Source organism: Hemibagrus wyckioides, linkage group LG18 (genome assembly GCF_019097595.1).
Source record: "Hemibagrus wyckioides isolate EC202008001 linkage group LG18, SWU_Hwy_1.0, whole genome shotgun sequence".
Taxonomy (NCBI): Eukaryota; Metazoa; Chordata; class Actinopteri; order Siluriformes; family Bagridae; genus Hemibagrus; species Hemibagrus wyckioides.
The window spans coordinates 7,888,671-7,960,759 of record NC_080727.1 but is presented as its reverse complement, the minus strand read 5'-3'; the positions used below and the strand labels follow the sequence as shown (position 1 = coordinate 7,960,759).

Below are 72,089 nucleotides of genomic sequence, written 5' to 3'. Positions count from 1 at the left end.
CTGGATATGAATCATTTTCATAAAGACTTTGACCTCCGTTCGGCTTCCGTTACTATTTTTAGCTGTTCATTCTCAATTGTCTAGTAGTTCATCCTGTCTTGTGTTATGCTTGATGTTCTTTCATGGAAACACTTCACAGTAAAAGTACATGAATAATCCTGCACAAATACCTGAATTAACACGTAATTAAAAATGAACTAATGATGTAGTAAGGCATGTACTAATAATAAACTAAAAAGGAACTAACCTTAACAACGTGAGTCTAGTGAATTCATTCCTGGGTAACAACCATCATAAGTATGTGTTAGGACATGTTGGTTAGGTAATGTTGTATCATGTTCTAAAAGAATCAGTATGAATTAAAAGAATGAAAGTGAAAGATCTTCTTATATTGCTGTTGCAATAAAAAAGAGAAGAAATTGTAGTCTTCTTTGCCACAAGAATGTTTTCTTTTAATAAACGAGTCAAAGTAGTGCTTATTATTTTGAAAATCAATAACAATGTTCTTGAATTTAGAAGCAGAAAAAAGGGGCAGGCGTTAGGATCTGAGCTTATATGCGGATAGTAAAAGTGCACTAATTTTAAGCACTGTTCAAAAAAGTCAGATCAGATCATCTGGGGGTTTTTTTTATCGCTCCCTTAACTATAAACTATCGACAGATGATAAGCTACTAGAATAGACACACAGGTTCTCGGACAAGAAGCTTTTTGGGGGAAAGGATATTGTTCCCTGGTCGGAATTTTTCTCCACCAGATGTTGTGACTCGAGAACAGGACAATAAATATGAAATAGTGTTCACATGGTATGGAACATGGAAAGACTTGAAGACTTGAAGATGAAGACATGAAGAAGGATATGGAAGGAACCACACCATGCTGAAAGAATAAAGATATATGTTTCTCAGTGTTTTAGAGAATTTGCTGTGAAAAAAATGTAAAAAAAAAAAAAATAAATAAATAAATAAATAAAAAAAGATCAAGACTGGTGTGAAGCAAGATTATTTTCTTATAACAGCACGTCACATTCTTCTAATACTACCTCAACTTGCCAACTATTACATTCTATCGTTAATAGAAGAGGCTCCTTTAATTTTTAAAAACACAAAAAGTATTAAATAAATAATTTCATGAACTAAATGAATAATTAAATAATATTTTCTAATAATTTATTTATAATTATTTATTTTTTATTTTTATTTCATAATAAATCATTTTATATTTATTTTATTATATTTTTATTTTTATTTTATTATATTTTTATTTTACAGTAATTTATAATTATTTAATAATCATTAAATAAATAATTATACATGTTTTTTTATATGGTAAGTAAGTCGTGTAAGTTGTTACTATGGTAACGGCAGAGTTGATGAGATTTGTCAGCATTATGTCAAAATTCTGATATATGATCTCAAATTTCTGACTTTTTGAAACAATAAGTCTAAATTTTGAACACATAAGTCAAACTTTAGACATACCGCCGCTGCTGAAAATAAAGAAAAGGTCATATGAGTGAAATTTTTAGTGACCTGACACCAGTCTAACCCCATAAATGTCTTCATGATAATAATTAAACTGATTGTGGATCATTTCCTCTCCTCCCCAAAAGCTGGACATGAATCATTTTCATAAAGATAAATGTTGTGATGTAATGATAGAGATTCAGACTTTGACTCGGGCTCCATTACTATTGCTAACTATTCATTAACATATAAATGACTAAATCAGTGTGATTTATATGAGCTGCTTTCACAACGGCCTTGGCCCAGAGAAAAAACGAAGGATCTCCCTTCCAGAGGAGAAAAAAATGAAGACAGGGAAAGAATGAAGAAAATATGGAAGGAATCTCATCCCGGGTCAAACCACAATGGTGGGAAAATTTTGCCTTACTCCAAAAGAGAGAGATTTGTCTAAAAATTTAGCGTTCTTCCTTTTCGTCTTTATTCGAGTCTAATTGCTTTACTCTGTTGGAAACAAACAAAGCTGCTTTTGTGTAATGCAAGCGCTTCAAAACAACCTAAGGGATGTGCGTGTCTCTGTGTGTGTGGGTGTGTGGGTGGGTGTGTGTGTGTGCGTGTGCTGGCTAACAAGAAGCAGCTAAGTGTGAAATGTAACAGCTGGATACACATAAAACTACAAAGCCAGGCTAAATCAGAGATTTCTGAAGGGAAACATCAGAATGTAATCTTCTGGGTGAAACCCAGCTATGTGCGGAGGTGGAGAGTATTTTAGTGACACTACTTGGTTGCTTGGCTTAGGTATGATTTTAGCCAATTTGTACAAAAATGCTGTATTTGAGTTATATCTTCAGTTATACCTTTGGTGGCATGCTAATTGAGTAAATATAGAAGCTCCTGTTTGAATTACAAAAGTACAAAAGAATTTGCTTTTAACTGCACTTAAGTGGCTCAGTGAAACATGCTAAGTCATTTGATTTACACTACCAGTCAAACGTTTGGACACAATTGGACACAAAAAAGTTTGGACCAATTCCATGGACTTTCCTGATGTTTATTTCTTTCTACATAGTAAAACAATGCTGAAGCGGCCGAAATACACAATAATGTCCTTTGAACAGTTGATATTGAGATATGTCTGCTACTGATGCTCTGTAAAGCCTTCATAACGGCTCTAATCTGAGGTGCTGTTAATTGGTGATTTCTGAGGCTGGTAACTCTAAATGAACTTCTCCTCTAAGGTAAGTTTTGATCTTGCTTTACTGGGATGGTCTTCATGTGAGCCAGTTTCATCATGGTGCTTGATGGGTTTAGCAAATGCACTTGACAATACTGTTCTTGCAAGAACTATTCCAGAACACCTGACCTTCGTGTCTTAAAATAACAACTGACTGTTTTTTGTTGTCATTACCTATGGATTACTTAAGTCCCTGTGTGTTATTTCATAGTTTTGAAATCTCCAGTATTGTTCTAGAATGTAGAAAATAAATCCCTAAACAAAAAACATTGAATTAAAAGGAGTGTCCAAACTTTTGCCTGGTAGTGTAGATCTACAGACTTTTCAGACTGCAGACTAAAAAAGCAAACTATGGTACTTTAGCACCAGCTGTGGCCCGACTACACGGGGGGGCGTGTTTAGGGGCGGGGCTACACCGTCAAACTTTTTTTGCTGCATCCCAGTCAAATTTTCCTGATAAATCATTGTCTAATAATGTAAATTACAGTAAATACATCTGAAAATACCATTTTTAAATAAAAAATAAATAAATAAATAAACGACGTCAGCTGAAGTGGAAATATCCTGCTTTTCAATCATACGCTCCGCCTCCTCTCCTTGTGCTCCTCCTCCCACCACTTCCCCTTGTGGAAAGTTCACTCAGATGATGATTCATACAACGACATTGTACCCGAAAGACTGAGACGAGGTGACTGCTGGGTTAGTGTGCCGGGTTAGTGCGTGGTATGTGAATTTGTATTTAGTTCAGTGAGAGCATCCTGGTTCATTTTAATCACCACAGGTGTGATCGATAGCTTGTTACCGGCTAAAATCATAGACCCCACCCCATCGCTGTGCTCCTCCCCCTTCACTTTTCACCGTGGAGTCATGATGGTGATTCATAATTAGTGATGTGAAGTTAGGTTTATTTTATTGACTCATATCTTTGAATCTCTTTCAGGAAAATTCATTTCAGCTGAATATCATTACAATGTTACGTGTTAATAGCCACTTACCTGGACACATCTATTTATGCAAACGTTAATCACATTTAGAATAAGGCAGAACTAGAAATCCACCAAGGCCAAAACGAGACTGAGAAGAACAAGAACAGAACTTTTTTTTATTTTTCAGAAAATGTGTCATATGATAATTTTATGAGCTATATAATATCATACAATATTACATTAGTATTATGGAGTATTATTGGGCCACCCTTTGCAGCTATAACAGCTTCAACTCTTCTAGGAAGGCTTTCCAAGGTTTAGGAATGTGTTTATGGGAATTTTGGACCATTCCACTAGAAGGGCATTTGTGAGGTCAGGCACTGATGTTGTACAAGAAGGTCTGGCTCGCAATCTCCGCTCTAATTCATCCCAATGGTGTTCTATCATGTTGAGGTCAGGACTCTGTGAAGTTCCTCCACACTAAACTCACTCTCATCCATGTCTTTATGGACCTTGCTTTGTGCACTGATGTTGGAACAGAAATGGGTCATCCCCAAACTGTTTAAAGACAAAACTACTCCAGATTAAATAATGTAAGGAATACTATAAGAGCAGAACTGAATTCATACACACCAATCAACTTTCTACTGCCACAGCCTGCTGAACGTCCTGTATATCTGGAGTGACAAATGTCTCTTTCAGTCAGGGGTAAGAATTCTATTCGCAAACTATGCCTATCCTTTTCCAGTTTGGCTGAATTGTCGTTGTGTTTTTTGGATTCTCTTTTGCACTTCTCAGCCACCGTAGTTTGATAATTACGTTTGTTACATAATAATAAATACATAATAAATTTCAATCCTATTCTATTCCAAAAGTTAGAATAAATTCTTTGTTATTGTGGGGTCTGTGCTCCTGGATGTGTCTGTCTCTAATGTACGGCTTGAATGAATCTGTCAGTCATGAAATTGTGCATTTCAAATAAATGATCTTCTTAATTAAGCTGGCTATTTTCATAAACATAATTGCAAACAGTCTAAATATTGAAATGTTTGCCTAGGTGACTGAATCTGTTTTCCTTTCCTTGGAGTTAAAGCCATTTGATAACAATTTACTTGTATTATTCTTGTCACGTTGCCCTCATGCAGAAACCTCAGTTCAGTATTTCTTTCTGATTATTATTATTAGACTATTAGTCTAATATAGGTCATATGAGAATGTAAAGTGTTTCTTTGGATTAGTACACTGCTGAAACATTTCTTCTTTCTCTCTCTCTCTCTCTCTCTCGATTTCTCTACACTAGCATCCATTGAGATATTTCAACTGAAATATGGTATTTAAAATGAAATACAATACTTATCTAAAACCTGGCTGCATTATATTCTGAGAAAAAAGCAGGCCTGTCATCCAGATGTTATCTCTCAACTGTACTTATTTGTTTGTTTGCTTTGTTTATTTATAAAAACAAACACTTTTTTGTAGAAATGTGTTTCATTGGATGTCATTGTAAATAGACTTCTAGATTTGTTGGTCAATAAATAAGGTACACAGAATTATATGTGTTTTGCTTGAATTTGAAAATGTGTCATAGTCAGATGTTTTAGCCAATCTTATGATAAGTAACAGCTGTCCTGGTGCACAGTGTAAGGAAGGGGAAGATTTGTGTTGTAAATGGGGGAAAAAACAGAAATAATTTTATAAAATTTATATATATATATATATATATATATATATATATATATATATATATATATTTATATATATACATATTTATATATAGATAGATAGATAGATAGATAGATATAGATATAGATATAAATATATATAGATATAGATATATATTGCATTTACTTCCTGTCTGTTCATCACTATCTGAAATCCAACACTCTTTTACTAACATAATTCTATCTATCCATCCATTTTCTATACCCGCTTTATTCCTTATTAGAGTCACGGGGGTCTGCTGGAGCCTGTCCCAGCACATATTGGGAGAAAGGCAGGGGTACACCTCATAGGGCCACATATAGACAGACAACCACTCACACTCACACTCAATGGGCAATTTAGAATTACTAATCAATCTAATGTACATGTTTTTGGACTGTGGGAGGAAACCACAAGGTAAACAAGGCAATGAAATTGTTGGATTATTTTTATTAATTAGGTTGAAAAAGCTGGATAAAACCTAATATTAAGTAAGGATTAAATCACTCAAATAATGGCATGGTGGCTTAGTGGTTAGCATGTTCTCCTCACACCTCCAGCATCCTGGGTTCTAGTCTCACACTCGTTCACTGTGTGTGGAGTTTGCTTGTTCTCCCTGATTCCTCCAGTTTCCTCCCACAGTCCAAAGACATGCTTCTAGGCTGATTGGAGTCTTGTGATTGCGTGTGTGTGCCCTGCAATGGGTTAGCACTCCTTCCAGGGTGTATCGTGCTGATGATGCCTGACATAGGCACAGGCTCAATTGACCCGATGATAGATCGGATAAGCGGTACAGACAATGAATTGAATGAAAAAACCTTAAGCTTGATTTATACTCAAGTGCAATTTTACCATTTTGGGATCGCTAAAAATTGCTTGTTTTTACTCTTAGTGTATCCAACTGGCATACTTAAATAAAAAATAATACATTTTTTTTTCATGATCTGCATTTCAAAAGTCATACTTGTTTAGAATGGTTTTTGGTTGTTTTTTGGTTACAAGTGTATTTTGTAGGTTTGCCTACTGAAGAAATGAAGACAAATATTCTTATACTGTATAATCATGCTTTATACCTTCCATTGTGTATTCTTGTTTTCTTTAATAATAAATAATAAGTGTTTTTTTTTTTTTAATAGATTCATTTATAAAATAAAGAATAGTAGCAGACTTGAGTTTAGACTCTTTATTTTCACTTTTTTTATTAATAAATCTTTTCTAGTGGATAAATCGTTTTTAGGTATTTGTGTGTGTGAATGATTTGTTTATTTTTTGGTGAATATAAATTGATCACCTAATTCTCCATGCAAGTGATTTTAACTGGTAATGCAGACATAAACAGAAGGTCTATAGAAGAATTCTGGGAATTCTTGTGTTTCAAGCCTAAGAGTGAATAATTCCCTTTACCTGCATCCTGTAGTCTGGGCATTTTTAACAAATGTGTTTCATTTTAATCCTTCATTTGATCTGTCATCTGGTTTAATGTCACCTTAAATGAACCAAACGCAGCTGCTTCCAGCACTGTTTTCACTCCTGAGTGTTGCTCTGAGAACTACAGCAGGAAAGTTTTCACATACTGATGGCAAATAGCGATGGCAAAAGCCTAGACACATCGGAAACTGGGTATACGACTTCTCTTTCCTTTTAAAGTCTAGAAGATGTTGGAAACATTTTTTTCTCTGGCGCACTGTCATGCTGTGAATCTCCTACATGATTTTTATCCATTGCACTGCTGCCACACGATTGACTGATTTGGTAATTAATGAAGAAGAATCTTCTAATAAAGATACTGCTGTATATGAATGTATATATAGTGTATATATATTGATGCATTACATATATTTATAAAGCACAATTTGTCAATATTTCATAAATTGAGTCGTTTTTAATTCAAATGAAATGTTTTCTTTAAACAAGTAGTTTTTATTTAGAATCTAGGTGAAGCGCTAAAAGATCTCGGGCTTATTTGGGGAGTGAACTTTAAGAAAAGTGGGCGAAGGCTCATAACGAACCTGGTTGAGACCATCATAAGTGTCCAGAACACTATAGAACATAAAACATGCTCACTTTATAATGTCTTGACCAGTATGCAAATATATATGCAAGAAAATACTTGTGTAGAATTCTTACTACTTCCTGTCAGCCAATTCAAAAATAAAGACCCAAAATGAAATAACATCCTTACAATAAAATTATTTTTTTTTAAAAAAGAGAGAAATCTAACTCATAGACAAAAATATATCCATGAAATTTGACACCAAAAAAAGAAAACAAAATACAAGCAACAGCTAAACAAATAAATGAATAAACAAATAAAAGAAATAAATAATAAATAAATAATAAAAATAGATAGATAGATAGATAGATAGATAGATAGATAGATAGATAGATAGATAGATAGATAGATAGATAGATAGATAGATAGATAGATAGATAGATAGATAGATAGATCAACTATAATACAAACAAACAAACAAATAAATAAATAAACATTGCCATTTTGGAAGTAGCCTAACCTTGTACTGCATATTACCCCTAATGCACTGTCATTTTTACTCTTAAAATGGCTTCAAGTAACAAATACATGATTAAATCATGTTATCCTGATATATAGTTTGCACTCATTTGACTCCTATGCTCTTAAATAGCTGATATGCTAGCAGGCTTTACCTATCTATCAAATAAAGTTATGCTTTATTTTATTTTCAAGTGACCTTAAACAGATTTACGTACCTAGTTAACCCAGACAACATGTTTTGTCAGATGTATTGACTTGTCGAAAACAACTAGGCCATATTAGCATTCATGATACAGCTATTAAAGTGTGAGGGAGCAGGTCAAACTGGTTACTTATATTATTACATTCCAGAACTTTCTATTGTTTTTATTTTCACGTGACGTCAGGCGCGGCTGCAAAATACGTCATCTTGATCAGGCGTGTTAGCATGGCTTTGTTATATTCCTTGTTCACAAAGCCTCCAAACCCATTTCACACAAAAAGGCTTCAACAACACCACTCCCTGAAGAGGCACATGATCTGAGTGTGCAAAATGAGGCCTGGTTGTTTTTCATCGGTACTGGAAAGAACTAGTTATCATTTGGTGACAATTACAGTACAAGAGAAAAGGTTATACATCCCTTACAAGTCATATCAGTATTGTTAGATGCAACGGCCTGGAGTAGTTGAAAAAAAAAGAAAAGCAAAACCTCCAGTGAAACATTTTGTTCAATCCAGATGGCTTTATGTTATATGCATTATATGCAATGAGTTAGCAGGTCAATGTTATAATAATAATAATAATAATAATAATAATAATAATAATAATAATAATAATAATGATCATATGCAAATGTTTCCATTCAACTATTCAGCATGGACAAAATGTTAAAATACAAATGTTATTATTATGTTAGAAATTGATGTATTTAACACAAAAATATTCAGTTTTGCTGAATCTGTGTTCCTTGTATAGTTTGTTGTGCATTCATGCTTTTCTGCTCTCCGCGGTTGTAAAAAGTGCTTATTTGGGTTACTGTAACCTTCCTTTCATCTAAAAGTAGTCTGGCCATTCATCTCTGATCTCTCTTATCAGTAAGGCTTTTCCGCTTACTGGATTTGTGTGTGTGTGTGTAAACTCTGAACTCTGGTGCATGAGAGTCCCAAGAGATCTGCAGTTTCAGAAATATTTAAACCAGCCTGTCTGGCACAAGTCATGGTCAAAGTCAGCAGGATTACCCTGGAAGAAGACTTGATTTGTCACATATACAGAGCATTACAGCGCAGAGAAATTCTTTTATTCGCATATGCTAGGTTGTTAGGAAGTCCTAATCTCAGCCTCAGACTTGCCCTCAAACCGTTGGCTGGACGTCTAATGCATAAGGCACATGAAATTGAAAACATTTCAGGAGTTTCAAAGTCGTCATCTAATCGATTGGATTCTCAGGATTTCTGGGAGAAGTGTGTTTTTAACGGTCCGCCTGGAAACACGGCCATTGTGACACTCTGCTTCCCTCGTGGAAGAAGGAAGTGTTGTGTCTACAAATATAACAATGAGCGTTTATGAGGATCAGCAAAATGCTAGATTTTCCAAATGATGTAAAGTTCATGGTATAGACGCGTTCACTTGTTAAACAAACGATCTGTGGTTGCACACCAGTCTGTTTTTGTAGAGGCGTCGACTTTTTCACGCCCCTAAACAAACTGTGATTGGTTGCTTTACATGTCAGTCCTCTTGGCTGGTCCTTGGCCAATGAAAAAAATCTATGAAGTCTAGACAATTTTGCAGCCAGTCTGATGGTCTGGCTATGTGAGGCAGAGATGCAGAGAAGGTTAAAAGCCATGCTCTAAGGCCCTGCAGTGGCAGCTGGACAGTGCTGGGGTTTAAACCCCAACCTTCTCATCAGTAACATAGAGCCACTAATGTCACCATTTAAAGTCTTTGCAGATGAGCTGGTGTCATGTGATTGGCTGATTAGATGAACTGATATGAATAGAGTAATATAGAGTAATATACAATATGACTTTTTTTTGTCAAGATTAAAGCTGTGTAACAGGATTGCTATCTCACAGGACATCGTAACATGGGGGACCTATTTACTGCCATGTGCATAAGACAGCACAGTCAGATATGATGTTCATACAGGACAAAGAAAGACCACGTCTTTAATGTAAAAGTGAGGTGCTGATGCATTTACAGCATCCTTAATCAGTAACTGCCTGTTCTGGGACAAGGTGGTTTAAATTGGGTGGCAACTTTGGGCAACAGAGCCAATTAAATTCAATAAAATTTATCATGGGCAGGTAGAAATTAAAAATAATTACCACACAAGCAGGATTAAAAAAAGAAGAAGAAACATTTACATGCCAGAATTTCCAGTTTGGCCTAAACTGACAGGCATGTTGCAGCATGTCTGAATGGTGTTTTAGATTGATGATGATGATTTGATGAACTGACACCATGCATATGTAATATAACCTCACTGACAGACTCGAATCCTCAAATTCATGCACACTGTTGTTACTACAATGGCAGCCATTTACATTCCAAATGCTTGAAATCTGTTCTAATCTGTAGAGTACATAATTGCAGTGATATTCTTGATAGCCATTTTCCTCATTTGTTTATGCTGTTTTCAAGCGAAATATTTTTCAAGCCTTTCTGAAGGCTGTGATTTGGTTGAGTGAAAAACTTTGACTCACTGGCATTTGAAATCACTGCCACTTTGCTGTACGAGATCAGGTCAAGCAAGTTCCACTTTTTTCAGTGGTGTATATGTAGCTTACACACCTTCACATGTCCCATGAAGAAAGATTTCACAACATCAGCTGTGGTGCAGTGTTGCATCAGAGCTTAGGCAGGAAGTGTGCAATAGGCATGCGATTTTGTATTTTTTTTTTTTATTGACTACATGTTTACTTGTGTCCCTGGCCAGTATTTTACCTTTAAATGAACCTTGATGGAAAGCAGACATTAATGAAACTCCTTCCCTGTGAACCAAATTAACCAAACCCCCCCCCACCCCCAGAAAGTAGGAAACTTCATCTGAATTCAGATATCTTCTTCTGCTTTCTGAATGCTTTCTGTCTTCTCCCACGGGCGAATGATAATCCCTCGCACAAACCTCCCCCCCGAAATCTCTGCAGGTGAGAGACTCGATCATATGCATCATAGCGGTCTGCTAAGGAGAGAAACAGTGTGTCGGCTTAAAAACTCACTTTGTTATCGAGAGAATGGCCCGGAGGTCTAAACAAGATTCATGTTGATTAGATTATACTAATAAGTATAATAACCAGGGTAAGGTTTGCTAAAGTCATTACAGTGACCTTAGACCACTGCAGAGCTTGACAAAACAGAACCATTTTATTTTGGGGTTGGAAAAAAAGAATAAGGAGAAGAAACACAAAAGGGGTTAGGAGATGATGTAGATTAAAGCCGTTTTTCCAAGCGAAATGTTACGAAAGCACTGGGAATATGTATGATTCATTGTAGCCTAGGAGATAACAAATAATATTATTATTGTTAATGGTAAAAATTCCCATTTTGGAACATTTAAAGTAGATTTTTGCTGTCCAGATTTCTGCTGCTCTGATAGCAGTAGAATACCATTATAGCCAGGCATGTAGAAGCATGATTATTATAGTGCCAATAATATTAAGAGCTTATTGAAGTGTGTAAAAATCTGTCAGGTAGACAAATAATCTTAGGTTATTGATTCACCATTGAATAAGTGACTTATTTGGGATACAGAATGCTTGAAATGCTTCACCGAGTATGAAACTCAGTATGGCAGAGCCAATGAAACTAAAGTCTGAGACGAAAGACAGACAGAGACACAGGAGAAGTGCTTCATCCCAGAAGATTACACTATGCACATGGCATGAGATGTGAACTGAAATGTTTGGCGAGTATGAAAATGATGGGGAATCATTTGTACCTAATTTGGAGAGGAGTGTGTTCAATGGAGCTCTTCATCACCATCAACAAAACCCCAATGCCATCACTCACGAAATCTAGTTTCTACCTACTCAAATGGTTCTTAAATATTAATGGATCTGTTTTGCTTATTCACAGTTTTGTATATGAGAATAAAATTGCCATGTGATTTCTCCATGCTCTCTAATGTCAATACAAATTCCTACAAGATTAGATTAATAATAATTCTTTAACATATGTGTTTCTTAATTCAAATTTCATGTATGAAATGCTATATATTTGGCTTAGACTTGTTTTATAGCCATATATATATATATATATATATATATATATATATATATATATATATATATATATATATATATATATATAAAGATAAATATGATTGCATTGTTTATTCGTGATTTTATTCATTATTCATTGTTTATTCATCATTTTATATGCATTTAGAAGCTCAAAGCTCATATGCAATTTCTTCATGGTGATCTGTCTAATCTCACTGATCTCTCCAGTGCTGAATCTAATTTCTGTCATTTGCTTACTTGACTCTCGAGATGCTAGTAAAAGATTGTCTAACGTTGTTTGACAGACATGTGGAATGACTTCAACAGGTTATAAAACACGCACAGATCAGCCATAACTTTAAAGCCACTCAGAGGTGAATTGAATAAAATTGATTATCTCGTTACAATGGCAGGTCTGAATGGGTGAGATGTATTAGACAGCAAGTAAACAGTCAGTATGGGCAGTAGGGGAAAAATGGGCAAGCAGAATGATATAAGGCGTCCAGGTCCGAGCATCTACAAAACAGCGGGTCTTGTGGGCTGTGTCTGGTATGCAGTGGTTAATATCTACCAAAAGTGGCCTAAAGAAGGACAGCCAGTGAACCAGTGTCATGGTCATGGCCCCTCAAGACTCACTGATGCATGTCCCACAGGATAACTACTGTAGCACAGGCTGCTGAAAAAGTTAATACTGGCTGTGACACAAAAAAGCCGAAAGCGCCTACATTGAGCATTTTGGTATCTGAAATGAACGATTTACGAATAGAAGAAGGTCCGATGATCATGTTTTATTTACATCATGTGGATGTTTACGTAACTTACCTGGGGAAGAGATGACACCAGGATGCACTATGGGAAGAAGACAAGCTGGTGGTGATGCTCTGGGCAATGTTCTGCTGGAAAACACTGGGTCCTGACATTCATGTGGATGTTAATTGGATGCATTTCACATACCAAACATTGTTTAGGCAGATCTTCATGATAATGATAATGGGAGTGCCCCCTGCCACACTTCAAAAAATATTTAGGAATTGTTCACATGCCAGAGAAGTGTATAAATTCCCACTATATATATATATATATATATATATATATATATATATATATATATATATATATATATAGATAGATAGATAGATAGATAGATAGATAGATAGATAGATAGATAGATAGATAGATAGATTGATTGATTGATAGATAGATAGATTTTTTTTTTTACTCTTTCTTCAATAGTCTATTAAAGTATTTATCCCAGAGAATCATGTTTTATGAGACACAGTACACTCACTTAAGTAAAATACTATGTAGTGTGGTACTAGTCAGCTTCTTGGACACACACCAACTGTGTAAATAACAACCAAAAAAACATGCACTTCTAAAATGGCGGCCCCGCCCCTAGGCCTGAGAAATCCCTGCACGCGCTCAGTGCCGTTCAGCGATTGGACGAGAAGCCGGCTCGCAACGTAGGTGTGACGTCAACGGACGTAGAAGCCCAAAGTTTTCAGCTAAAGTTTCTCAGCTGCTGAACGGCGGACGCTCCGGTTACGGGCAGTTGCGGCTCTGAATTTTTACAGTTCCGCTCGCTAAAAATGACAAAAAGTGGCTAGGCGCATTCCATACGGATTTCAGTTGAGTTACGGAACGGATTTTATTTTGTTCTGAGTGTATTTTTGAAAGAGAAAACTTTTGAAGGAAAAAAGTTGGGGGGAAAAACAAATAGACCCTCCGTCACGGAGCAGGATGGGCAAAGAGCTCGCGATGGAACACACGGTATGAACGAACACACACACACACACACACACGCGCGCGCGCGCGCGCGCGCAGTTGTTACAGTAACATTAGTATCTGTTTAATTGTACATTTGTACATGACACAGCTATATCACAGTGTTGCGACATTTGGCACGAGGAATTTTTTATCTTTATTAATAATAATAAAAAAAAAATTAATACAGCTTAAAACTGTTACCGACTCTCATTAACAAAAAAAAAAAAACCCTACATGAATCTAAATGTTTGTTTTTGGTTACGGAAGGTAAACCCGGTGCTGTTTTAATGCAGTATAAATTAGTTACCTTAATAGGTATGTCAGTGGAACGTCCTCACAAGGATAGTAAAACAAACGTGCGCGTGTGCGCTCGCGCGCGCCCGTATGTGTGTGTGTGTGTGTGTGTGTGTGTGTGTGTTCATCGTGCTTAATCTCAGCGATTCAGTGTGTTTAGGGAAATCATGACAATAGATAATTTAGTTAACATTACTGCACAAGCTAGTAATAATAATAATAATAATAAATAGCAAGATTATTTAGATAGTATACACAAATAAACTATTATTATTATTATTATTATTATGTGCTGCATTTATACATTGTTCAAGTTATATAACACTTAGGATTGTTGTCCAAAAATCACTTTAAATATGAGAAATCTTTTCAACTTTAATGCAAAGTGCACACATTTATTACATATTTTATTAAATAATTAAAATAAGGGCGTTTCTTTGTTTTACTCTCACTTTATACATTCTTGAAGGAAAAATATATATATCCATGTTGTGTTTATCTCATCACAAATCTACTTTTGCTGTTAAAAGGATCACAATAGTTTTTTTTTTCCCTGCTCAATTTTTTTTAACATTTTTTTCCTTCTTTCTTTCTTATTTTTTTTTTTGAAGCAATGGTGAATTGTTGTGTTGATGTGAGCTGAAGCCATGTGTTCATCTCCAACAGCTGCTTCCACTAAACAAGTCAATAACATCTCCGTTCACATACCACAATTAAGAAGGCAGCACAAAACCTGAGCTCACACACACACACACACACACACACACACACACACACACACACACACACACACACACACATGTACGGTGTAATTAGATAACGCTGTGCAGCACAATACAGATACAGTGCAAACTGTATAAATTATACGATAGGGATCAAAAAGAGTTTTATTTCCTCAGAGCAGAGCATTTACTTAAGATATTAAAAAAGAAAAATATAGAAGGGTCAAACTGCCAAAATATTTTTCATTTAATAAAAAGTATCACAGTTTATATATTAATAAAAGTTTTTCCCCCGAATAAGGCAGTGTGAAAGTCTGTGGCTTTGCATTGGCATTTTTCTCTTGCACAAGAATCGTCCTTGTGTGTCCTCACACCTCAGTGTCCATTTATTTTAAGCAGGCCTTGTCCTGCTCTTTCTTCGCACACCTCACTTGGAGGAAGGGATATTTTTTGGGTGAAAGAGTGCCAGTGTGAGCCCGGTCTCGCGCTCAAAGAACCATTCACAGCCGTGTGTTGGTTTTTCCAGGCGCTCTCTGCCAAAATCCGCCGCCATAAATACGAAATCCCGTCTCATCGTCTGCTTTTGCGGTCAACCATTAGCTACTTTTATTGAGTTTCCCTCCTCTGAAGCAGATCCAAACTGTTTAGTTTGGGTGCTTTTTTGTTGCTGTTGTTGTTTTTTACACAAGTTTGGAGTTACAGATAAGTGTGCTCGCACACTTTGAAAACGTTGCTCATCTCCAGGTTGTTTATTGAAACGAAATAGCTAGGGTGGTTGGCCATTTGGGTGTTTATGCTATATGTAAACCGTGCTAGGCGCTGAAGAACCGTCCCTCGTTCTCAAGAGGATGAGAAAGGGTGGGAGGAAGAAGGGAGCAGGGGAGGGAGAGGGTGAAATCGGGCCCGGCAGCACTGTGCCGCTCCTATTGTAAACTTCCTGTCAGCGCAGATGTTAGTGACGGGAATCAAAGCTTTGTTCGCAGTTCCCACCCACACATGCACTCGCATTCACACACACACACACACTTGAGATGCGATCAAGTACTGGGGTCCTTCAGAAGCTCACATGCTCTCTCACTTTTTACACACCAAACAAACAGATGTTCCCCCTTCTTCTTTTTCCTCTCCACGTCTCTCTCAGCTCTCTGTCTCTCTCTCTCTCTCTCTCACACACATGCACACACACACACACGAAGGATGTTATCGGAGGGTGTAGGCACAGACAGGAAGTGTGTTTTCTATCTCTTCAGTCCAAACATAGCAAGCATTCCACAGTTCTGGATTCCACAAGAAAGTGCCGCCATGTCCCTCAGCTCATTAGGAGCTTTATATCTGCCATCTGATGTTTATATGAAAGTCTGGGAGTGAGGTTGAGATGGTTTGTGTGATGCAATCTTGTGCAACTGCCTGTTATTAGAGCGGTCAGGTGTTTGTGTGTGCGTGCGTGTGTGCGTGTGTGCGTGTGTGCGTGTGTGCGTGCGTGTGTGCGTGTGTGTGTGTGTGTGTTATTATATCTCAGTGGGAACCAAATGTCCTGACAAAATATAAGAATATCTGACAGTTCTGACCTGTGTGTGTGTTTGTATCTCTGCATGTGTGTGTGTGTGTGTGTGTGTGTTTCTCCATGTGTGTCTGTGCGTGTGTGTGGGTGTATATTTGAGCGTTTGGGGGAAGCTGTGTGTGTGTGTGTGTGTGTTTCTCCATGTGTGTCTGTGCGTGTGTGTGGGTGTATATTTGAGCGTTTGGGGGAAGCTGTGTGTGTGTGTGTCAGTGGGAGAATAAGCTACTGTTCCTCACTCTGTATGGATGTTGTAGTGTACGTGACCCACAGCGGAATCGAAGTAATTTCAGCCATTAGAGGTGTTTATACAGAGAGGATGCCTCACCCATGTTCTTATCTAACTAGATAATATCTGCTTTCATCATTTTCTCCACCATACATTTCTGACGTTCTCTCAGCTCAGAGAATCGACCTCCTTTAGCCCATGTTAAGGCACCATCACAGTACACAAGTCACTCAGGAAAGTCCTCAGGTCGGAATCAGGCGCCAAATAGTGGGTGAGTTTGGACTCTGTGTATCACCCAGTAGGCTCCGTCCATCTCCTCTACCCCAAAAGCTGCTTTTAGACTCCTTTACCTTTAAAAATACGATAAGAGGGTTCAAAGGACTAAATGCTGGACCTGAAAAAAATAATGATTTACTTCTTTATCTTATCAATTATCTGCTTCTACTGTGTAAAAGGCAGCAGTAGTGTGAGTTATTTGTAGTTCACAGTACACTCGCATGCTACCACACAAGAATAGGTGTCCTTCAAAAACCTTTTTATTTAATTTAATATTTAATTATTATTATTATTTTAAATAAAGTCGGTCACTCCAGGCAGATTGCTGAATTAAGCTGATGTTTACATTCGGGATTATCTTTGACCTCTTGGCATTAGTTAATCATTTATTATCAGTAATAATATAGCGTAACAGATTTCTAACCGAGTGTGTCATGTGAAAACAAAGGATATGGAATAAATGAACTGAAACTGCATTTCACTTGACCAGGTTAAGTGTAAGTTATACAAGGTTATTGTAGCCCTGTACACAAACCTCTGTCCGAACAAGCTATACCGATATTAATCACCAAGTTTTCTTATGCTGAAACACGAGGACATTAGATAAGACATACGCTGGGGTATTTACATAATATGGCTTGTAGACATTTTTGTTTGAGTTTTTCTACCAAAGATTTACAGACACACCTTTATAGCTGCACACAAGACTTCTGGGATTATGTATGTATGTATGTATGTATGTATGTATGTATGTATGTATTTATTTATTTATTTATTTATTATGTGTGTGTGTGTGGGGGGGGTCGAGATTCCTGCCTCCGCCCTCTGTGGCTGATATTTGTATGTTCCCCCCATGCTTCAGGGGTTTCCTCTGGGTACGTCGGCTTCCTTCTCCAGTCCCAGGATGTTTGTTGTAGGCAGATTGGCATCTCTAAATTGTCCGTAGTGCATGTTTGTGTGTCTGTGTGTCTGTGTGTGTGTGTGTGTGTGTGTGTGTGTGTGCCCTGCAATGGGTTGGCATCCCGTCCACCCCCACCTTGTGCTCTGAGTACTTGAGTACGATAATCTCCAGGCTACCTACGACTCTGTGTGGGATGAGCGGTACAGAAAACAGATGGATAAGTTGGATATTAAATTATTGAAACATTGTTTTAGAAATGTACGCATCAATCACACAGCTGTTTAAAAGAGAGAGAGAGAGAGAGAGAGAGCTAGAGTGGATAAATCTGCAGGACCAACAGATTTCTTGTTTCATTAGATAGGCTTAATAATCTTAATGACATTTGAGAAGAAAAAAATCTTTACGTTTAATGTCTACATGGTATTAGATAAACCTTGATTCAGTAACTAGATCACAAGCAACTTATGAAGAATTCATGCAAACTTTTAATTCGAAAGATTCCTCGAGACACCTGCGAGGTGTTTTCAACTCGATTAGATGTGATTGAGTAGTCAGTTGTTCAGGAAACATTATATGTAAATAGATTGTAATCGAGGTTACCAAGGAGAAACGTTTTTGTCTGCTGCCATTTCTCATCCGAACCTCCGAAGGACGGACGGTGTAAATCACTCGAGCTGACAACAGTGATTTGTCTCCGCCTAAAGTGAACGCAGCTTTAGAAGTTGAGCTCTGGAAGACGAGGCCCTTTAAATGAGACTCCCTGTTCTGAAACACTCTCGGGTTCTACCGAAGCGCTTTACAGAGCTGCACGGCTTTTGACACGGCTGTAACTCTAGACCGGAGCTCTTCAGCGCTCGGCTTTTGTCCTCTTCAGAGCGTCTTTTGGGGAGGAGGCTTTGTCAGGAATAAAGAAAAGCAGCCGCACCCTTCACTGGAAGATGAAGCAGGGAGGGACGGTGTGTTGCACATACAGATAGTGCACCTGTTGTTCTGGTAGCCTGATACTCCATCCAATTAAGGCAAAGGGAGAAAGTGAGCGAGCTAATGCTCTATTGTGCTCATCCGTCTTCTTTATTTCTTCTTCTTAGCGGCCTTTATTCACTGGAGCGTCGAGCCGTGGAGCGTGAGGGTGTGTGTTTAGAGTAAATATAAGTATTTAAACGTGGCTGTTACTCAGGATTTAAGTTACAGCCTGTGTGTGTATCTCACAATAAAATGGTGTTAGGTTCCAGGGTGGACCGAACATCTGTGCACCCGGTAAACTCGCAGTGCTTTGCGCGAAGGAACACACGGTACGAGTGAAAACGCAACTTCTCTTACAGTGGGTCAGACCATTTAAGTGCCATGCTTGTGCGGCTTGCCCACATGTAAACCTAACTCTGTGTGATGTCTATTTTAACTTAAGAAAATCCAATGCCGTGAATTGGAACCTGGCCAAAAATTGAGGTTCATAGGCACAATAGCCACAAAACATTAATGCACTTCACATAGCAGTGTATGACTGAGGTTTAATCCTTTTATCCCTTAGAGTTGCTGCTCTTCTTTTAGTATAGTTGGGAGTCATAGATACTTTGAATAGAGCTGCTGGTTGTACCATCCCATTTCAATAGCACATAGTATGTGACCCAACTACCTGAGCCAGAAGATTTAATGCAGACTCAGTGTTTATTTAATTACGTAATTGTGTGTATTAGTATTCTATTGTCGCTCGGTGTCTGATTCAGTGTTTGGATTGCACAAGGTGTGTAGCCGTATACCGTTACATTATTCCGAATGACGAGATGTCTGCTAAACAGATACAAACTGCAAGATTTTTTTTTTCCTCAGACAAGACAAGAAGTCACATGAGCAGCGGGGTTTTTTTTAATCCTCTTATGGATATGAGTGAGCAGTCAAGCTTTTGGGACAAAGAAGTTAAAGGATTAATTATGCAAAAATTACTCATTCATCCTTAGTGCCTGCCTGGTCAAGGTTGTGGTGATATAAATTATTCTACTTTTATGTTTTGGGTAAATGAACCCACTGTGAGTATAAATGTCGTTCATCTAATGGAGATCAATTATGAACTCAAGTGATGGAGCCAGCACCATGCTTTTTAGGGTTTTTAAGTATTTCTAGCAGTACAGTAGTAGTGTTCATATATAATTCTTACATCTTTCCTGTTTAGGTCAGAATACAGATATAAGAAACACTAAGCAGTTACACAATGTTGCACAAGCCTGACCTTATATGTCTGATCTCAGTTCCCTTTATGTCTTATCCAAAAGCAGTAGCGGATTGTTAACGGATGTATCCGTGACTAGTCAGATAGGTATTTAGCACAAAGATCAGTGGCCAATGCTAACGTCCGTAGTCGCCTCTTGGCCGATCCTCAGCAAGATTTATTCCAGGTCAGTGGCTAACTGTAAAGGCCTAGTAATTGAACGTCAAGTAATTGAAATATAACAACTGCTTGTTTAATTCCATGTCAGTGGCTAATGCGCTAGGTATGCAGCTCAAAGTTCCTAGCAGTCTTTTCTTTTCATATCCAGATGACTGGCTAATGGTAAAGGTATGCGGTACAAAGTCCCCCCCCCCCCACCCCCGACCGTATAGGCCTGGTCCAGGATCAGCAGTGAACAAAATCCTGCCTTCTCCTAGTTCAGTCACATATTACTGTCTTAACACATCGCTAGCCGGTTAATAAATGGAAAGTATAATCTCACCGGATGAGTCATTGCCTTTCTTTGGAGATCAACAATGTCCTTTTTCGAAACCTGTCGAACCCGTGATTGTCTGGGAGCACTTTGAACTCTGACTCATCCTGGGAATAATTACCCCTTCACAAATGTCTCACTGGAGATACATAAAACACAAACTCAAACAATCCTTTTTTTTTTGAAAAATAGTTATTCATTCAGTTCTCTTCAAGCCAAACGTTCCTTCACGTTCTCGCCTGGTGACTTATGTCATATGCTTAACATGTTTTAGTCGACTCCTGCTAACTTTTTCTTCTCTTCTGCTCCAGTGTCACTGAGTGAAATGCTCTCGGAGCTGTCTGTAATGAGACACATAAAGCAAAATAACCCGCAGCTTTACAGTTAAAGAAAGGAGAGTATATGGCTGCTTTTTTTTTGTATTTGTTTTTTTTTCTACACACTCTATCTTCTGTTTGGATCTGAAAGTGTGGTTTTACACAGGAAGTGCAGCGTAAATCAAAGGTTTCCGAATCTCTCCCTTACGTTTTAAAGTTTCATTCAGTCTTATTTCTTGGTTGTTTATTTTTTCTCTCTCCCCATCTCAACCTTCTAGTCTATCTATCAGACGCTGAAGTCAGACGCCAGCCGTCTAAACTGCTCGTCTGAAATGCAGAAAGTCTGCATGGCTGTGGCTTTCCTGCGCTATTAATATCCTCCCACGCTCTACTCTCTCTCTCTCTCTCTCTCTCTCTCTCTCTCTGTCTTTCACACACACAATTGTGAAACCAGCGCAGCAAGATTAAACTTCCTATAGCTCGAAAATTCTCATCCACCGTCAATGTATAAAAAGCATGAGTCATTCCCAGTGTCGTTGAGCCATGTGTTTGGATTTTGGTAGTTACTGTGGAAACTGCGACTGGGTTAATTAAAACACTTGGTTTCAGGGTCCTTGCTCTGCTCATGCCCTAGCCTATAGACCTTAAAGGATCAAGACTGTTTAGCTCCCGAAATACCGACAGCTGAATGAAAACAGAACTCGGTCGAATGGATTAACATTTGTTCCAAAGTTGAAAAGGTCAGAGTGTGTGTATGTGTGGAATCTCTACATGTTAATATAAGTGTGAGAGAAAGAGTGTGTGTGTGTGTGTGTGTGTTTGCGTGTGTCATAGTTGTTTGGCCCTCATGTGAAGCCTCTGCATTGTCTCGGCGCTTCCTGTGTTCCCCGAGAGGATACATTCACAAGGTTTCACACGCTCCCCCAGAGTGCGTGTGTTCGTGTGCGCATGCAAGTATCTGTGTTTATACGCATCCGTCCACAGTGCGGTTTTTGTATGTGTCTTCACATGGGCTGCGGTTTGCTTCATAAACCTTAAGCAGCACCACAAAGGTCATCTGGCATACTGCATGACCTTTCTGTGAGTGTGTGTGTGGGGGGGGGGTTGTAGGGGAGGGGGGTGGTTTTGCTGGTTCCCATCCTTTTCTTAACTGACCTCTCTTCTAGTCCCTGGCCAATCTGATTGGCGTCTGCTCGATCCAAGTCTCTCTCTCTCTCTCTCTCTCTCTCTCTCTCTCTCTCCCTCCCTCCCTCCCTCCATCTCCCTCCTGTTTCCCATATCAGCAACATCCTGTACAAAAGAATGAGAGGCAGTTTGATAACGAGACTCACATGGTCGGGAAAGAGTGATTCCTGTGCCTCAGGATTAATGAAGAATGGTGTGTGTCTGCTTATCTGAATCCGAAATCCTTCCTCTCGTCCATATATCCTCTGTCACTCCAAATAATAAAATAAAACCTAATTAAATACAAATTGTACACTTATTCTGTCCACATGCAGTAGAATAATGACAGACTGTACATGACATTCTACTGTTAGTAATAGAAGACGTGTGTGTGTGTGAGTGACCAGTTTGTTTTTAAGAGGAAGAGGATATAGTAAGTTTATCCAGCCAATTGTCATTTTAAGTACTAATTCTTCATGGCAATGAAAAAGTAGAGAATCAGCATAAACACACACACACATAAATGTCAGACATATTCACCAGCGCCGCCAAAGCTCTTCGCAGCCGACCCTCAGCTTCCTGGTTCCAAGTTGAACCCACAGGAAACACACGCTTGTATCCGGTGTATACTTTTTCTATGGAAAGCCTCCATGTGCGTCTCATTTTAGCCCTTTCACCGGCGGGATTGTTGATTGTTTGTTTAGGAACCGGACCACACAACTGTACACAAAATCAAAATGGTTTTATCCTCTTCTCATCTGGAGAATGTTTTCCTGTTTCATTAGACACACTCCAGAAAAAATCTCGGCGATTAACCGCCAGCAATCAAACAAGAAATCTTTAAATTGCGCCTTGATTGGAGGACACAGCGACGCAGGCGTGTCAGAGTCATTTTACGTAACAGGCCGCATTAAGCAAAGGCACCAGATGAAACGAAATCAGATTAGTAGCCCAGCAGCACGTCAACAACTCCTCTTAACTGCGTTAATTCATCAGAGGTTTTCTGTAGATAAGATAATGTCACTCGGAATGATATCATAACTCGGAGACACTGTGGAAATATACATGTAGCATAATCGTGAAAATATAACAAGTCATAGGAGTTAAAAATGATTAGACATCATATCACATGTACCGAGAGTAAAAGCACGTCACGCAACATGACATAATATAATTGTATTATCATTTCCAGTAGTCATTTCTTATTTTCCTGTCATCCACCCCTATTTGTAACTCCCTTAGAATAAAAGTGACCGCAGAAAGTAAACAGACGCAATGTATTTTGTATTGAGTTATATATCCGTGTAGCCTGCACTGAAGTTCGGCATGAAGTGTGCGTCATGACTGACTCACTTATTAGCCACAGAGTACGAAAGAGCTGAAAGAGCAGGGCAGTCTAAGCTTTTGTGACTTCCACGTGCTGTATTCTTTCAACCAGTTACAGTATCCCGCAGCTCGAGGATGGCTCGGGTAACGCGAGTTGTATAAAGACGTTTATATCACCACTACTGAATGCTCAATTATGATTAGTCAGAAGCTGATGATTAAGTTTGTGTTTCCGGCGGTAGCTTTGGCTGCAAGGTTTAACAGGATATAATGTTTATGTGCTCATTAGCTTGATTCCTGTCAATGTCACAAGCATCCATGACTGGGAGAAGAGGGAGGCTTCCTGTCACTGAATTGTAAGTGTTTGTGAGATGAATTATGTGGAAGAGGGCAGATAGCACTCTATGATGAAGGTACAAAGGTTGGCTTCGCTTGTTTGTGTTGACCTTCACAATATCTCAGCTGGCAGCTTTGTATGATAGGAAGAGCTAGATAATGTGTTGCCGATAATAAAAGGGGGCGAATTGGGAAATTATAATTGCAGGCTGAACCATTGGCTTGAAGAGTGATTCACCTGGAGTCACCTGGTATGTGTGTCATTTACTCATTATTGTACTGTAAGCTAGTATTTCTTATTAAGTGTTGCATTTCCATTTGAAACTCTCACTATGAAGTTCAAAGAGCTGTTCCCGCTAGTCAAGCAAGCCATCATTAATGGAAAATCAAAACAAACAGATCAGAGCAAAACCAACAGATTGTGGCCAAATCAAGTAAACAGCATGTCCTTAAAAATAGAAAGCACTCACTGATGAGCTCAGGAGTACCAGAAAGCCTCGGAAAACAACTGCGTTGGAGGACACAAGACGTCTGTTTCTTCACAACCATTGGCCATATCAAGAACACCCCCCAGGAGGAGAGTGTGTCTGAGTGAACCATCAAGACTGCACCAGAGTAAATACACACACTTTACCACAAGATGTAAATCAGTGGTAAAGCTTAAAAACAGGAAGAGCGGAATGGATTTTCTCATCTGTCCTGTTGCATATGAGACAACGCTCAACAGCTTACAGCTTCATAAAATATTTGTAGCAGAATGATGGGAAAAGAAAAAGTATGACAAAAGGAAGGAACTGTTTATGATTCGAAGCCTATAACCTTGTCTTGTGGTGTGGTTGTTTATGGCTGCCAGTGGAATAATTTCCCTTTGTATTTATTGATGTGCCTGCTGACGGAGAATTCTGAAGTGTATTGGATCATACACCGATCAGGCATAACATTATGAGCAGTGAGAGGTGAAGTGAATAACACTGGTTATCTCCTCATCATGGCACCTGTTAGTGGGTGGGATATATTAGGCAGCAAGTGAACATTTTGTCCTCAAAGTTGACGTGTTAGAAGCAGGAAAAATGGGCAAGCGTAAGGATTTGAGTGAGTCTGACAAGGGCCAAATTGTGAGGGCTAGACCAGTAGATCAGAGCATTTCCAAAACTGCAGCTCTTGTGGGGTGTTCCCGGTCTGCAGTGGTCAGTACCTTTCAAAAGTATCCTTTAAGTCCTGTAAGTTGCGAGGTGGGGCTAACATCTTGGTGCCAGATACCACAGCACACCTTCAGGGATCTAGTGGAGTCCATGCCTCGAAGGATCAGGGCTGTTTTGGCAGCAAAAGTGAGACCAACAGAATATTAGGCAGGTGGTCATAATGTTATGCCTGACTGATGTGATCAGATTCAGCTTCACAGTGCAGATGAAACTGAACTTCAAAATCAACCTAACACCAAGTCGATCACCTGACCTGAATCCAATCAATCTGCATTTCACTTCCCGAAGGCAAAAATGCCCCAGGAACCAACAGGAACCTAGGAAAGCTGGCAGAGAAACCCAGTGTTTGTCAATGTCTACGAGTTCCAGACTTCAGGCACTCACTGACTGCAATAGATTTCCAACTAAGTATTAAAAATGACAATGCACACAGTGAGGTTAGTTTGTCCAATTGCTTTTGGTAGAAAATGCTGCAGTTCCTACAGTTCACCCAGTTAAGATATAAATACCTCAAATTAAAGCTTTGAGCTCATATCCATTATTTCAGTTCAGCTTTAATATCCTGTGGCAGAGAGCTAAAAGAACAATAACTTTGTCAATGTCCAAATATTTATACACCTGACTGTATTTCTCGTGCAGAGCGGCCATAGTTTCCTTTTGTGGTAATTCTGTGCTTTAACGTTATAATGTTTTAAACCTCCGTGCCATTTAGCAATAGGGGAACTGCCATACTCCTCCCAGTTTCATCCAAAATAAGGAACTTTCTGGAAGGCTGCGTCTTTCCTAATGGAGCAGGCAGATATGAAATTATTGACCTTTTCTTGAACTTGTAGCATGACAATGACAATTATTTAGCACTTGTTAGACATTTTTAGGAAATCATATGATTACGAAACCCCAGTTAAGTCCGTTTCAGTTCCACGTTGTAACACGACACAAAAAATGGAAATGTTGAAGGTAATAAAATGCAAGGCACTATATTACGCATTGCCTAGTTATTACGCTGTGTTGTGCTCTGGCACAATGTTTAGGAGCGGTGTGTGCATAATGATGTGCTCAGTGATACGGTAGCGTATTGTGTTGCTATGTTGTGGTTTAGTATGATGTGTTTGAGTGCTAGTTTCAAGTGTTTGTGGCTTTTTTCCCCCACATCGTGGAGGTTAAGGTTACCACGCTGGTCTGCAGTCTGACAGTCTGACCAGCTATTACAGCGCGGGCTACACCGCAGACTGGGCGAACTTGCTGTGCGAGCAAATGTGTGTATGTTTGTGAGCTCGCGAGCACATTTCCTCTTGCAGCACAGCTGTGTGTCGTTTGACTTGTACTGAAACGTAGGTTTTGGGTTTTATATCCCAACTAATTAGATACAAAAAGACAGGAGGCAGTTGTAGGTCCATACACAAGGAGCTGCATGGGAAAACAGGAAGCGCGTGTGTGTGTGTGTGTGTGCATATGAGTGTGTGTGGTGGTGGTTTGCATTTGTTTTAATCTTCATGTCCTGCCTTATCTTATTTGCCCCTGGTCGTGTCTGCTGGCTGAACTGCGCTCCTTTGGCCTTGAAGAACTTTCCTCTTCACACACACGTGCACACACACACACACACACACACACACACTGAAATACACATACATACACACAGAAAAACACACACACTGTATGGGAACATTCATCTTTCAGATGACACTTTTTTTAAAATAAAACTAGTAAAAAACAGATTTAGTCCAAGTCTCCAGTTGCAGTCCTCAGTGTGGGTTCTTGTGGAAGAAAGTGATAAAGCTATAAAGAACTGTGCTAATAGTGGCGTCTAAGCATCTGACTAGTATTTTTATTTTTTTTGCAACTGGCAGAAGTTAAAAGAGCTCATTTGGAAACACCAACAATATCTATAGTAATAAATGACTGCTTTGCACATGTTTCCGACTAAGATTTTGATGAATTTTCAACATCCTGTCTCGTTAGTTAGCAAGTTATATAAGGCTGGCAGGCGACGTTGCTTTAGTTAAATACAGTCGCGTTACACTGACTGGCAGTCTACAAACACAATTAAAGGTGTCACTCAAAATGGATTCCTGTCTCATGACCTTATTCGAATCTTTTGAGTCTGTAACCCTAATGGGATGGTGGGGTTTTTTTTTCTTTTACACTGATAAAGTTGGTCACAAGAAGCTGGACAGGAATTTTGTTTGCCTAGTGGGTAGTATTGTTTTTTCTGCCAGTTCAATAATCTCACCTTATGAATATGCCAACATTGTTCAAGCACTGCTCAGACTTAAAGCTAGCATTACTGATACTATCTGCTGCTAGAAAACGTTCCTTGGAATTTCCATCTAGGAAAAATTCCTAGTCAGATTGTTGACGGTCTCCGATCTCATCATCTTGATCACTTGCTTTAGACCACTCAAGATACAGTTGTATCAACTTGTTAAATCTGTAACATCACTATATTTTGCTGAGCTAAATTGACATCACTCATCACAGATAGCTGGCTCGATTGCTGCTAACAAAAAACAAACATGGTGTTGTCTAGGTTTTAAAATGTTTTTGGATTTTAGAAGGGTAGCATCATCGGAAATGGTAAAAGAATTGACTGTTTTTTACTAACCGGAAGTACAAGCTGTTTCCCAGTCACTGACGTCAAATGCACCTGATGCGATGCTGCTGGCTTTAGCAGAATACAGAATGTTTAAAAATTTATTGCACAGTGTAGACTGACTTTAAAGACATTTGCAAGATGTCTTGTCCAGCAGAGTGTCTTCGGCTGCCTGTTAGCCCCGCCCCCTTCTCCACCACCTAAGCCAAACTGCGAGTGGTTTCAGTGTAATTTTAATTTCATCATCTTTATTCTGAGCACATTACTCACACTATTTACATGACAAAATGGCATAACAGTGCATATATGATTTGGGACACTTTGTATTAATGCACTTAAATGGCTGACCATCTAAGCTAAAATGTTTTATTTTATGGCAACTAAAAAAAAAAAGGAATAGCAGCACTCTGGAGCTTTTTCTTGCCCGGAGGACTAGTCTACCACTGAATAAAGATTGTTTTAATTGAAGCTTGCACTGCCAGTATTCATCAGTTAAAAGTCTGCTGGCTTACCTTCTCCAATATTGCCCCAGTTTATTCCTCTTTTCACTGGAATCGGTTTGTGTGTCTCAGAATGACACCGCTTCACCCATAAGGAAAAATTCCTGGCTGTATTTTAAGCAAAGCGCCTGCAGAATGTGCCAGACAGAAACATTCCTTCATTCATCTGGCTAGACTTTGTGGTCATACAGCAAATGTACAGACTTCGCAGGAAACCTAGAACGACCGAATAAATCTGTAGCATAGACCTCATGTAAATTCTAAATCGCACACATCAGTGTCTCGGATTTAATTGAAAACAAAACGCCTAACTAAAGCTCGAATTAGTTTCTTTCTACGCCTCTTGATTTCTCTCGCCGATGCCTGTGCAGTGCCTTTGGCGTCAGCGCATTTGCATAAGCGAGTGAAGGGATGACATAAAGTAACCCAGCTAGAACTTTAGCTAGGATATACACTAGCACGTCAGGTAACCTTCATGTCAAACCGAATATAACGGAATACCACGGTTGTATGGAGTTGGTGTTATTTGAGTCAGCTTTGCTTCCTGTCAATTCAAACCCATGACTACACTCATGAATTAGTTACTCAATGGAAATTTCTTTTTGTTTTAGGCCATTCTGTAAGATTTTCTGGATGGAAATCCCAGACTAGCAGTTACTGAAACACTCGAACGAGTCCATTAAGCATCACTCTGATTACCGAGATCATATTTCGTTCTCTATACTGATGCTGCTGAAGCTGACTTGTATCTGCGCAGTGTTACACATTACACTGCTACTACGTGAATGATAATCATCCAAACGGTCGAATGAGCACAGGTTTATTAGGGTGTTCCTAATAAAGTGGCCAGACGGTGTACTTTACACAGTGTAGGTGCTTACCTGGGGTATTTTGACGTTTGAGTGGCGCATCGTGTAAAAATTTTGCTCATGTGCAAAGCTGGTTTTTCTCATAACTGTGTGCGCTGGGTGTTACCAGTGGTACAGTGCCTCTGGGTGAGAGAGCCAATCCTTCTGTATGGAATCCAGTGATTCACCCCGGCTGGAATGTGCGGGCTCTGCACAGGAAGTGAGGTAATCTCCTCGCTATCTCCTGACTTTTATTGAGGTTAGAGAAAAAAAAGAGTGCACTTTGTCTTGGTGTCAATGTGTAAAACCGTGCCTTCAAGCAAATTCAATGAAAAAAATAATATATTTTCTAAAAGTTTATGGCGTCGCATGGAGTTAGTTTTTCCAAGACACGTTTTTGCCGGGAGTTAGGTCATCTGGACATAAACAGGACCGACCTTTGACCCAGATGAATCGGTAAAGGGCGCATGTGCAGTGGAGGAGGGAGCACAACAGGTGCGGCTAATTCCTTTGGATACTAGACATTTGCTCCGTTGCATGTGAAGCATTTAACGTCTGGAGAAACGCTCTAAGCTCTGTGTATGTGTATGTGTGTGTGTGTGTGTGTGTGTGTGTGCGTGTGTGTGTGGCTCATTAGGAGGCCTTTTACAGTTCCTTTCAGCTGAATAGCCACAGTGTGTTGCTGAAGAGGGAAGAATCTGTGCTCTCCTCTCTTCTCTTCTCACTGCATTCCTTTATTTCCTCCTTCTTATTCCTTTTCTCTGTCTCTCTCACTCGTTCCCTTCTCTCTCATGACCTCTCTCACACTTTCACACCCCGCCGCCTTGAAATTTCTTAATGCCACAATTGTGTATAATATCTGCAACGGACGAAAAAAAAGAAAGAGAGAGAGAGAGAAGGGGATAGAACGGAACAGCAAGCAGAAAGAGAGAGAACGTGTGTAAGAGAGAAAGAGCACGCACCGTTGGAAACTCTGACGCGAGCGGGTAGCGTGTTTCTCGACAGTGCAGCTTAATCCAGGAAACTCCCTTAGAACAACAAGGCATGGCCACTTTCCAGAGAGTTCCTCTGAAGCAGACACACACAGACGCAAAGTTAATGTTTTAATGTCTTACACATGCACTGTATATTCTCTTCTCTTTTCCACTCCCTGGGTTTCACCTCAATGGCTTATTTTCTTCTTCAACTATTAATATAGAGACACTCAAATCCTGCAAAGTTACGAACATGTCACCGGAGCTCCTTCTTAACACTTATTGGTCAGATGTCAACCAATGAAAAGTTCTCTCTACTAGTGCACTGGCGTATTTGGTATTTCCTGTTTCGTTCTGCGAGTATGATTGCGCCTCGGGGTTTTGTATCCGATTATACGTTTTTAACCTACATTAAACAGCAGCCTTGTTAAATGGAATCTAGCTAAAGCCATTTACCGTGTAGGAAACGTAGCTTATTTTTAGACGCAGGTTCACGTTATTATTTTCCACTTGAACACCGATCCTTACATTTTCCTTGATTAAATGAGCAGCTGTGTGATTACATACATTTACTTGATTGCCGTTATCAGCAGGTTTAACCCACCTTTCTTTATCACGTCTTAGCTCCTTCCCGGCTAGCTTTCTCTTCAAGGAACCAAGGAAAAGAATCAAGGATTGGGAAAAGCTAAATTGTTTACGATGTGCTTGCAAAAGCAATGTCATTTTTAAAGCCCAGCTGTATTAACTGTTATATAACAGTTGAAGATTTAGCCTAAAAATGCATCTGGTTATCACCTGACTTCTCTCCTGGCTGGTTACAAAGGAAGGTATATTATAATTGACTGTATGACCATTTTAAAACAGGCGTGTCCTTAAAGATGGACGACTTAGATCGAGTTCTAGGTCACATGAGGAATGGAGGAGTTATGTGTAGGAAGGTTAAGGCACAAGTTGCCTGAAGTCTAGTTATGTCAAGTAAGTTCAGGGTTAGATTTCTGCAGCTTAGATTAAAAGCAAGCTTCCGAAGATGGTAGGCTTTATGCAGAGTAAAAACAAATGTTATGTGAGCTCTGCCTTATGGAGGTTTTTATTTATTCGTATTATTAGTCTGTACTTTTATCTCTTTTTAATTTATTTTTTTCCTCCACATTAAGCATCAAAACATCCGAATACTAACCACCGCATTTCCATTGCAAAGTAGCAGCATGTGTTTACTTGATTACAACATCCTACCAGCAGTGCTTTAACCAGCAAATTGGCGTTTCGCAATTTTCATTTTAGGGCATTTAATCGTTTCCAACCGTCTGCCTTTTAAGCACTTTTACATACTCGGGGCGTTTTCTAGAGCCTCACACTGCCCCCGTCTTTGTGCCAGAGGATAATGGGAAATGTAGGCCATCGGAGGTGTAGTGTTTCCTCTGAGGTGTTCAGTGACCGTCAAAAGAAGAAGAATAAAAAGAAGGGGGGAAAAAAGCAGAAGAAGGAAGAAATGTGGGTCATTCGAAGCGGCACTTTGTTGAAAGAGGCCGTCTCTTTGTGACAGAGCTGAAAAGATGGTGAATAAAGAGAGACGCCTGAGGGAAAGTGGGCAAAAAGCGCTCGCAATAGAGCAGTCACACACTCACACACACACACGGATCATGAACAGGCTATTTTTTTTCTTACATATCAAACACTCACCTACAAATATATAAATACTCTCTTCTGTCCCTTTTGTTTTTTCCCTCACAAAGCTTAACACATTCTCACCTCCAGTCAGCGTGCTCGTCTTTCACCGTGAATTAAACTGCCGCTTTACCGCCGCTGATTTCAGGGACAGGCTGAAAGCATGTAGAGATGATTAAGTTTCTATGTTCCTGTTAATTATATGTGTCAGCCTTCTTAATGAATCGTGAGGATTGTACTTTGTATTCTTAGACCAGGGATAATTACTTAACGTGACATATCCAGAATAATGACAGCGTACCATGTTGGATGCATGCAAAGTTGAGAGTGTGCAGTAAGTAATGGCTGACAGACGTGGTCTCTTGCTGTTGTCTCATTCTGAGATGCTCTTCTGTTCATCACAATAGTAAAACATGCTTATTTGTGTTATTGTAGACTTCCTGTCAGTTCTGGCCATTCTCCTGTGATTGCTCTCATCAACAAGGTGTTTCCACACAAAGTCCAACATCCATACCACAGAGATCACATTCTTTCACATTATGATATTAAATGTGAACACAACCCGACTGTATCGCTATCATTTTATGCAACGCACAGCTGCCAAATGTTTGGCTGATAGAATAATTACATGAATGAGAAGAAGCACAGGTGTTCCTATTAAAGTGTCCAGTGAGTGTATATACTATCCTATTAATAGAATGATACATTATTCACAGTATAAAGTGCCTGTGAACCCATGTGAAAACCTCAGAAATGTGTCTGCTACAGTTTCCAGACCTCAGTGTGCCGTGTGTGTGTCTGTGTGTGTGTGTCTGTGTGTGTGTGTCTGTGTGTGTGTGTGTGTAGGGATGCCTGTAACCATAGTAACGTCACGTGTGTCTTTTAGATTATATTTCTTCTGGGTACAGCAAAGCCCCTGCTCATTAGCTTCCCTGCATGGATTTGCATCTCTCTTTAATCTTCTGGGGTTCTCATTTATCAAAGTGTGTGTCGCATTCAAGTTCTAATTCTGTGCACAAAGTAGCAGCAGTACACACAAAAAAATAACACACACACACACACACACACACACACACATGCACAGCTGTACAGAGTGAATGTTGATAAAGCCTACACATCCTAAATTGCTCTGCTTGTGTATAACCTCACATATTTACCAGAGATGTGACTACATACGAGTAAGTTTCTTGCGACGAGTAGATAACGAGATAGAAATAAAAGGCACGCTATCCGTTTGAACCAGGAGGTTTTACAGGACATCTGGTTAAGACTAGAGGTATGCATCAGGACACAATTAAAAGTTGCACAAGAAGGAGGTTTTCTTCTTTCTTTTAGAATAATGCGTATTTAGATATGAAGCCAGCAGGACAAAGAAAGACCATGAATTTACGGCATTCATTCATCCCTAGTAACTGCCTGATCAGGGTCACATGTTTACATGAGGCTACTAGTTTACAGTTTGAGAAATGAAACCAACTAAATTTGTTAGAAAATACAATAAATGCTCAAGCAGGATTTGATGAGTAGATGAGTTTGAGCCAGATCTGTCAGAGTCAGAATGCCAACTCTGGTTTTGTTCCAGTTCCAGTTTGTTCCAGTGTTTTGTGGGGGCATAGTGCTATTGGGTAATTAACAAAAACCAGAGAGGTCCCTGTGTTTATTATAATCCTTTGAACAAACTGTTTGCACCAAATGTTCTAGATGCGCCAATATATTTCTATAAGATTTTGCTTTACTTTTCATCTATCACCTCTTCCTCAGTTTACCCCCAGTTCCTTTTCTACCACTAGAGGTTTGATCACATCCTCATGCACAAAAGGAACTTGATAAATCATAGCTCTGTGCACAGAAATGTGCTTATGCACCAAACTGTGTGTACGCCTGGTTGATAAATGACACCCCTGGTTTGAATTAAAGAAAGATCATTTTTTTGCACTCAAGCTGCTGTAAGGATTTTAACCACTACGTCTGTCTCCCCTTCCACTTTCACATATTTTTTTTTTTACTTTCGTACTTCCAGTTGAAATAAGAAAGGCACGTGAACTGACCCCAACACATTTGTCTCACCAGGTTTTTCTTCTCGTGCTGGCTCTGATTGCGGTGAGCAGAGGAGCAGCTGAGCTCGGCATCCACTTGAACCAGACGGCCAAGCAGCAAGCGTGCATGGAGAACCAGGAATATCCACACAAGGGCTTCTGCTGCAAAAACTGCGAGGCTGGTGAGCACAAATCAACTTAGAGTACGATGTTTAGCATACAAACATTAGTACGTATAGGCCGCTGTGTGGAAAAAGAGCATAAAGCCAAAACCCTTTTAGAGTGGGTTTGAAATGACATACACAAAGGTAGTATTCTGAATCGTTATTCAGTCACCAATCAAAATGAAACGCTTCTGACTGTAGCACTTAGCAGCCACCCATAACAACATCCATCCATCATTCCCATATGGTGCAGGAATGGAGAGTTAATGTGTTTTGTTTGTTAGGGCTATGGAAATATCAACATTGTCATGTACAATAAGTGAACTGCTTTATAATTGTATAGCGCTGTGCTGCATGAAGCTGAATAATTGTTCCAGCTTGTTAAGTAAATGCAAGGAATGGTGTGTGTGTGTGTGTTAACAGGCACCTTTGTGAAGGAGAAGTGCACTGCTAATCAGGAGAAGGGAATATGCGAACCATGCAAGGAGGGCACCTACGCCGAACACCCGACCGGCATGGACCAGTGCCTCCAGTGCAGTCAGTGTCCTGCAGGTAGTTTACATCTTTATCTGTCTTCCCAAACTTTTAACTGAATCGCATATATTGTTGCATTTAGTGCTTTGCTGAAAGCAGTGAGCCACCACTGAAGATCAAAATTGGGTGACTCCAAGTTAACTGATCACTTCTGATGATGAACTATAATACAAATAGAGGATTTTTGCCCATTGGCCATTACACAAAAGACTACACTCCTGAAGTCTAAACTTCATTGTAAAGTCTATGAACCAGTCACAGTGTCCCATAGGACCACTATAGGACTCTAATGGACACTAATGAATAGAGCCAGGTTTAGAGTTTCCTCAGCCATGAGAAACCCATAAGCTACTGTTACACAGCCTGGGTGTGGCCATCACCCCCACTCTTTTTTGTGATCCTTTCTATGTGCATGAGTCAGTGTTATTTGCCATATTGCTGTGTGTGTGTGTATGTGTGTGTGTGTGTGTGTGTGAATGGGAGGGAGAAACAAAGAGAGATAATGGAAACTCTTGCTGACTCATGTAGGCGTGTAGGGTGTGTGGATCAGGACTTGAGGAAAATCAAATTTCATCACTGCTTATGAGAATCTGGACTGTAGCACCCAAACATCCTGTGGTTTCTGTTATGATATACTCATACTCCATAGCATACATCATCAAAATACTTTGCCTGAATATTTATGGCATTTATTTCTCTTCATCTCCATGCCGTATAAAAACCACCTGTTGTTAAAGCTTCCCCCCCGCCTTGGCTCTAGCCTTATTCTGTGGTTTAATCCTCCCATCACCTTTCTCTTTCTGTCTGTCTCCATGCAGGTCAGATAATAACAGTGATGTGCACGAGCACGAGGGATACTAAGTGCGAGTGCAAGCCAGGCACTTTCTGTCTGCCAGATGAGCCCTGTGAAGTGTGCAAAAAGTGCACTAGGTAACTGCCATACTGCAAACCACCATACCTGTAGCTGAGTGCTCACTCCACCAGTTCATTTTTTTTAATAGACTTTATTTATGGCTTCTTTTCAGCTGCCTGTTTCAATGTTGTAAATATTTGTAATATTACCTTGTAATTTTTACTTCTTCTGTAAAGGCAAGTAGATTAGTTACAGTTATTGTTTCCCAATCTAACCACATGGTTTCATATTACTAAACAAGCTGTATTATATACACACTCTGTACAGTAGCAGATCTGCCAATGCAAAACTGATACAAGCACAAATGATTAAGTAGAACTGTCTAATTTCGGTCTCAGGTGCAAGCCAGATGAAATTGAGGAGCAGCCATGCACTCCAACATCCAATGCAAAGTGTAGAAAGCGTGCAGTATCGCCTCATGACCCCACGGTGACACCCACAAGCCCGTCCGTGCACACAAAAGAAAATCATGGCACCATAGGTACAATCACACACATACACACACACATACATATATATCACTGTAATAAGATCACCACCAAAGTTTCTTTATTTAGGGCTAGAATTTGTTAAATATTTGGATTGAAACAATCTCCATGCCCATTGTGAATGTAAACTGATTTTATTTTCTCTCCTTTCTGACAGTGATCGTGGTTTTAGTGCTTTTATTCTTCATTATTATTCTACTGGTCGCGGTGGCACTTTGGCAGAAGAAACGATTCTGTCGCAAACAAGGTTTTTAGACTACTTACTACTATGTAACCTTATTTAATTCTTCTCTTTACACGAATCTTTTATTACTATTGAATGTGTAATTTAGTATACTTTTCATTTGTTGCTGTAAGAAAAGTCAATAACAGACAGTCTAAACACAACTCATATTTAAAGTGTATTGTGTGATTCCATGATTGGGATAAATTACAGCTTCAACACAAGGAAATGGCCATCACAATAACCTCTGTGCATGTTTCAACTACATTTTAATAACTACATTTTACCTTGAAATATGATAATTAAATTACATTGTCTTAATTTTTTTTATTATTATTTTTCTTTAAATATAGCATTGAAAAAGCTTGAAGCAGCTTCTGTCTTGAGTTATCCATTCTACAGAATAATCTTAGTTCTAGCTTTCTATAAAATTCAGTCAGCCCTACAACCTGAACACATTCACCTCTATGAAATATTAGGAATAGTCATCTTCATATCTGAATTTCCTGAACATCATAGGAAGAAGAAAATTTAGTTTTCTCATTCGTTTTGCTTCATATCCAATCAAACTATGATTTTTTGACCAACAGGTGAAGCAGAACACTTATAAAAATGATAGCTTGAAAGTTGATTGATCGATACTTTCATTGATGAAGCCAAAATCTAACGGAATATATTTGGCTCTATTTCGACTGAAATATCAGTTTCATCATTTATTTGTTGTATAAAGGCAAAAATCCATTGTTGATAAATGAGTTTCAATGGAAATCCAATCATGGAATCACGATGAATAAAATAAATACTTTATGTTAATCATTTATTTACAATATTAAATGGTTTGTCTACTAGTAAAGGACACCTGACATTCACACTTAATTTAGGGGTCTTGCCCTACAGAACCCAGTACAGAACTTATGCTGCAGCATTATGATTTCCTTTTGCCAGATTTAAGAGGCCTAGCTTAACCCACAAAGCAAGGTTTATAATATTATTGAGGGTGGTGTGGAACACATTGAGTGAGCCCTGACCTTAACCCCATTTAAACACTTTTGCCATGAATTTCGATGCTGATTGCATGCCGGGTCATCTCACCCAACATCAGTGCCTGACCTCACTACTGCTTATGTTTAACAGGCAAACTTCAAGGTCAGAAAATCTAGTGGAAAGCTTTTTTTCAAAAGAGTAGAGCTTAACGTTAAAGGGCGATTAAATCTGGAATGGGAGCTTCCGCAAGCACATATGGGTGTGATGGTCAGATGTTCACATACTTTTGCCAATAGATAGTGTTCTATTTGTAGTGATAATTCTACATGTTAATGCGTAATTAGTGATGGTCAGGGTTAATTGATCATTTATTGTGTTTATTCGCTTTTCAGCTAGCCCAGTGGACGAAAATAATGTGAAGATTCCAATAGTATGTCCATTTTTTGTATGGTTTTTTAGGTTAAATAATTTTCTAAGTAATTAGAATATACACAAATCTCTTACTACAACTTCTGATTAGCCATCTATCCTGTCTTTTCAGGACGGTGTTAGCGTGCCTACCTCGGAGGAGTGTGAGAACAGTCGTAACGCAGGATTGGAGGAGGCAGAGCTGCCTCGCACTGAATTCCGTCCCCTGCTGCAAGAGACGACTATCCTGGGCAGTAAAAGCATCCCGGTGGAAGATGAGGACAGAGGACTTGGGGACAGCCTTCCAAACACCACCAGCTCCTCCCAGACCAGTCTGTCAGCCATACCAGTCAATATGACACTTCCTGTGTCAGCAAATTGTGAGAGGGAGGCAGAGTCATGGGCCAGGGTGAGTAAAAGAAGTCACACAAAACACTGTGAGTCACACTTATGCTTTCACTGTTGCATTTTCAGGATCTTGTGTACTGTGTCATACTTTTAACCACAAAGTGTTTTGTGATGAAATGGAGCCTGATCTAGATGATGCACAAAAACAGGCTTCACTCTGTCACTGTCCTGAAACGTATATCGTGTTTAAGAGAGTAAATGTGTAGGTCATTAAAATCAGTTACGTTTTATGAGCTTGCCAGTAAAGGTTCAGGTTTATTTCTGTTCAACAAAAATGCCCACTGTTCACACATCTGCAATCACTCCGGCTTTTCCCCGTCAGCACTTAAAGCACTAATGCGACTGATTTAACACATCACCTCAGAGTCACGAGCCAAATATTGCAGACCAGACAATGCTATACACACCCATGTGTAATGAGCGCACACTCTGGATGAGCTTGATCAGCTGGATTGGGTGTGTTGGATCAGGGAGCGAGTCGAAACCTCAAGACGCCTTTAGTAGAATTAGCTTCAAAAATATGCGATTTACATGTCAGACTCGTTCTTATCTGATCCTTTGAGATGGCAGGAATTCAGAAGCAGCCCGAATAAGTCATGATTGAGTCAGTACTGTACAGCAGAGACGGTTTTATTATTACTGATACTATTTTCTAAGAACAAAATGTTTATTTTTGTTTTGTTTTGTGTCTTAATAGGAGGACGGAACACCCAGAAGACTTGTTCCATTACTTGGTAAGAAGCTTCAGTTTAGCTTCTCAAATTAATACTTCCACACACAAGGGACCCTGTCTAGTGCGTTCTAGAGAAATTTGTTTCCATTTTCCTCCTGTCTGAGGAATGTTTGTATCAGGGTTAGCTTTCTACATTCCACACACATTACACTATCTATACTATATCTGTAAATATTTAGTATCTGACATGATCTTTCAAAGCGTTTGACTCTTCTCCTTGATCATTCAAAATTGATTTATTTTGCCTTCATGAGCTGAACATTGTATTTACCACTGATTGGCGATCAGGGGGTCAATTAAAAGGTCCGTAAAATGTTAAATTTATATTTAACAATAATGATCGAATGATGATTCCTGATTTGATTAACAAAATTCTACCTGAATGCGTTTTAATTGGCTTTGTGAATAAATGCACTTCAAATATTTTGTTTCCTATATCCAGTTTCATTCTAAACTCTTCCTCTTTCCCTCTCACCAGCTGAGGAAGTGTCTCTAAGCAAGAGCTTTGACCTGTTTGACGTTCTGGACGTGCGCGTACACAACAAGTTCTTCCGCAGCATCGGCGTAAGCGATAACAGCATCAAGCTCGCCGAGTCGCACAACGCGAGCGACAAAGTGTACGAACTGTTGCGCGTGTGGATGCAGCGCGAGGGACTCCGCGCCAACATCAACCACCTGCTGCAGGCTCTGCTCGACCTGGACCAGCGCTACTCCGCCGAGCAGATCGCCTCCCGCGCAGTCGAGCGCGGCTACTACAAATACGAGTGATGGACAAACAAAAATAACACACACCTCGTAATGAACTCGTAAAGCGGAAAGAATCGTGCCTTTCCTCGTCACAGCCTACAACGGACTGACGGTGCAAGTTTTGTTTACGACAAGTTGGTTAATATGAACAAAAACTCATTTAAGCGGACTCGTGAACTGTAACAAGCTTGGCATTTGAGAGTCATGTGGAGGAGCTAGATTTTTTTTTTTCTGCTGTAGTTGAACAGTTCATCATGCCTCCCATTACCTCTTAAGCCTATTAAAAGGAAAAAAAAAATGCATGTATACAATTATAAAAACTGTACTGCAGAAGATAAAATTAGTCACACGAGAGTGGGAGTGAAGCAGCACGTAATACAGCTCCTCCTTCCTCCACACGTGCACTGATGTTCTGCAGCTAAACAGATCGTGAACACAGCAGCAGCAAGCGTTTCATTCTTTCACCATCCGAAATCAGGGCTGTGAATTAAAAACAAAATTACAATGTTGAAAAAGATGATCTTTAAGACATTGAAACATACTTATGGAGCACCCTGATGTGAGGAAGAATTGAACTGAGACAGCCAGGGGGAAGAATTAGCTTTTGTTTGTTTGTAGCAACTTTTTTTTTTTTTTTGGCTTTATGGAAGCCAACACTGGACTCGGAGAAGGTTCACGCTCGCTAACAGCGTGGCTTCGTCTCAAATAGTGCACTGGCCTCAGGCTTTTTTTCTTTTCTTTTTTTTTTTTTTGTATCTACAGGTCGATCCGAAGGGCCGCGAAGACCTTTTTTTTGTCAGAGGTGTTAGTAAAAAGTGGATGTAGTGGACAAATGTTTGGTTTTTGACTAATTGGTTTTCATGCACATTTCTAGTTGAAACTCCAGGCAGTTGAACCCCTAGTCTACACTACATGCTACTAAGATATTTTCGTCGTTGTTCGTTGATATTGACCGTGGTGGAATGGGGAAAGGAAGGACACGAAGACGATCTGTTCTCCGACATAAGTCAAGGCCGTTGGTCTTTCTACCATAGAATTCTTCCGAGAGACAAAAACGAAAAATGAAACATCGAACCGCTTTTTAGCGTAAATATACAGTTTGCTAAGGAAATGTCACCTGCTTGAAGGCTGCATTCTGCCTCCTGCACCAGCAGCACAGCATCAATTGTGAAAAGTGAACATCTTCTGTCAGTTACAAACAAACCTCTTCAGCTTCTCCCGTTTCCTTATTTATGTAGAACCTGGACGTATTTATTGACATAGTAGAACTATGGGTAATTATTTATACCTGTTAACCATATCCGAGTGTGTTGTCGTGTGTGTTTTTTTTTGGGTTTTTTTTTTTTTTTTATTTTAAATGAGATGCCAAAAATTTTGCTCTGTTTGGCAATGGGCTCCTACATTTCTTCACAGGGGGCGCTATTGCTCCCGTCCAACAGACAACAAATTTTTTTTAAATAATAATAATAATTATTATTATTTTTATACTCTCAACCTATTGCATGTAGTAAACCATGGATGTGTTGGTACGTGTGGTTGTGTGTTTTTTGTTTGTTTGTATTTCTTTTTCTCTTTCTTAGAAAGATGAAGATCTTTTGAGTTTGTTTTCTTTGCCTGAGCTGTATATAGTCACCGAATGAAATCCCAGAAATTGCCGATTTATTATAAAATATACATACCTATAGAAACCTAGCGCCAAAAGAAGGAAGTATAGTGACTTTCTACAAACCTGAAGGAACAAACTGACCCCTGAATGAGCTGGTAATAGAAGATGATATGAGGCAACACTCAGTATGAAGCCATTAAACCGCGCTTATTGTACATTCATACCATTTTTGTAAGATGTTTATAAAGGTATAATGACGCTGTTACAGCCTATCACAGAGTTATAATTATTTATTGATGACGGCTTCATAGAAATCGTTGGCTTTTTATGATTTTCTACAGATAGATCGGCTCTTTCTGCGCGATAGTTAATGAACTTAGGCCTCTGACTCAGCTGTGTGTGTAGCGTCATGGCTGTATAAAGTTGTTAAAGCAAGAGCTTGTTATCTAAAGGGGGTTAAAAAATAAATAAAGCCTCTCGGTTCAGTGTTCATTCAGCTCATGTAACAGTGCAGGCACTGCCACCTAGTGTTTTCGAAAGTGAAATATTATTCTAATATGGATTATTATTTGTCTGGTCCAGAAGTCTGAGTGGAATGTTTAGCACTACTCTCTCTCAAGTGAGATCCTTTACACAAGACATGTTTGTTTTATATTAGTCCCAAATCTGACATAAAGCTTCTGAAGATAGAGAAGCCTTTCCGTTTCATTACTTTCGATTTTTGGACCAGACTGTACGTGCAAAACAATTTCAAGGGACCTGTTTTTGTTTTGTTTTTTTCCCCATCTTTTCTCTCTTCATGCACTTGTAGTGAGTTCTTTCATACAAGTCATACAAGATCAGTAGATAAGCTCACTTTGTTCATAATGTCTCTGTGTTATTTACTTTACTCATAGTTCAGCTTTATTTCTTTTAACACATCTTGCTGTTTCTTTCTTCTTCGTCCTACATTCGCTCACCCAATGTTTCGCTCTCTTATATCGTAGAAGCAAGTATATTGCCCCACTTAGACAATTGTTCACTCGTTAACAGTTGTAAGGTATTTGCTGTTGCAAATGCATTTGTAGAATGATTTAATTTTTGAAATAAACTTTTCTTACTAAATGAGAAGTGTTGAGTTGTGTGATGGAAATCAGGACTTTAACGTTACACCGATCAGGCATAACATTATGAGCACTGACAGGTGAAGTGAATAACACTCTCCAAAACTGCAGCTCTTCTGGGGTGTTCCCAGTCTGCAGTGGTCAGTATCCTTCGAAAGTGGTCCAAGGAAGGAACGGTGGTGAACCGGAGACAGGGTCATGGACGGCCAAGGCTCACTGATGCACGTGGGGAGAGAAGGCTGACCCATGTGATCCGATCCAACAGACGAGCTACTGTTGCTCAGATTGCTGAAGAAGTTAATGCTGGTTCTGATAGAAAGGTGTCAGAATACACAGTGTATGATGGGTCAGAGCTGTTTTGGCAGCAAAAAGGGAGACCATCACAATAGTAGGCAGGTGATCATATTGTTATGCCTGACCGGTGTATGTTTTGCCTGCTTTTGGCTTAATTACTCATTCTTGCAACTAAACTGAAACTAATTAACTAGAAGATTGGTTCAAGCTTTTCACAGCCAGGCATTCCTTTAACTATAACATAAAATTCACCAACTCGGATTTATCAGCATAATCCAGCTGCTCAAATACACCGATCAGCCATAACATTATGAACACTGACAGGTGAAGTGAATAACACTGATGATCTCCTCATCATGGCACCTGTTAGTGGGTGGGATATATTAGACAGCAAGTGAACATTTTGTCCTCAAAGTTGATGTGTTAGAAGCAGGAAAAATGGACAAGCGTAAGGATTTGAGCGAGTTTGACAAGGACCAAATTGTGATGGCTAGACGACTGGATCAGAGCGTCTCCAAAACTGCAGCTTTTGTGGGGTGTTCCCGGTCTGCAGTGGTCAGTATCTATCAAAAGTGGTCCAAATTCCCCAGCTCTCAATTGAGCATCTCTGGGATGTGCTGGACAAACAAGTCCGATCCATAGGGACCCCACCGTGCAACTTGGAGGACTTAAACGATCTGCTGCTAACATCTTGTTGCCAGATACCACAGCACACCTTCAGGGATCTACTGGAGTCCATGCCTCCATGGGTCAGGGCAATTTTAGCAGCAAAAGAGGGACCAACACAATATTAGGCCATAATGGTCATAATGTTATGCCTGATCGGTGTATTAGGCTATTAGTTAAATGAACACAATACTCGTCTACTGTAACAAGCTGGAGGTGAAAGGCGTGAAAACAATGGCTGTAAACTTGAACAGTGGAAACAAGGCATAAACATCCAGACTACAAAGAGTCTGTGACAGACATGGACAAGGATGTGCTATTGAGGAGTAACATGAAACAGGGGTAAACAATCAGGAACATGTGACTTGGTGGGACTGAAAGGAAATGATGGAAACTGATTGAAAACTTGGCACAAGCTGGATATCAACAACTCGTGGTCACACCATGTGACCATAAAGGATTTACATGCCGATATTTATTCTCATTAATGTGAAAGCAGGAGTCAAGCCGTTATTTAAAGCAGTCAAGCACTGTATTTATCCAGTCATGGTTGTTGATGGCGCTAAAAAGAAATAAGAAGGTGCGCAAGGTCAGATTATGAACTACGAAACAAGATAACCCAGGATTCTGTTTACCCGGGTTTCTATTATGACCCAGGATCAACTATTTCAAGTGTCAAAAGCCCTTAAGCAACCTGAAGGGAACCTGAAGAACCTATGCAACATCGAACAAGGTCAGATTATACAAGAACTGCAGACCAGGAGAAAGGAATACCAGCATCTTGAGGACTGTAGACCCGGCACGTCATCATGTAGTGGTCATAGAGATCAAACCCCTTCAAGAGACGAGCACACTGAATGACATTGACGTCTATATCACAACATATTTTGCATTCCCACTGTGCACAACACAATGCAACTATTCATGGCATGTTGTAGGATCTGTATCAGGTAGAAACTTCAGTGATCGCTAGAGACACAATCTTGAGCATTCAATCAGAAAAGAAGCAGACATAGAGAGGCAGTGGAGACTGTGGACAAATCTTATAACCAGTGCGCATTGATTAGTTTTTTAAGCAGATTTATCCTCCATTCCTCCTCCTATTAGTATCATTATTAGTTCACTAGTTCTGACTAAACCTTTAACCTTTAAAGAATCATTTATTCGGCTCAGCATCTGCGATTGTCTGAAAATTTGCCTCTAGATGGGTCCCTATGTTAAATGATTAGCTTCGATGTTATTGTGGCAGACACTATGGTCCGACAGTGTTGCAAAAGCAGGAAATTATTTCTATAATGTAGCTTTTGTTCCAAAGTCCAGTGTAATTTAGGTTTGCACAGTGACCTCACACAAAGAACAGCCTTTTTTTTTTTTGCCGTAAATGCAATACAGAGATAAAAACAAGGTGCATATAATACAATAGACACTATTAAGAGATTTCACAGGCAATGGTTGTGTTTGATATTTGAAGATTTCGATAAAGCCCTGTTTGAGAACTCTTCTTTAGGAATTCCCAAGCTTTATGTTTTTTTGCAGAAGGCACTGCAGAGCAGCAGAGTCCCGGGGTTTGATCCTGAGTGTGGGGTCACTGTTTATGTGGATTGTCCATGGGCTTTATCCCATGTCGCTATGTGTACTGTAAACATGCGATGATCTGGCAACCCATCGTTAGCGTAATACCTCCTTGTGGTCCGTCATCCTGGATCCACAGTGTATTCCTGACAAGGATAAAGCTGCTTCAGAAGTGAAATGAATTTGTAGCTTTGGAGTGTTCAGAAAAGAAGTATAGATCCCTGCACTGACTGTTTACCTTTGCATGGTGTTTGAGACAGTGGGGGAAAAAGTGAACAAGGTCTGCTTTCTTTTTGCATCTGGAATCAGGAGTCAAATGTATGAAAATCATGAATGCAGCGATCTGCTTTAATGACGATGGTGTATCCGGTGTCTCGGACACACTGAACATTACATGAATAGATCAGTTGGATCTTTTGAGTCCTAAGAAATACTTGGTATATGGATTTCCACTGAAATGTTAAGGAAATCTCAGCAGAAGTTGCTTCACTCAGATTAGGGATGATGGCTTTATCATTATTTCATCATTTCTGTCTTTCTTGGCCAAACAGTCAGCCAAAATGTGTCAGAGACGCAATCTTTCTCATGAGAATCTCAATATGGTGACAGTTTATCCGAGCCAAGACTGAAAATCACAGCTTGATTGACTGCTGTATAAAGTACCATTTAGTGTAGAGAGCTGCTTTCCTGCTACATTAAAAAAAATACATAATTTTGCCAAGTAGACGGATTTTTGTACATTTGGTTTTGGCATGACAGACTTTCATTGTCTCTCTTGGCTGTAGTGTTATTTTTGCAGTGACATCTTTTCACACCTCCTCCTCTAGAGATTTATCCACTCGGAATTCCTGCCGTCTTCTGATCTGATCTGTACGTAGCATCCATGTGCACGGGGTCAGTGACGTTCAGAATGACGGTGCCCGAGTTGCTACTGGGCCAAATGGCACCGAGCAGGTTCATGGGGTTAAAGGATTCCGACCTCACTCCATTTGTTACTGGTGCCTCACCATTTTCTGCATCCCAGGCCACTTTGCTCCATGGCTGGACCCTGACTCTCCTCTCCATCCTCTCCGTGGTGGTCCTCGGTTCCGTGACGGAGACTCCAACTCGGGCCTGCTTTCTCCAGAAACAGGGTATCCACCTGTGCGTCAGGAGCGCCAGCAAATCCCTCTTGAAGTTGGTGTTGAGGGCGGCGTAGACCACTGGGTTGCAGACGGAGTTGCTGAAGCCCAGGATCTGCACCAAGCTAAGCAAGAGAAACTCTGAGTCCAGGTCCAGGTTCAGCTTTTCTGAGATTGAAGAGTAAACAAAACACTATCAGTAGCTCACCAATGAAACTTAAAATATATAAATGATTAATAAATTTTAAATAATTAAATAAAAAATAATTAGATTCAATATTTGAAATAAATAAAAATGTATATAAAAATAGTAGTAAATATAAATAAATACGTTTTTTTATCTAAAAATTACAGTTTAAAATTATTCAAGGTTCACAGCATATAAGTCTCAACACAGATATAAGAATAATGCTCATGAGAGATGTCACATAATGCCATTTCTTTATCTTTATCTGCATTCTGATTTTAACCTTAAAAGCATATGTCTCCTGGAAATGCCGGAAAACCCCTGGGAAAACCACCAGCACTGGCTCTGACAGTTCCTCAATCTCAGCTACAATTCCCCTCCCACTATTTATGTTTGTATATTTTCTACAGAATTTATATGGATGTATTTCGCAAAATGTAAACAACCTTGCAGCTTCATTTAGAATCATGACCTTGACCAGGCAGATACTAGAGATGAAGGAGTGAAAGAAATCACAGGTGAACATTTATGGCTTTCTAAAATAAAAACCTGCCCATTATATTTTCGAATGAATTTTGCTGGATATATTTCTCAAAATATTAACAAAAAATTAACAAAAGGTACTAAGGATGAATGAATGTAAGCTGACAAACACATTCTACAAAATAATACAGTGTAAAAAACAACACAACGATGAACCTTTACGGCAAGCTTAATAAAAAAAATTGTTTTCATATCTGTATTTGTACCTGTTCGATTTGTACCCAAATAATTCATACATGGTTAGATGCTTAATGTTCTCACAGACACATTTAAAGAAAACTGCACTAAAATTTGCTCTTAATTTTATTTTACATTTTTCCAAATATATAATGTTCTTAGCAACTTATAGCTCCATCTTAGTTTGCTCCAGTGAACAAATCCACATTTGTAATGTCCCCCCCATGTCAACAGTAAACCTTACAGATCTACAGTCTGAGTTAGAAAGAAATCAGCCCTAGTTCAACCACTTAATTCATTTATGATTGTTTGTGGTGTCATTGTTCCACATTTGAGATGTTTAACAACAAACAAACTGGCATATTTGTGACAATTTAAACCTTATTTTGATTTTATTTTGCATGTAAAGATGATAAAGGTTAAGCTAGTCCATTTAGCCCTGCTTGGATGATACACAGATAACCTTTTCATTGGGTCTCTGTGTCTGATATCATCATAGATTGTTTTATTCACACTCAACCTTTAAAGCTGTAAATAATCACATATGATAAGATCTTTTCTATTCTGCTTTTTCTATTTATCGCTTTTTCACCTGTGAATTGTTCACTTAAAAATATATATTATATGTGTAATGAAGACTGTGAGCCAGGCCTTTTCGTTCCAATGGAACGGTCAAAAATTCCCATAAACACACTCCTAAACCTTTTGGAAAGCCTTCCCAGAAGAGTTGAATATATAGCTGCAAAGGGCAGGACAACTCCATATTACATTCATGTGCATGTAAAGGCAGATGTACCAGTCTGCTCTAATTCATTCATTTACTGGTGTGCAGTCATGTTGGAACAGGGAGGGGTCGTCCCCAAACTGTTCCCACAAAGTCGGGAGCATGAAATCGTCCAAAATGTCTTGGTATGCTGAAGCATTAAGAGTTCCTTTCACTGGAACTAAGTGGCCAAGCCCAACCCCTGAAAAACAACACCTGAATTCAATGATTTGGAGGGGTGTCCCAAAACTTTTGGAAATATAGTGTATATTGATATACAGTATCTCACAAAAGTGAGTACACTCCTCACATTTTTGTTAATATTTTATTATATCTTTTCATGTGACAACACTGAAGAAATGACACTCTGCTACAATGTAAAGTAGTGAGTGTACAGCCTGTATAACAGTGTAAATTTGCTGTCCCCTCAAAATAACTCAACATACAGCCATTAATGTCTAAACCGTTGGCAACAAAAGTGACTACACCCCTAAGTGGAAATGTCCAAATTGGGCCCAAAGTGTCAATATTTTGTGTGGCCACCATTATTTTCCAGCACTGCCTTAACCCTCTTGAGTTCACCAGAGCTTCACAGGTTGCCACTGGAGTCCTCTTCCACTCCTCCATGATGACATCACAGAGTTGGTGGATGTTAGAGACCTTGCGCTCCCCCACCTTATGGTTTAGGTCTGGAGACATGCTTGGCCAGTCCATCACCTTTACCCTCAGCTTCTTTAGCAAGGCAGTAGTTGTCTTGGAGGTGTGTTTTTTGGGGTCGTTATCATGTTGGAATACTGCCCTGCGGCTCAGTCTCCGAAGGGAGGGGATCATGCTCTGCTTCAGCAAACTGTATAAGGGCTTTCTTGTGCATCATCTTTATTAGAGGCTTCCTTCGGGGACGACAGCCATGCAGACCAATTTGATGCAGTGTGCGGCGTATGGTCTGAGCACTGACAGGCTGACCCCCACCCCTTCAACCCCCTTCAATTTCCCAAAGACAACCTCCGGATATGATGCTGAGCACGTGCACTCAATTTCTTTGGTCGACCATGGCGAGGCCTGTTCTGAGTGGAACCTGTCCTGTAAATGGTCTTGTCCTGTCCCGCTGAATGGTCTTGCCCACTGTGCTGCAGCTCAGTTTCAGGGTGTTCTATCTTCTTATAGCCTAGGCCATCTTTATGTAGAGCAACAATTCTTTTTTTCAGATCCTCAGAGAGTTCTTTGCCATGAGGTGCCATGTTGAACTTCCAGTGACCAGTATGAGAGGATGTGCGAGCAATAACACCAAATTTAACACACCTGCTCCCCATTCACACCTGAGACCTTGTAACACTAACAAGTCACATGACACCGGGGAGGGTAAATGGCTAATTGGCCCCAATTTGGACATTTCCACTTAGGGGTGTAGTCACTTTTGTTGCCAACGGTTTAGACATTAATGGCTGTATGTTGAGTTATTTTGAGGGGACAGCAAATTTACACTGTTATACAGGCTGTACACTCACTACTTTACATTGTAGCAGAGTGTCATTTCTTCAGTGTTGTCACATGAAAAGATATAATAAAATATTTACAAAAATGTGAGGGGTGTACTCACTTTTGTGAGATACTGTATATTATCAAGTAGAACAGCTTTTATCTTTTTAAAATCGATATTGATGGCAAAATGGATAAGGATAAAAGCAAAAAGGAGGCGTGTGGGAGAAACATAAAAGAGCAGGTTTGTGTGTGTGTGTGTGTGTGTGTGTGTGTGCGTGCGTGTTCTTTTAATGTAGGTTCAGAAAAGAAAGAAGAAATGGGGAAAGGAGAATAAGGTAGACAAGTGAGTGGGAAAGAATTAACCCACAACTGATTGAATGAAGAAGAGCAATGAACCTGAAAGTAAATTAAAAATGTGATCAACTCTCATTTCATCATGGGATATTTTGGATTTGCAGACTTGAATGAGAGAGAGAGAGAGAGAGAGAGAGAGAGAGAGAGAGAGAATTGTCTCTGATATCCTGGTCGAGGAGAAGCATGATTAAGGGCATGAGGTGTGATGAGACAGCATGTGAAGACGAATGCATTACAGGGCTTACAGCTGATCACAGAGACTTCTGGATGGAAACTGAAGACCATTTGTTTGTGTATAAATGACAGCAAACCTGCATCAGCGAGAAAAAAAAGTCAAATTCTAGATTTTTCGATGAAAATCGTTATTCAACATCAGCTTGCCGATAACTGTTTGTCAGGTTGAGCATCGTCTCTGGTTTACATTTTCATCAGTCTTGTTTTTTCTGAACTACTTCTACTTCTGCAACTGAGAACTAAAATGGACTCAACTGCATTGAAATAAGACACACTGCAAAAACATATCATAGTTAGATTTATCTAGCATAAGATTACTAAACCTTTTGTTGTAATCTACATAAATTTGATAATATTCAAGATAGTTTCACTCGCTAAGATTTTACGCAGTGCAGTGTCACCTTTTTGTCAGTAACTTAAAGGCCTTGAAATTATTTACTCTCTTTTGCTCTTTTTCAAATCTTTCAATTCACAAGACCTTAACATTTTCATTTACAATTCAATAAACTCCTGGTATAATGGGAAAAGCAATTATCTGAAGGCATGTGCTGATTAAATGACTGATAGTCATTAAGGTTTTATGTAATTAGTCGGAAATTCAAGGCATAATGCGCATATTACTCTCACCTTGTTTAAAGGGAAACAGTGACCTTGGTGTTATAAAGGTCTATCTAGCATTTTGGTAAAAAAAAAAAAAAAAAAAGTAATTAATATATAAATAATGCACATCATTGTTCGAGGACACTTTATTTGATGGGTGGTGTTTTTATACTGTAATGCTTTTGGTGTAATATTTTTTAAAAAAAGTTTCCGATCCTCATCAAGGGTGAATAGCATAAAGTATAAAGAGTAGCCTTGGCTAATCGATCTCCATATCCATATCTTACAGAGTGGGTTTACATAAAGGAAATTCCTTATAATACTACAATTGTGAACTGCTTGTAGGAATCGCCCCTGACCCATATCTGACATGAAGCAGAAAACAGAGACAGAACCCCTACAGAAATCTGAGGTTACTGTCGTAACATGTAGCATGAGAAAGATGTCTGAAGAAGTGTTAGATCGGCCTCCCTGGTGACATGAAGTGAGGTGATGGCACATAAGTCACATTTGACAGCCAGTTGATGGATTGGTGTAGTGGAATAACTTCTGAGGTGTATGTGAGAGGCTATACCTCATGGTGAGATACCACACTTATGCTTCTGGAGAATCTGGGGTATGTGTGTGTGTGTCTGTGTGTGTGTGTTACCGTAGTCCAGCAGCAGTGATACAAGGTGAAATGGAGCCCAGCAAGCACCGAACAGAAGCACCACCGTGGCCATCATCTTCACTGCCCTCCTCTTCCTCCTGGAAGCAATAACTTTGTTAATCATTCAGATACACTCGCAATTTTGCATAGCCAATCCACATACTGGCATGTTTTTGGACAGTGGGTAGAAACCAGAGCCCACAAGGTCTTGCAGTAACCCAAGCTCAGTCTTAAACTGGGGAACTATGGACTGATCTCATTCAGGGTGTGTTCCCAGGACAGGTTTCGGATCCATGGCAATCCTGACCAGGATAAAAGTGGTCACTTGAAGTGTATGAGTATAATAGATGTTTCAGGGCTGGTGAAATTCTGTGACAGAGTAATGTAGTCAGGAATAGGGGTCAGAGTTATTTATGATACTATATCAATTGTTGAATTTCGATTTTGAATCTAGGACTTTTTCTATTCCAAGCAAAAAAAACAGATATATTCCATTATTTTAAAGCTATTTTGTTTCCTGTGCCTTTTCATAGTCTGCAAATCCATTTTGCACCTCATCCATTTTCATTATTTGTTTATTCCTGTCCTTGGTAGCCCATCAGCCACACACCAGTGTCCACCTTTGTAGCTTTTGAAAGATTCCAGCTGTTCCATGTTTTTATCTTCATCTTTCTTGATCAAGCACAGCATGATGGTATAGCTTGTTTTGTCCGGTCAGTAATTCTAGCTGCTCTATTTCTCTCTCTAGTTTTTACCTGGTTTCTGGTTTAGACGGTTGAGACCAAACTCATTCATGTTCATTCATGTTAAGTCAGTTGTATGTTGTGTATTTGTACTTCCTGTGTTAGTGTATCTGCTTTATTTCCATGACTTAAATACTTAGCTTTTATTTGCAGTGGATGAAACTTTGCTAGGATTTGGTGGAATTGCTTTTTAACTGTGTGAATCAAACACCTTACACAAGCCTTACACAAGTATCTCTCAATACTTTGCTGTAATGTTTGCCCATTATTGCTGACAGAACTGGTGTAACTCAGTCAGATTTGTGGGCCTCCTTGCTCACACCCTTTTTCAGTTCAGTCCAAAATTTTTAGACATGATTCACTTCACACCTTGTTTATGGCCACTCCACTTTCACTTTATGCTGCTTTAATCTGTCTTGAGGTATTGTTTCAGTATTTCTACATAATTCTCATTACTTGGGATGCCATCTATATTCTGAAGTGCACCGATCCCTTTCTACAGCTAAACACAGCCCCATGACCCCATGCTTCACAGTTGGGTGGGTGTTCTTTAAAGGCCTCAATGTTTTTCATCTATCCATAGCTCTGGAGCTGAACATTTGGAGGTACACCACTTTTTCTGAGGTTTTAACAGAGTTGTTTGGGTTTTTAGTTTCTGGAATCTTCCAGACTGTTTAAAGAGACAGTCAACTTGGTGTGGTATATGGTAAAACTGTCTTTAATCAATTGTCTAAAATGACCACTGATGCCCTAATTGACTTGCCAGAAGAAATGTACAGTATGGTAACATGAAATGTGAAAAGTTGTGAAAAACTGTGATCTAATATCTTTAGCCTATGGGTTTAAAGTCTTTTGTCCTCTTCTGTGTCAAACTGTTCCTTTGGTTTATAATCAAGAGTTTGTATGCGTTCATCTAGTCCCCTTCTATACATACTCCACTGTAAATCCTCCTAGACATCTTTGCTCTGACCTGGTGATCTTGTTGATCTCCGACCCTGGCAGTGTTTGGAACACAGCCTCGTGAATGCGGTGTTTGCCCCACAGTTCCCTCATGATCTTCCCATACAGGATAGCCATGGTCACCATTGGGACCAGAAAAACCATCACTGATAGGCATACGGTGTAACTCCGCCTCCACTGCTGGCTTGGCCACACCTCCAGACAACTGGTGTGGTGAACATCAAACAGAAAGTCGTATTTCACCTGTAAGGTTAAGAGGTCAAGTTTATTAAGAGGTCAGTTTTATGTCTCTCTTCTCATTTGAGATATTTCATATAAAATGTTTTGCCTGATTAATACAAAAAATGATGCAAACATATACTAAAATGTTGCAATCTGCTGAAAACGTGAAATACTAATGTCATATTTTCTAACCAACCAAGACGCTTTACATGATCAGTGTCAAATGGTGAGTGTAGAAAACCTCTTCAACATAAACATAAACAAAAGGCTATGTTTTAGGTTATAATAAAGGTCTCTATGCATAATATATGCATCTAATATATTAGATACCAACACCTTTCTGCTGTTAATGTCTAAATAAATAAATAAATAAATAAATCATGGCTTCACATTTTAAAAAATGCTGAATGGACTAAACATGTAGAAAGGAAAAAAAACCCTGTTGAACAAAAAGGATTCATTTAGACCAATCAACGCATTCCAATAAACACAATATTTAATTACTGGGATTCAAGGTTTCATTGACCATGTTGACCTCATATGTGGGAATCTTACAAGCAAAGAACATGCAGTTTTTCCTCAAACAAGAAATGCAGAATCCATCTTCTTTCATTGATACCGTTGGTCCACATACTGCTTACAAGATTACATGACAAAAACACATCCAGTTTATGGCTGTATACATTACAACAAGCATCTTCAACTGATCATAATTGTTTTAATATTAATATGTTTAAAAAATGATGGACAAATTCCATTTCTTAACCAAAAAATAATAATCAGGCATGTACCTGTACTTTCTGGACAAACCACATGGGAGCTGCAATTGCCAGCGCGACTATCCACACGGCCACTGGGAAGCGAACAAAAGAAATTAGAACAGAAATCCAAAGTTCATAAACGTATTATTTTATACTTAGATTGCAAAAATATCATGATAAAAAAAAATTGGAAGTAGTTGCATCGATAATGTTATGCTGTTGGACATAATCCAAGACACATATGCAAGACTTTTATCTATTACAGGGTTGCCAGAGAAATTAGGTTTCAACATTATAATGGATGAATTGCAAAATACTGATTTTGTTGTTAGTTTATAATTTTGAATTGATTCCTCACATTCATATCAACATTCATCTTCAACATGTGGTCAGAACAGAAAGATTAAAAATTTACAGGCAGTAAATTCCAAAAAAATGCAAATAGTGGCCATTATTTATCCATCTTTTATAAATAGTCAGTCAATAATTTTACTCAACTAATTACCTATACATTTCATGTACAATTACAAATGCAGTTATTCTATAATATCTATCATGCAGTATATTACAATTTACTAAATAAATTAATAAAATAGTTAATACAGTTTTACATATTTTTTCCCCTCTGCATGATTCTACATTCTAATTACATGTTTAATAAAATTTAATCTATCATATTTATACTGTATTTTGCTATATCTTTATTATAATTATTTTGTCTCATTTTATTCTGTTCAATTTTGTATATTTTATTATATTCTATTTTTCTTTTCTATTGTTCATTGTTGTACTGCGAGTCGAGTAGCTAAGAAAAACCATTTCACTTTATGCGACGAACCTTGAACCTAACACTTTGTTACTCTAACCAGATTTAAATGTTCATATTAAATACTTCTTTATACACTAGAATACTACTATTACTCCTCCTCCTCCTCCTCCTCCTCCTACTACTACTACTACTACTACTAATAATAATAATAATAATAATGGCATTTTAATTTAATCACATGATAAATTACTAGTAATTGTTTTATGATACAAAATGGTATTACAAGAGTTAAATTTTTGAGTTAAATGCAAACGTTTGCAATATATCCTCATTGCATTACAAAAAAAATACACAGTCATAAGTCACAGCGATAAAGCTTTAGGAAAAGGCTTTTTTGGTCATTTCTACATTCGAAAATCTTATTGTTGTTTTTCTTTTTGTTAGCTAATAAGGCCTGAGTTTCATTGTCACTCTTTTTAAGTGCGAATTCCTTCTAAGCCTCCGGCTCCATTCAGACATACAGAGAGGCTTTTGTGTTGCCGATCGTCACTGCACCACTCAGCATGTCATTAATGTTACAGGATGAGAGCATACGTAGGTGGTTAGTGAAAACTGTAGTCAATAAACTGGTTTAAATATTTAAAAACTATGTTTTAACTCAAACATATGACAGTTCAGTTCATTTATTATTTTTTTCAGCTACTTTATGCACAGTGTATAAATAAAATCGATATTGACTCTTTCTCCAGTTTGTTTTTTTTTCCCCTCATGCCACTGGACAAGACAGAAACACCTGAATACTGAAAGTGTCTCTTGTAAGAACTCAATAAGCAGGATAGATTCCAGAAAAATACATTAACTGTCCACTTTATTAGGAACACCTATGCACCTGCACTTTTATGCAACTATCCAGTCAGCCTATCATGCATCAGCAGCACAATGCATAAAGCCATGCAGATACAAATCATAAGCATCAGAATGGGGAGAATGGATTTCAGAATCTGCAGGAAAAAATTGTTGTATCTTTGCGCATTACAGCCTCTAGAGCAGGAGTGTCGAATCTTATCTGCAAAGGGTGGTGTGGGCGCAGGTTTTCATACCAATCAAGCAGAAGATACACGTGATTCCACCGGTTTAATCAACTGATCTTGGCTGTCAGTAGACTCAGGTGTGGCTTCTGCTAGGTTGGAATGAAAACCTGCACCCACGCCGGCCCTTTGCGGATAAGATTCGACACCCCTGGTCTAGAGTTTACTGAGAATCGTTCAAAATGATCCAGTAAACAGCAAATCTGTAGGACGAAGAACCTGTTGAAGTTTGGAAAAAGACCAGGTGAGGTTACAATCTTCATCTATCCAGTTTAGGTGAGTCTCAGGCTCAGTGTAGACTCAGACTCCTGTAATTGTCTGCTATTCTAGAACTTCCACCCCAAGGTTGTTCAACTGTTGTTGTGTAACTAAAAGTTTACCCAAATGTTTTTAAAATACTTACAAAGTCACTGAGGTCACATTTTCCCTCATTCAATGTGATCTGAATCTCACGGCTTGTATATGCATGCTTTCATGCATTGTGCTGCTGCTGATTAGATAATTGCATGAACATGCAGGTATACAGACGTTCCTAATAAAGTAGACAGTGGGTGTATATTCTTCAATCAAACTTCAAATTAATTATAGTCAATCTGGCTGGATGGAAATTGCAGTTTGACGCAGTGTGGGCATGCCAGAAATGATAATGAATGATTCCTGGAAATATAAAATATCCTGGAGTACAAAAGTTGTGGGGAAAAAAGTACAATAGGAACAATAACATGAAACATTTTGTTTTTCTTGTTTTCACTCAAGTATGAGGATGAGGATGTACATTGAACTAACAAACTAATAAACATAAACATGAGGATGTACATTAAACTAACAAAAGGCTAGGTAATGATCTTGAAGGTTTCATCTGGACATTTTTATTTTAGTATATCTTTTATATATTTTCATAGTCCTACTACTACTTAATTATGTTTTTTTATTATTCATTACAATTTTAACTAACTACTATTCTATAAATAATACTGAAATATCCAGATGTCTATCTATCTATCTATCTATCTATCTATCTATCTATCTATCTATCTATCTATCTATCTATCTATCTATCTATCTATCTATCTATCTATCTATCTATCTATCTATCTATCTATCCTTTAGAAAATGAGGAAAACAAGGGAATATTTCCAGTTCTAATTTGTATGTGAGAGACCTATTATTCATCCCAGATATATTCATCCACCTCAAACTGACTAGAAGAAAATAGCAAAAAAAAAATTAGAATCACATTTTTTTAAAGTTATAATTTGTTTTTGCTTTTTTCTTCTAGTCTCTCACATATAAATTTACACACCAGTTCAAATAACAAATGTAATACCATACTGGAAAACAGGACAATTTTTCCTCACCAAGCATTATGATGGAGCTGTGAAGGATGTAGTTGTTGCGGATATGAAGAGGATACAAGATCCCCTGGAAACGCTCCACAGCGATACAAGTCATGGTCAGGATGCTGGTTGCTATGGCGGTCACTTGGAGAAAGGGGACCAGCTTGCACAGGAAGTTGCCTGCAGAGTCAAGTGTGCATGAGTGTGACTGATGAAGTCCAGGAGCTTAAGCCTGGATGCTCCACAAGCTTTGGTGACTTATTTTTGTCATTCTTGTGACTGCTTACATCAATTCTTCTAGCAATTTCACTCAATAAGTTATAGAAAATAATTACAAATATGCTTCCAATATAATGATTATTGTAAAATTATATCACTATATACAGTAGATATAAAATGAGCCTACATAGCACTGTGTTTAAGGGTAGAAAATGTTCTTACATTATCTTGCTTTAATTTAATGCTTTTATAATTGTTTTTTTTTCTTTCAATTTTATAATCAGCAGCTTATTAACTAGATCTAGAACTGCTAGATTGATGACTAGGATCCAAAAATGGTATCTCCACCAGTGTTCTGACAAACCCTTCTATACCGACGTCCAATACCTTCCCTAATTACAGCCTAGGCATCTGTAATTTTCAGCACACAATGTGTCTATAGTGCCTCTTCACAGTGCTCAGTGGTTTTACTGATGAAGATGGACAAATGACAGAGAGGTAATGATTAGCGCAAAAGGTCAGATGTATGGTAGACTTAATGAGCCATCTCTCAAGGGTTGTGCGGCAAAAATTGTACATCTGGGCCTTTATGTCTATTTTCTTTCTTCACTTCAAGGTTGAAACACTGGTCAGGCTAAATCTTATTAGTGACTTCACCAATGCTCTTTCGGTCAATAGTCAGCTGACTACAAAGCTGACAGTATAATTGAGTTAATGGGACAATGAAAGAAACTAGATTAATTGGAGCAATTTGATTCGATGACTCAAATGTAATATTACTTTATTCTTGCCAATCCAAACCAAGAGATAATACATGTAATTGCAATAAATTCATGCAGTTACAGTGATGGTTAATTGTAACCAATCAAAACTACTTAGGTAACATTTTTTTTTAGATGTGTAAAAAACCTATTGCTCTTATGCAGCATTAGTAATTCTGAATTTTTAAAATTGTAAAAACCATAAAATTGTGTTCATGTGAAAACCATACAGTCTAATCTGACGTTTTATACAGCTTTGTCTTAATGTGGATGAGAAAAAAGTAGCCATTAATTATGATTAAGAAAATAATTTGTGTATTTATTTTTTATTGTGTATTTATTAAAATACATTATTTATTAATATTGATAATTTGTGTATTTTGTGTATTTATTACTTATTGTGTATTTATTAAAATACATTATTTATTAGTAATTAGCCATTTTCTTCTTTTCTTTTTTTAATACCTTGTTTATGAACATGCCACAAAAGCACTATGTAAATACCATTCAAATAAAGTTTTACCCCACATTCAGAAGAGATTAAAATGTGAACCGTCAACTGAACGTAGTTATAAGTCAGTTTGACTTTTGATAAGCCCCGCAGATATTTACAAATGGTCGATTTTGTTGCCTTTCTTTACTTTTTAAAAGGGGCTAAAAGGTTTTAAAACTGCTCGCTATCTTGTGCAATCACAAACGCATGATTTATGCGAAATAAACATGGAGTATTTTGCAAATAGCAAATAAAAAAAAAGAGAAAGCATAAGGCTTATATCTAAATTTAAAATATTGTATCTTCACATTTTATTCAGCGGGTGTTTTCAATTTTGTTCCGATTAAAATACATCTTATTTTGTTTACATAAAGGCTTTTGAAAAGGCAAACGCAACTAGCACAATCACGTTGCTCCAGCAACCACACATATAATAGTGGATTTTGTATAAAGCTAAATAGCCATTCTGGTCCCTGAAGCACAAAGCCTGCAGAAGCAAAATAAATATCACAGTAAAAGAAATGCTTATGACCAGGTTTCTATGAGTAGGTCCCTATTCAGAAAAATAGGTTTAACAGAAGTAAGAAAACCTGAATAATAAAAACATATGACAATAAAAAATCATTAAATTATTTTTAGGCTCAATCAACAGTACTCACCATGAACCTTTGAAACTAAATGTATATATACTGTTTTAAGAAATACTGGTATGAATTTAATCTATTATTATTATTATTATTATCACCATAATTGTGACAAGTAAATATTTTCTCTTATGTTCACCCTCACATATATCAGCTCAATACTTCACTAAAGCTTATTTAGAGTTAGGGAAATTAGAGATCTGTACCATCATGACTGTGAGAGCAGATAGTCATGAAGTAATTGTTTTAATTGGAACTACAGACATGTACAGTGCAGGTAACCTTACTAATATATATGGCTAGTTAGATCTTCTGTTTGTCATTGTAAATCTGATACTACTTTAACAACACTACTACTACTAATAATAATAATAATAATAATAATAATAGTGATTTGCTCAATAGACTGGCACTTTTATCCAAAGCAATTTTAGACTAAGATAGGATACAACTGAGCACCTGAGGGTTAAGGGTCTTGCTCAAGGACCCAAGAGACAGTTTGGCAGTGAACTTTCTGAATAGTAGCCCAACAATCTAAGCACTGAACAACCACTTCCCAGTACTGCTGAAAAGATGTCATTCAAAATACACTGGGGCCAAAATCTGACCTCAACTACATCGTTAAACCCTTGTTCATGCTTCCATAACCTCTTTCTTAGCCTACTGTAAATATCTAAAACCCTAGAAAAGTCTTTACACTGATAACCAATCCCAAAAAGAATCAAATATTACATTTTATGTCTTGCATACAAAACAATACATGACCTCTCAGGTTCACCAAAACTGGTCCACTGCCATTGCTTAGAAATTGCCATAGCCCCCAAACTTTAAATGCCATTGTGACTGCACTTGCTTCTCTCATTTCAATGTGTAAAACTACCGTTTCAACCAAACATATTTCCCTTAATTTCACTTCTTATTAGCCTTTTTTTCCTGCTTCTCAGTTTTGACTTTATGTAGCTGTCTTGTTTGTCCAAAAAGCACTTTATAAATGCATGAAGCCATTTCTAAGCCATTTAAGCAAAAGCTTATTGAACTTTAACAAAAGGCAACACATTACCCTCAACTGTTATTTGTGATTATGTTGTTTGTGAATGTAGGAGCAGCTTTAGAGTTTATAGCTTATAGAGATCTGTAGATAAACAGTAATGCGTGCAGTGCCATCTATGATAAAAGCTTACCTGCCAGCCAGTTTTTAAAGAAGTGTTGCAGCAGGGATGCAGGCACACACACGATGCCAATAAGCAGATCACTGAGTGCCAGCGAGCAGATGAAGAAAGTGCTTGGAGACTGCAGCGCTTTCTTACGGCACATGAGAACCAGCACAGCCCCATTTCCAATGACAGCAAGTCCAAAGATGAGCACATAGAGCACACCAAATACTGGTAGCAGAGCAGATGGGAGCCTGGGCACAGCCACCAGAGGTGGGATGGAGTATTGTTGGATGAACTGCCATCGAGAGAGGTTTGATGCCTTCAGCATCATGTCCAACAAATCTGAGGTAAGGTTCATTGTTGATTTACGATCTCACAGTATCAGGGTTTCGGTCCAAGTCCAGACGAAAACATGATGAATGCAGTTCTAACAGAAATCAGATCCAACTCTGATGGTAAAATTTGTGTGACTGAGTAATTCCTGCAAAACTAAAGAAACAATTTGTTACAAGTAGTTTGCATCAGAAATTGAAGACAGCTCTTTTGAATGTCTTCATTTCAGTTGAAGAACAGGTTATAGCTAACTGGTCTAACCAATAATCCATCAAGGAAATGATGAAAGAAAATGTAGGAAACTTAATGTGAAGTATGTATCATTTGCACGTATTAGGCACGTACACACAACAAATGGCAAACTCATATCCCATACAACTCCTACAATAAACAATATTCAACATTTTCATAATTATAGAGTAAGCTCAGTCTGCTACACATTACTTGCTCTTTTAAGGAGCGCCTCAGTAGTAAAATGGGAATGGCATTAAAGCAATACACATCACTGGTTGTCAATTGGCAAGTCTACTTAACACACACAAATGTTTAAATTTAACCTTGATGTATGAATTCAGTGAAATACACTGTAATAAAAGTGTGCATATTCAAGCAAGAGTGAAGTGCCTGCAGGAATGGCTATGTTATGTACATCCTTAGGTATGTATGGACAACTTTAAGGGCTATTGCGCATACCTGAAGTTATTACATTCGTTCCCATGTTTCAAACTGACAAGTGATTACATGCGCCACATGTCTACCTGAACTATTTCTTTCTAATAACCTATACAATGAGCTGAAATGAACAGAATGAAGATTTTAGTACTCCATCCGTAATGTTCTATAGTTTTTCAGTTGATATTACTACTGGACTATTTTCGTCCATTTGGATTATGATTAATACAGTATCTTGTCATTCTTTTTATTTTCAATAAACCCTTATGACAAATTTGTACAAAAAAAAAGATGTCCCAGGACTTTTTCAGCATTTGTTACACAAACAGATCTTTCTTCTTTCAACTTAATGTGCAAGTTGACCTCCCAAGGAAACCACTTAAGTTTGCAAGATACAGGATCTGGAAGGCTAGCAATGGGACCGATTAACAAAAGGAATAAAATGTGAAAGAGTGTACTGTTGTAGGAAAATAATCAGCAATGGTTGATGTGAAGACGGATGAGCAACCCTAGCTGAACAAATATATTGATGATGATCGTGAGTGCATAGTGATTATACAGCAATATCTGCAAGTCCTACAAGGCCAAGAAGAAATGCTTGGAGAAGAAGGACGTGCTTTAAAGCACAGTAAGTTACTCTGGTATGGTACAGACACCAAGGACAGCAAGCAAACAGGAACAGCAAGCAAAAAAGCACAGACACCAGGCACAGCATGCAAACAATGAGCGAAGTGTCCACTTGCAAGCAAAGAGAATGTTTTGGCCCCTACAGAGTGGACTGAAAAGCAGCTAAGACCAGCCAACTATGACAAGAATACCAAGATCAATGAATACCAGTTCAAGATGCTAGGAGAAACAGAATGGAAAGGGCTGTGAAAACTCCAGTCCTCCATCAGGAAGAACTTTATATCCCTCCTCAAAGCTAAATGGCATAGGAAGCATGGCAGAGAGAGGGTTAGGAAGTGACCTGTTTTCATTGCAAATCCATTCAGACTTACAAGGAAATTGTGTGGAGAGAAATGCAGTGAAAGCACAGTGAAAGCATGGTGAACCTTAAAGAGGCAATACACCATTACCTCCATGGCACCTATAGTGACCTACTGACAAAGCATTATTTGTGAAACTAAACGACCTTAATCTATTTGTCAGGACAGACAATTGACTTCAGTACCAGAGAACCCAGCTGAAAGGAGGTCCAGAAAATGGTCAGAACTACAAGAGCAGACTTCCATGACTCCATGTCGTAGTGGTATACTCTAGGTCTACGAGAGGTGCGCAAAACTGTTGTATCATCTATGGAAAGCCCTGAGAATAATCTGGAGGAGGGGAAAGCTACTAAAGGGTGAATATGTGCAGGATCTTGATGCCAATGGAGCAGAACCATTTAACAATTTGGGTCCATATCACTTCTCTGTGTGGAGGAGGAAATATTCTTCTGTACTGTTTCAGGTCCACCAAAAGGTGCACATGGGAAGGATACATAAAGTGGCAGGTTACATTGAGCACAGAAATGTTCATAGTTGCTCAGAGAAGCCAAGTAGAAGACAGGATACCTGGCTGTTGTTGGATCTTTCCAAACCTTACAGTTCCATACTTCATAAGCCAGGGGAATTGGGTCAACACTTGACCACTATTTGTTATTTGAGAAGGTAATTGTCCCAATTTCACTGATCCTTTTTTTGCCATGGAAATTACCGTGCTGGTCAGTTCAGTAAAACTGGGGAGCAGAATATTCATTAACAAATTTGACATTCAACAACTACCACCTCCTCATGTCTTAAACATAAAAACCATATCATGCTGGAATTGGCTGTCACATAGATATAACAGCTGGAGGAGGCTAAAACGCCAAAGAGAGCCAAAAATACTGAAGTGAATTTTGAGTGCCACAGATGGGGTTCAAGTGCTTAATGAAATGCCCAGTGAAGTAGTCATGCCCACAACCTGCTGGACCCCAAAGGTGCCACAACGAGGACGGTTATCAAGGATATCATACAGGAAGCTGAAAAGGACTGTAGATTGCTGTGGATCTGGAGGGTTGAAATATGGTCTGTGAATTTTGAAAATGCTGACTGTGGAATGGATGAGGAATCGTGGAGAATGAGCGGGTAATGAGCGATTGTCTGTGCTTTTTCTCTCCAAACATCTGGATGCTGACAATTGGTTTTAGTTTGTTTTGTTTTTCTGTGTGCACTGGAAGGGTTAGCACTGAAAGTACCAGTAAATAAAAGGGGAACAATTTTGCTCTTTCCATTCATCCCAGGAGCATCAGAAGATGTATGTATTATATACTATAGATGCTATAACTAGTAATTTCCTCTCCATTCTCATGTTTTCCTTGAAGAAAAGGAAACGAGAGCATTGGAAAGAATGAAGTACAAAGTTTACCTAAAAGAACACTTCACCACAACAAGGATTTTCTTTCTTAAATAAAACATTTGAACCCTCTTATTATTATGCTTACACTTAACAGTTATAACATTAATACCACTAATAGGTGAAGTGAATAACATTGATTATCTTCTTACAGGTCAAGAGGTGGGATATATAAGGCAGCAACTGAACATGGCGGAAACAGGAAAAATGTCAAGCGTGTGACATTTGGCCAAATTGTGGCGACTAGACAACCAATTAAAAAAAAACAGCAAGTCTTATGGTGTGTTCCTTGTATGCAGTATGTTAGTGCCTACCAATAGTGGTCAAAGAAAGGACAACCAGTGAACCGCTGACAGGGTCATGGGCATCCAAGGGTCAGAGATGCGAGCGGGGAGTGAAGGCTAGAGCCCGTCTAATCCGATCCTATACGAAAGCTACTGTAGCGCTGAAAATTTCATGCTGGCTATGATAAGAACGTGTCAGAACACAAGGTACAGGACAGCTTGCTATATATGAAAGCTGCACTTGATATTAATTTCAGATACGGTACATGAGCATCAAGAACAGTCTTTATCTGTTTCCAAACAGAATGGATTAGACATATGAGGGATATATTAGGCAGCAAGTGAACATTTTGTCTTCAAGGTTCATGTGTTAGAAGCTGGAAAAATGGACAAGTGTAAGGATTTGAGTGAGTTTGACAAGGGCCAAATTGTGATGGCTAGACGACTGGATCAGAGCATCTCCAAAACTGTAGCTCTTGTGGGGTGTTCCCGGTCTGCAGTGGTCAGTATCTATCAAAAGTGGTCCAAGGAAGGAACATTGGTGAACCGGAGACAGGGTCATGGACGCCCAAGTCTCATTGATGCACGTGGGGAGAGAAGGCTGTCCCATGTGATCTGATGCAACAGACGAGCTACTGTTGCTTAAATTGCTGAAGAAGTTAATGCTGGTTCGGATAGAAGGGTGTCAGAATACACAGTGCATGACGATGAAAATGGGGGACCAACACAATTTTAGGCAGGTGGTCATAATGTCATGCCTGTTTGGTGTAATTTAAGTTCTTACTGTCTTAACCTCAATCCAAATCGAACCATAACCGAAATGGAAATAATCTAAAAAGATGAGAAGGATAAATCAAAATGGAAAACATTTGTCTGTTTGTTTGTTATTGTTGTTGTTTTTATTTTGGCTGAGCAGTGCCAATAATGGTGAGCATTCCCCCAAATGGGTGTGCTGAGATGAGGACTCACAACAATACCATCTTGTCCTTAAATCTGTAATAAAAGGGGGAACAAGAGGGTACATTTTATGTTCAGAGAAAAATATGTTTAGAAATCTCACTGATGGCAGGCTTTGGATGCTGCATGCCTTTTGTCGTATCCTGCCTACTTTACTTCCTGACTTTTTGACTGCAAAAATATAGAAACAGTGCACAAGGGTAAAAATATATATATATATATATATATATATATATATATATATATATATATATATATATATATATATATATATATATATATATATATATATATTTTCCCCCCCACACAAAAAAGAAACAGTTAATTAAAGGTAAAGTATGTGCACCTTCCCAGGTAAAAGATACAAATGCCTTGAAAGGTCCAAAGATAGCACTCAATAAACAAGAAAAAAAATACCTTTAATTGAAAAGTAATGACAGATTAACTATAACAAAAGCAATATCAATTATTAAACATTATCAGAAAAATAAGATGCACTATAAAATTGTTCTTAAACATATAAATTGTGTTTGATCAACACACTACAATCTAGTTCATTTAAATGTCTAAAATATCAATATAAACAATTGCTATACTAAACATTTGCTGCAGTTTTAAGCATGCATCGGGAAGTTGAAATATTTTAGCTATTTATCGATGAATTTAATTTACACGTGGTGTTTATTTGTTAGATATAAATAAGGTATTTGGCAGCTTGTGTTGCAGGTCATGCAAAACCACGTAACTTACCTTGTATTCTTCCTGAGAGAAGGAAAGGGAAAATCCGCTGCCTGAAAGTTTCTCCTATTCTCCAGTCCTAGCTGGTGAAAAGAAAAACATCTCAGTCATCACGTACAAGGATTCCTGCCAGTCTCATTCTCTAGTATGAGCTTTTTCGCTTGCTTGAGGACTTTCTCTTCTCTTACCTCCAGACTGTCGCTGTGTTGCTCGCTGACCGGCGGAGGCAGTATTAGTGTATTAGTGTCTGGTCACCTGTTCACTAACACCGAGTCACACAAGGCTCGAGTACGTCAATGTTCCGTTTGTTAGAACGCTATTTATTTTAGCAAGAGTTTCCCGAAACCCTTCTTAACCCTTATTTACTTTATTTATTTTACATTATTTATTTTAAGTACTCCGTTTTTCACAGCTTGTATGTGGCTCATTCTATAATTACGGGTACACTTCATGTCAACCAAAAAGTGAATAAATTCAGTATTGATTTTTGATAAATAAACCAGATGTTTCTGTAATATATCCCCCTAATGTGCTAAAATAAATTATTGCCAAGCTTAAGCTCTAGTGAAATATTTTATTGAACATAAACATTCGATTCATTATTTTGTCAACTGTGTTATGGACAAATGTTGTCATATAAATAAAAGATATTTAAAGTACTACACATTTGACTAAATGACAAGTTTTTTAGTCCATTCTCCATTGGTTTTGAGATTTTCTGTCTACCTGATCTGAAAATATTCATATTTTAACCTTGTAATGGACATTCTGTGGGACGCTATCATGACAGATAATTTTTTTTTTTTTTTTTTTTTCAACATAAATTTGCATAATGCTGAATTTAAAGTTATTCATCATGCTTAGGTAAGACTTCCCTCTCCATACATACCCCCCATGTGTTTAGCCAACAATTAAAAGATTTACGATGCAAAAACCACAGTTTACAGTAACACAGTTGACAGACAAATTAACACAGTTGACAAGAGTAACAGTTGACAGGACACATTAGCAGAACAAGAGAACCCCTTCTTTAAGATAAAAACTATTCATTATGCAATTAAGCTAATGGATTCAAATGAATAGATTAAAAAATATTACAACAATGGTCAACAATTTATGGAAATTCAAACATAGCAAACTTAAAGATTTTAAATCCATCGAGTCTGGGGTGCCTCTTTAATCTAGATGTGTGTGTCTGATTGGTATCTGTCTAGTCCAGATGTGTGTCTTATCTGTATCTCTCCAGTCCAGATGTGTCTGTGATGTGTCTCCAGTCCAGATGAGCCTCTGTGGTATCTCTCTATTATAGTACTGCCCGACTAATTTTATTTCATTTTTATTTCTTGTTCTTTTGTGTTTCTTTTTTTTTTTCATTCACAAAACAGTTCTTTTTTAAATTATCCTACGTGTAGTCACTTTTATTTTGTGTTCTGTGTGCTCTTCGGTGTTACTTTTGATTTCAGACAGTTCACAAGTCTGAGATCTTGGACCATATGGTCAATCTCCATATGATGTGAGGTCACAGCAGTTGGAGGAGGAATCATTCCGATGATGTCTTCATGCAAATACCATAGGATATCATCCCACTGTGGCCAGAAAAAGCGGTTGATTCCAATCCGGTGTATACATTTGATTTAGACATGAGTTTCATTCACCTCTTGAATCACTCCAGGATAAATTTCATCATCATATTTCAGACAACACCACTGGCCAATGTTGTCTGAGTTTTTCCAAGGAAATTGGGACCGAATCGGACTGTTGTCCTTCTGTATGGGTGCTGTTGCCTGAACCTCGAAGGTAAAGGTTTTGGAGTTATAACACTGACACTCCAGGGTCTGTCTCACTGAGCAAAGGCAGCTCACAGATTTGTCCTGGGGTAACTGTAACAACTTGGTGAATGCGCAAGGTTGATGGCACCGTGAGGAGACTATCTGGCATGCTCTTTGAGGCTATGTTATCTTTGCTTTGCTATCTATGTTATCCTCACTGATATAGAACAGTTTTACTGAGGTCTGTGCATCCACCAGTGCATTGAATAAGAGCTCAGGGTTAGGGATGTCTTTCCCATGGCTGAAAAACCTGTCAGCCGTTCTTTTTAGGAGGCCACCAACTCCATCTGGAGCACCTTTGCCATGACTTGCTTCAAAAAAGTTCCAGGTGCCTGATTGGAACCCTCACTGCTGCAGCTTAGTACAGAACAGATAGAAATTACCTTTCTGCCTGTATTGTGTGCAGGGCCCATCGCTGAAAAAGTGTGCCATGGTCACATTTGGATAAGAACTCTTAACTAGGTGAAGTATTTGGGATAGATGAGTCCATATGGCTGCTGGGCCTTTCTCCTTTGATGGGCTAATTGTGGCAAAGCACACATGTTCTTCCACTCCACCAACATAAAGAACTCCAGGCATAGGCGTACTTGCAGGCATAGTTTTCTGAAAAATCTACATGAATTAAGCATTCATGGTCTGTCATGCTCCTCTTTAGTTCCTGGTAGTAGGTGAACTGCCGTTTAATGTTAAAGAGGTGTCTTTTGAAGTTTGTAAGTTGGCATTGGAAGAGATCGAGTAGGTTGATGGGTAGTTTATGGGTAACACAGTTGACATTTCGGCCGTTTTTGGCTGTAATGAAAACTGCAGACCTCAGACCATTCACCACATAACCGTTATCAACTCATGTCTTTATGCACTTTCCGTGCATATTGGTAAATATAACATCTAAAGCTAGTTTACAAGAACATGTTGATAACACAGTTGACGATTAAATAACCCTCTCTATGTACACACAATAAGATTGAAAAAATATTGAAGAGGAGGAGTAGAAACTTCAAATCTCCCTCCAAAAAAAGGAGTAACAGTATGAAAGGAGTAACATCATCAAGACATGTGACTTTGGAGCAAACTATTGCTGATTTAAAGGGAATTTTCCAATGGGTAACACAGTTGACTGAGATTTCTCGGACACACACAAAATGGATGATTTAATTTAAATGAATGAGCAAAATTGTTTTTGAAACATGTTTCTCATATTTTAATCATTATTTTGAACAAACATTTATGAAAATTGTATACAAAAACATGTTTTTTAGAGTTAATCTGAAGAGCCAAACCTGAAATTTTGAAAATCGGACAGCACAAAAATAGCAAATTCCAGCACATAATGTGCATTTTTTGCAAAATAAATGATGTGATCTATTTACTTTTTGTATTAAATGAAGAAGAATAAATGAATAAATAAAAAAAAATTCATCATTGCTTTAAGTAAGTAATAGTAAAATTGATCAATACAGCCCATGGACATGACATGTACCCCTAATTATAGAATGAGCCATGTATTTCCAACTCAGAAAGACAGAGCCCGCTAATTTATATACAAAAATCCTCACAGGTAAAGAGCACGAGGCGCTTTTTGAGGTGTTCATATAAATCAGTTTACATTCATACAAATGAGTTCACACGTTAAATAAAAGAGATTTATTACATGTTTCCATCTAATAAAATGAAATTAAAACAAAAAAGTTAGTATTTATGTGTGTATTTATGATGAACGCTGAACGATGAACATGAACGCTTCACTGTGCTGCAAAAGGCACGTGTACAAAATGAAGTCTTTGGAAAACAACATTCAGTGAATAGTAGGATCAGGCTCACTGAATACGATTATTTTGTAAGCTTTTGCAGCTCACATACAAGCTTCACACACAATTCAGTTAGTTTTTTAACTATACAAAAATACTTTGTAGAAAACAAAGAGCCTAGAAGATCCATTCCAGTTCTTTGATTGAAGATGGTAATAAGTTACCTACCTACCTACCTACCTACCTTAGCTACTCTGCCAATTATCAACCTTTTTCTAAATTTTAGTTCAGTTGTCTTTGTTTGTCACATATACATTACTGCACAGTAAAATTCTTTCTTCGCATATCCCATCCTTGGGGGTTGGGGTCAGAGCAGCCATGATGCAGCACCCCTGGAGCAGTGTGGGTTGTGGGTTGTGGGTCTTGCGCAAGGGCCCAACACTGATAGCTTGGCGGTACTGGTGCTTGCATCCTCCGGTCAACAATCCAGAGCCTTAACCACTTGAGCTACCACTGCCCCAAAACAAAGAAGGTGTCGAAAGAGATGCTGAGACAGATGCAAGTGTGGCAACTTTGATAAAAGTTAGGGACACAGTCTTAAACATGAATCAAACTCCAAGTCAAGGAAACTTGTGATTATCAGACAGGACAAACTGGGTTAGATCATGACACAAGTATCAAGGCAGAAATAAAAGGTCAAACCAGGAATGAATAAACATAGAGCAAGACTCAATATCACCAGAAGCAGACCATAAATTGAGTGTACATGTCATGACTGGTGTCTTGTAATGGGTATACTGTGAGTGTTTGCATGGCAGGGAACAGGTGATTGCGATCAGAAGTCAGGTCCAGCCATGTTTCTAGGCTGGGGATTGGAGTTTGTGGATTCGTTAGACTTGACAGCAAGCACTAAAATATGAATTACAGCAGGTATTTCTGGACCAGGACAGAATCTATGGTTTAAATTAGGGGTGTCCAATCTTATCTGTAAAGGGCTGGTGTGGGTTTTTTTTTTCCTAACCAAGTAGAAGCCACACCCGAGTCATTGAAAGACAAGACCAGTTGATGAAACAGGTGGAAACAGGTATGGCTTCTGCTTGATTGGAATGAAAACCTGCACGCACAACGGCACTCTGCGGATATGATTGAACCATTCCTGGTTTCATTCAAGATCCATTCAAGTCAAGTCTTATTGATGGAAATGGGAAATTCTTGCTCTTTTCAGGGAATCACAGTAATCGGCTTAGCTAACCAATTAGACAGACCTCCAACAGCTCCGTTCTTTTGCCAATAAGTAGCTTACCATTTCATAAAACTTCATACCTTACCTTGGAAACAAACAACCGAAAAAAACAAGCATATAATCATTTAATTGAAATCATTTGAACATAATAAGCATGATTATAATAATAAATATTATTATGCTGTTGTATCTGTGCTTAGCTTTTTATTAAACGTAGATGACCTCATCTTTTTTATCTGGGTCAATTTTTAGTTCTCATAAAGCATTGTATTATATATTTCTAAGAAGTAGCAGTGCACTTGAGCCGACATGCTACCTGGCTTACATGAGAGTCAAATACACAATTTCTTTTTATTCTCTACGCTACTGTGCTGTGCGCATCAGTCACAGATGTGCATTATGTGGGATTGATTGCATTCAGTAATCTTGAATCACAAAGTACTGATGGACTGATGGCTAAAGGATGTTACGGATCTTTAGAAAGGCAAGTCAACTTCCCAAGGTTCTCCTGTAAGCATTGTCTTTAAAAGCTGAATCATTTACAAATGGCATGAATGAGTTTGTTGTTGTGCAGTTTTGCACTTTCCTATACTCTTTTGTTCAGTCGTTCACCTTTCATGTTCAGAGATATTTCCTTGAATTCCTTGAGTGTTTGCTAGTTGTCCTTAGTGTTGTAAGGACAACTTTTTAAATGTTTTTTTAATGGATAATCCAGTTCAACTTCTGCCTACTTTTCACCATGTGTTCAGTCACTTTCAGCCTGTAATTTATTAGCAGTATGTCTATAATCTAATATTGCTCATTTCTTATCTTTTATTCTGTTTTATTGTTTTTGAAAAATACTAAAGTATCTTCTGTCTTATCTCTGTCTTATTAAAATTAGTGGAGTAGTGTAATGCCATTGATCCATTCTCAGGAAGTGCTTCATCCTGGTCAGGACCATCCAGAGCATATCCTGGAAGCCCTGGGGTTACTGGATGGGATGGCAGTCTATTGCATTCCACCATGCACACAAATCCACACATTCATTCACTTAGCAGAAAAAAAACCTTTTAACCTTTTAAGAGACTGGAAAAGATGTTTGTTCAAAATGGGCTCTGACATCTGTTTTGACCCTGAAGTGCACAGATTATGACGTGCACCTCCTCATCAAGTGGCCATTAATTTAAACAGCTTATTGCTTTCAAATGCTCACATTAACCTGTCTAAAGATGATGGCCTACTCGTTGGAAGGTTGTGAAGTCAAATCCCAGCATAACAAGCTGTTATTCCTATAAATGGGAAATTCTGTTCATTTTGTCAACTCTACAATTCATCAAATTGTAAGGCACAGTCAAAAAAAGTACTTTTGGATCCTTAAAAATATCGCATTGACTTCCCATATAGACTTGAACAGAAACCCAAATGGATCCTATTAATAATGCTGTAGAAGTAGAAATCTTAAGATAAGATAAACCTTTATTCTTCCCACAGTGGGGAAATTTCCATGTTACAGCAGGAAGAAAAAAAAAGAAAAATGTGCAAATGTGAAGCAGAGATAAAGAAATCTATATAAATACAGAAGAAAAATAAAATAACAGTGATAATAATTTCACAAAACAAACAAACAAACAATTGCACTAGGTTATCACACATCTTACATTTTTGTTATTGCGCTGTTGTTATTGTATATCTTATATCTTATATAGTTCAAAATATAATAGAAATTCATAGAATCCTGTAATTTTCTAATTGAAATCCTTTAGTTTTTTTTTTTTTTTTTTTGTGAGTTTCTCCCATGTCATTGTGTGGTTCCTCCCAGTTCTCCAGCTTCCTTCCTCCCAGAACCATTGTGGTAGGTGGCTTCTAACTTGTTTTCTATGCCAAATTTCCTTAAATATAGGGAAAAAAACTACCATTAATGACATTAGAGCAATTTTTCATGTCCTACACTCAGTATGCATTATTCATAGAGTCACTGGTGCTATGGTTACCAGCTGAAAAGTAGCATTACTGTTCTTGCTGTTAACTGCCTATTATTAGAAATCAGCCTTTTACAGCACAGTGGCTGGTAAAGATGCAATCATATTTTTTTGAAGACCAATCACTTGGCTAATTGTAATATATAGCTTAACACCCAGCAGGTAGAGCTTCTTGCTATGACCATTCATACAAGTCTGTAAAAAAATATAAAAGGCTTAACAGAAAAAAAAGCTAGATTCAGTTTTCATGTGAAACTAGACTGTGTGGAAAAGAAAGCACATGAGTTTCTGTGGCTGGGGTGAAGGAAACTAATCTAAATGTATGTTAATTCTTTAATGATTTACCTTACGATAAAGAACAAAAAATTTGTTTAGCAGTACTGAGCTAAACACAGAAACACACAAAAAAATTA

General features: G+C 38.4%; 2 protein-coding genes across 2 annotated transcripts; one reads left to right on the top strand and one right to left on the bottom strand.

Moving 5' to 3' along the window:
- Positions 1–13,537: 13,537 nt before the first annotated feature.
- tnfrsfa (tumor necrosis factor receptor superfamily, member a) lies at positions 13,538–40,683 on the top strand. Its single transcript, XM_058415347.1, has 10 exons — positions 13,538–13,806; positions 33,472–33,619; positions 34,025–34,153; positions 34,954–35,065; positions 35,387–35,529; positions 35,694–35,783; positions 37,136–37,173; positions 37,285–37,560; positions 38,257–38,293; positions 38,771–40,683. The coding sequence occupies exons 1-10, from the start codon at positions 13,777–13,779 to the stop codon at positions 39,058–39,060; spliced, it is 1,293 nt and encodes a 430-aa protein (XP_058271330.1). The 5' UTR covers positions 13,538–13,776; the 3' UTR covers positions 39,061–40,683.
- Positions 40,684–43,295: 2,612 nt separating this feature from the next.
- Positions 43,296–60,890, bottom strand: LOC131369001 (pyroglutamylated RF-amide peptide receptor). The gene is made up of 6 exons (XM_058415348.1): positions 59,566–60,890; positions 56,289–56,447; positions 53,104–53,165; positions 52,101–52,333; positions 50,388–50,485; positions 43,296–45,569 (listed from the first exon to the last, which is right to left on the bottom strand). Exons 1-6 carry the CDS (start codon positions 59,894–59,896, stop codon positions 45,112–45,114), a joined length of 1,341 nt encoding a protein of 446 aa, XP_058271331.1. The 5' UTR covers positions 59,897–60,890; the 3' UTR covers positions 43,296–45,111.
- Between the last annotated feature and the right edge of the window lie 11,199 nt (positions 60,891–72,089).

Excerpts from the sequence above, each read along its gene's own strand:
- tnfrsfa (XM_058415347.1), top strand. The coding sequence starts at position 13,777 with ATGGGCAAAGAGCTCGCGATGGAACACACG. Across the intron at positions 33,620-34,024 it reads CTGCAAAAACTGCGAGGCTG|GCACCTTTGTGAAGGAGAAG; the intron begins GTGAGCACAAAT and ends GTGTGTTAACAG. Across the intron at positions 38,294-38,770 it reads AAGACTTGTTCCATTACTTG|CTGAGGAAGTGTCTCTAAGC; the intron begins GTAAGAAGCTTC and ends CCCTCTCACCAG.
- LOC131369001 (XM_058415348.1), bottom strand. The coding sequence starts at position 59,896 with ATGAACCTTACCTCAGATTTGTTGGACATGATGCTGAAGGCATCAAAC. Across the intron at positions 56,448-59,565 it reads CTTTAAAAACTGGCTGGCAG|GCAACTTCCTGTGCAAGCTG; the intron begins GTAAGCTTTTAT and ends TTGACTCTGCAG. Across the intron at positions 45,570-50,387 it reads ATCACTGCTGCTGGACTACG|AAAAGCTGAACCTGGACCTG; the intron begins GTAACACACACA and ends CTTCAATCTCAG.